General features: G+C 50.2%; 3 protein-coding genes across 5 annotated transcripts in view; all 3 read right to left on the bottom strand.

The window, feature by feature from the left end:
• Cacna1s (calcium voltage-gated channel subunit alpha1 S) overlaps positions 1–26,864 on the bottom strand; it is a 70,236-nt gene extending 43,372 nt beyond the window's left edge. The window contains 9 exon segments of the mRNA NM_053873.1: positions 1–40; positions 784–929; positions 2,427–2,530; positions 3,627–3,832; positions 6,402–6,554; positions 6,687–6,829; positions 8,378–8,517; positions 25,005–25,110; positions 26,546–26,864. The exon segment at positions 1–40 is cut by the window's left edge and continues 42 nt beyond it. Coding sequence (NP_446325.1) covers positions 1–40; positions 784–929; positions 2,427–2,530; positions 3,627–3,832; positions 6,402–6,554; positions 6,687–6,829; positions 8,378–8,517; positions 25,005–25,110; positions 26,546–26,697 — 1,190 coding nt within the window. The 5' untranslated portion in view covers positions 26,698–26,864.
• A 679-nt stretch (positions 26,865–27,543) lies between these two features.
• On the bottom strand, positions 27,544–29,012 carry Ascl5 (achaete-scute family bHLH transcription factor 5). Its single transcript, NM_001398588.1, is given in 1 exon segment — positions 27,544–29,012. A coding segment is annotated over 1 exon segment (567 nt). The 5' UTR covers positions 28,786–29,012; the 3' UTR covers positions 27,544–28,218.
• Positions 29,013–44,975: 15,963 nt separating this feature from the next.
• Positions 44,976–63,703, bottom strand: Tmem9 (transmembrane protein 9). 3 transcript variants are annotated; one of them, XM_063272090.1, is made up of 8 exons: positions 63,384–63,703; positions 62,920–63,100; positions 62,280–62,444; positions 61,735–61,836; positions 60,588–60,679; positions 55,847–55,955; positions 52,760–52,891; positions 44,976–45,950 (listed from the first exon to the last, which is right to left on the bottom strand). In XM_063272090.1, the coding sequence occupies exons 4-8, from the start codon at positions 61,798–61,800 to the stop codon at positions 45,798–45,800; spliced, it is 552 nt and encodes a 183-aa protein (XP_063128160.1). In that variant the 5' UTR covers positions 61,801–61,836; positions 62,280–62,444; positions 62,920–63,100; positions 63,384–63,703; the 3' UTR covers positions 44,976–45,797. The 3 variants fall into 3 exon arrangements, with proteins under 3 accessions (XP_063128160.1, NP_001099423.2, NP_001264192.1); NM_001105953.2 differs by lacking the exons at positions 62,920–63,100; positions 63,384–63,703 and having other exon boundaries at positions 62,280–62,321; NM_001277263.1 differs by lacking the exons at positions 62,280–62,444; positions 62,920–63,100; positions 63,384–63,703 and adding an exon at positions 62,096–62,214.
• Positions 63,704–70,224: the final 6,521 nt, after the last annotated feature.

The following is a 70,224-nucleotide window of genomic DNA, read 5'->3' as shown; positions in this document are numbered from 1 at the left end:
CTCTCTGTATCCGAGCCCCCTTCATCCAAAGACAGCTTGCCTGGGGACAGGACAGATACTGCTATAGTAAGCAGCCTTCAGGGTCCCTCGGGAACAGACAAGCCTGGTTAGGCATTGTTGGATAGGACGTCCATGACTGTGGGCTCTTGGTGGGCCTGGCTGTTGCTGTGACTTCCTATGACCCAGATTCTTGTGCACTGGAGGTACCCACCTGCAGGGCACGTGGCCACCCTGGGTAGGCCACAGGATGATTTGAGAAGAGACGGGATGCATTTAGATTCTATCACCTTGAGGTGCAAGGCTTTATACAAGTCATCAGTCTCTGAAAGCAAGCACTATCCCTTCTCGGTGGGTCTCTGGGTGTGCTGGTGAATTTTATGTAAACTTAACACAGGGTAGAGTCATCCGAGAGGAGGGAACTCCAATGGAGAAATGCCACCATAAGATTGGGAAGCTGATAGAGCATTTCTTCATTAGTGACTGATGTGGGAGGGTCCAGGTCATTGCAGGTGGGACCATCCCTGGTGGTGGTTCTAGGTTCCATACGAAAGAAAGCCTGTAAGCAGCACCCCTCCATGGCCTCCGCCCCATGAAACTGTGGGTGAAATAAGCCCTTTTACTTTTACAAGTGTTTTCGGTTGTGGTGTTTCACCACAGCAAGAGTAATTGTAACTAAGACACCAGGCTGTTGGGGACTGTGGTGGGGTTGCCCTCTCCAGGGAGTGACTGGGAGGAACGGATCAACATAGGGCAGGGGTGTTGGCCATGGCTGTGGACCCCAACCTTCTCTCAAGTCGTCCACGTCCATGACCTCGCCCTGTGTGATCCAACTCATGTAACCACGAAGGTCTTCCTCCAGCTGCTGCTTCTCCCGGAGCTTTTGGAAGGTTCCTCTGGACTTGGCCTTCTCTCGCTCCTTGGTGAATTCTCTAAAACAAAGTCAGGGACATGGGGAAGAAGAGGAAAAGGGGCGGGGCCCACTGAGCTTCCTTAGCACTGGGGACACATCTGCACCTGGGCCTGTCCTCTTCTGGTCTGGGGCACTGTCTATTGACCAGGGACCCTCAATGTTTCCCCCTCTCTTCCCTTTGCCCAGCCCTATCTCCAAGTACCCTGACTCCTCCTCAGCCTCTCATTTTTCTCCTTGTGTTTATCTCTTCGGGTGTCAGGGGTTGACAGGGCGTCCCACCATTCCAACATTATTCCAAATTAGCCGTATTCCCTGGGCTTTTAAATGATCTCAAAATGATTTCTGATTACAGACTTAAGCCCTGAGAAAATCCTCTTGGGCACAAGGGGAAAATGCAGTGTCACCCGATTCAAAGGACTTGAAAGGTGCAAGGCATCCTGGGACCAGGAGAGGGCAGCCCTAGGCCACCGAGCAGAACTCAACACCAGGTCAACACCAAGCAGGACACTGACACCAGGTCAGTGAGTACTGATCTAAACCCAGGAGGTGTCTGCTTGTAGGACAGTCACCTCACCCTGGCAGGGTGGCGCCCATATGGTCACTCTTGACCATTTTGTGCATGAAGTTTTGGGTAGCTCAGTGAAGAGTTGACATGGAACCGATCATGGAACAAATGCCGACAGAGGGGTGCAGCTGCTTCTCCATTAATACAAGGATCCTGTTGCAGGTCTAATGGCTATCGCCATTTTGCAAGCAGTAAGGAATGTAAACAGGGCTGCGACCACAGACATGTGACATCATTTCCATTAGGAGAATCCATAGGCACCGCTAATGCCACTGTGGTTAGCCGCCTGCATTCATTATTAAAGGAAACATTTCAGTTAATGCAATAGAAAGTAAAGATGGTTTCCCCCTCGCCAACTCCTGAGTTCTGTCTACAGGCTGTCTGGGGAGGAAGCTTCTGGAATGAGGGTGATGTCAATCCAAAAGGGAGCCGAGGCTACAGCTAGCCCCGCCACTGTGGCTGGAGTGGCTGTCGGCAGCACTCATTAATGGTGGGAATTTATATGTGCCGGACCCTGTTCTAAGTACTCTAAACTCATCTAACTTTCACAACAGCCACAGGAAACAAGTCCTGAAACTCCTTTTGACAGACAAGAACACTGAGGCACTGAGAGGTTAGGGACTTAGGCAGCGTCTTACAGACACAACGCCGTAAGCAGTTCAGGGGTCAGACAGACGGTCTACCTTGTGGGAGTGCTTAGCCAGTACAATGAGTAGCGTTCCCACTGCTGACACAAGCCCAGGGCTGGAGTCTGAGGCTTGCAGGCTCACACAGGATGCTGGACAAAAAGAAGGGAGGGACAGGGAGAAGGACTGGAGGGAACTTGAAGAATGCGTCTTCTGCTTTCCCAGCTAAGCAGGAAGACATGTGCCTGGCCTGGCAGTCTGAGAGTTGAGATGAGGATTGAGATCTGCTCCTTTCTCCCCTCCAGCAGCTGCCATTCTTCCTTACCCACTCAGGACACCCAGCACCAGGTTCAGGATGAAGAAGGAGCCCAGCAGAATGAGGGTGACAAAGTAGATCCAGGGCCACTCGTTCCCGATGGCATCATTGACCTGGTCCAGACAAAAGAATGAGCCCAGTACTCTGACCTGAAGGATAATTCCCGTCCACCATTCTGTCTGCCCAGGTGTTGACTGTGTTGCCCGTCCTGTCAAAGGCGTCTCTAACTTGTCTCTCAGACCCTATAAACAGTCAGTTTCTTTACAGCTGAAACGTTTCAAAGTGACAATCCCCTGTCCTGACATCTCTGGGTGCTTTCTTTCTCACGTCTCTAGTACAGAAATGCTATGTGCTCTCCTCCTAGACTTGTAGCAGAGGTGAAACAGCATGTGTGACATTCCTTTGACATGTTTAATCATCTGCCTGCCTGACGTGAGCCTGCGAGAAATGTTCATACTAATCCTTTATATTTGCAAAGCATTTGACAGTTTAAAAATCCCCCACACCCATCCTAGGCAGCACCACGTCGTTCTCGAGAGTTCTGGATTGGAGTCACATGGGTGAGAGCTCAGTTCTTGGCTCAGTGGCACATTAGGTTCATGGACACAGTTAGATGACCTCTCTGAGCCTCGATTTCCTGGCCTGGAAAATGGGACCAATGCTGTTTGTTGTTGGAGCATTAAATAAGAAATGCAACAGAGCTAAAAAAAAGAAAAGAAAAGAAAAGAAAAGGAAAAAAGAAAAAGAAAAGAAAATATCTAACAAAATATTTTGCTCCCATAAGCAAGCTTCTACAATGGTGACTGCATACCAGAAAGCCAGTTTTCTCCCTAGCTCTAATGGAAGCTCTATGATGTAAGTGGTGTTACCTTTTCAGAGGAGGAGAATGATACATAGTGATATTTACCTAAGAAAGCTACCTGGACCAATGACAAAGAGAAAGACCTAAAGGGCTTCTCATCCCTAAAGTGTCTAGGACACAGGACACTAGTTAGGAGTCACTGAAATTCTAGAGGAAATGCAGGCTTTGAGGCTAGAACCCATGGAGCTTCTAGTACCTATCCCTCACCCCCTTCTTGGGTCTTGTAGACCTTGGGCCATGGGACTTGCCCCAGGGAATACTAGGCAATGGTGGGGCTTACAAGCCCTTTCTTCCTGCCCCCTACTAAGCCTTTAGAAGAGAGGGATGTTTTAGAAGCCTGAACTCACCCAGTACAGGACATCGGTCCACCCCTCCATGGAGATGCACTGGTACACAGTGAGCATAGAGAAGCCAAAGTTGTCGAAGTGGGTGATGCCATGGTTGGGTCCTGGCCAACCTCCTCGGCACTCGCTGCCGTTGATGGTGCAGGGGCGCCCGGAGCCAGTTCTAGCACAGGGTGATGGTTTCTCATTCTCTACTGTGGCCACGATGTCTGGAGATAGAAGGATGTAGCATTAGACAAGTGGACGGTGACTGGAGACAAACTCTTCAAGGACCATTTGAAAGAACAGAGTAACAGGTGGAGAAGGACTTAGGACAGAGACGGAAAGTCGGCACCTACAGGTGGCAGCGGCTATATTTAAGAAGAACTAAAACATTGCAAGGACTATTCCAAAGATGAACTTTCCCTGGAAGCTCAACTCATGCTGCAGGAACAACCAGAGGGGCCTCTGTACCTTTTGAGACTTAAAGCCGGGGCCGTTATGCAGCTGAGATGGACTGGGGACAGACGCCTGTGTTCTGTCATGAGGTTTAGTCTGGGGCGTCAAAGTGGAGCTTTTCCAGCACTACTGGGCTGAACTGTGCAAGTCACGGAGCACACAGGGAGGCCCACCTTCTAGGGAAGCTGCTATCAGGCTTTGGGCAGCACCTCTCTGTGTTCCCCAAGGAGTCTTTATTTTCTCTAAAACTCCCTCTCCCTCTCCTGATCCCTCCCTCCCTCTCCCTCTCCCGCTCCCCCTCCCTCTCCCGCTTCCCCTCCTCCTCCCTCTCCCTCTCCCTTCCCCCTTCTCCCCCTCCCTCTCCCTCTTCCTTCCCCCTTCTCCTCCTTCCTCACCCCTCCCCCTCTCTTCCCCCACAACGTGTGTGTGTGTGTGTGTGTGTGTGTGTGTGTGTGTGTGTGTATGTGTGTGTGTGTGTGCACTGCTACACATGCAGTCAAAGGCCAAAGGTCCACATCCGGTGTCTTCTTCAGTTGCCCTCCACTTTACTTTTTGAGGCAGGGCCTCTGGCTGAACACAGAGGTCAGTGATTTGGCTATTCTGGCTGGCTATCTGCCTGCCTCCACCCTCACTACTGGGATTATAGATCCACCATATGCTACCACTGCACCTGGCTCTTAACATTAGTTCTAGGGACCTAAACTCAGGTCATCATGCTTGTATAATAAGCACTTCGCCCACCTGACTATGTCCCCAGCCACTCAAATCTAGCAATTTTGATAAATCCTGGAGCACTTTTGTCTTAGGATGCTTTGCAGCCTCCTGCTGTGTTCTGAGGTGGGGTTATCCTTGGAACACAGTGCCCGCTGCCTTACCACACTTATGAAGTCAGCTTAGAGCTCTAAGGGTGGGCGTAGAGAACAGTGACAAAAGGAGAGTGGCTTGGGGTCCCTGGCTGTCTGAGGCTGGTTCCTCTGATCTGACAGGGGCATTTAAATGTTGCTGTTCAGCATTTGTTAATGGCTTGACACCTCCAAATTTGTCCCAAAGTTCGTGCTAAATAGTCCCTGCCATCGCCTAACAGTTCTAATTACAGGGTATGGAAAGTCAGGGCAACGGAAGATGCCAATGTTAGTTACAGGGTGTGGACAGTTCTGACTATGGAGGCTTCTGTGAGAAAAGACCGGGAAGCTGACAGATGAAGCCACGTCAGACTCCGCTGTTAGAAGTGAGACTTGACACTGCATTGACAGACTCTTGTTGTCCATGGGACTGGGGAAGCAAGTAGCCTCTCCCCAAGAGGCAGTGAGCGCAAGGGCTGCTCTGGTGACTCCAATATCTGAGAAAGACAGAGGGCCTGATCTCTGCCTGTGTCATCCTCTCTGAGTAGGCTATGCTCAGAAGTTTCCAGGAATCCATGTGTTAAGTAGCAAAGCTCAGGGGAAGAGCCTTCTGCGTCATTTGCCTCCTCAAAACTGTCTTCGTAGCCATGCTAAGACGTTGCTGGATGCTTGGCCTCCCATCCTCTCTATGGAGAGTGGAGTGGTCCAGCAGTCACGTGACATGTAATGCCACAACAGCCTCCTGCAGAGCAGATGTGAGCTCCAGCCCACTCGCTTAAAGCCAGGTATCGAGGGGCCTTACCGGAAACGTCCCACAGTGCAGCTCTTCTCACTGAGGGGACCTTGTTTGGAAGAATGTAGTCGCTTTTTTTTTTTAATTTTTTTTTTTACAGATTCAGCTCATGTTATCAGCTTATCGCTACTCTTAGAAACGAATGGATATCGTTATAGTTGGTCTAGTTTCCATGACTACCAGTGGATCAGACCTATACATACCACACTCTTCCAGTCTTCATGGCCTTGTGAGGATTGAAGGGGTTCTACAGGCTGACAGGTGAGAACTGTTTTAGGAAGACTTCCTAGGACTCAGTGGGACTATGACACCCACAGAGTGTCCCCTCTAAGCCTCACTCAGTACATATCCTGAAGGCCTGATGTGGGGGACCGTTCTGACCAAAGTAAACTATGGCCACAGGGAAAGTATGAAGAGAAATCCAGGCTTATCCTGGTCTGTGCTTCAATCCGCAACTGACCCAGGGAGCCCGGAACATACCGAATTGTATAGGTGGGGTGGAGCAAGCTGAGGCCAAAGCCGGCCTCTCCTCCCTGACCCTGGTGGAGCTGTCTTTATTTCCACTCTCACGAGTCCAGGAGATGTTTCCAAGGTGCATAGTGGGGAGGGGAGCTGGCTTTGACCCTGAGCTTCTGTATTAGCTGCGATGGCTCCATTTAAAGTTGACTTGGGGCCTCGACTCTCCCATAGGCCTACATAGCTCACCTGTCCCAATGAAGTAGCACGTCTTGTGCATCTTGCCCTTGAAGAGCTCCAGCCCGATGATGGCATAGATGATGACCATGAAGAGGACGAGCAGGGCGATGTGGAACAGGGGGAGCATGGCCTTGAAGATGGAGTTGAGGACTACCTGAAGGCCTGGGCAAACAAAAGAAAGGGAAAAGAGAGTCAATCATCTCCATTGCCTCATGGCTTTTCCTCTATAAATGGTTGGACACCCATGACCGAAGGGGCAAAGGACGGCCTAGGAGAAGAGACACTGTCACCCACTGGGCACCCCTGACACCAGCCGCAGGGGTCTGAGCACGCGGAAAGCTCGCAGGGCCTTCACATCCAAGCCGGCTCCTTTGCTGCTCATGGGGGCCGTGTTGGTTTGAATGATGTTAACTTGTTCCAGAATCGCGGTGAAGACACTGGAGGGGGAAAGAGGCAGAGAAGAGGGTTCAGCAGTCAGATGAGCCAGAGCCCCAGTGCTCTGGGACCTTTGTATCCCCCCCCCCCCACATACTCATGCGAAGGACATGAGGGTAGAGAGCCAATGTAGTTCTCCCAACTCTCCGTGCTAAAGAATTTTAGTTAACCCAGGTTTCTGAGGCCAAGTTCTGCTTTGGGCTATTGGTGATGAGTGGTACTGAGTACAGAAAGGGAGGGCTCCAGGTTGAGATGCAAGCATACCATGGGCACAGTCCCTGGCATAACAGGAGGCTTCAGTCCCTCACTCATTTGGTGACCTAGGGTGGGGGGGTGGAGGACAGAGGGAGTTCTCTGCTAGGCTTTCCCTAAGACTGGCCTTCCTCCCAATACTGATGTGCGTCTGCTCGCCTCCTCTCCTCTTAGAGCTGCAAAGTCCATTCAACTCTCTTCTAGGAACATCTTTAATGACCCCGAGTTCATTGCAGAACAATGGTGCTCTGTGAAACAACGATGCTACTCTCTGATGCTCTATTTATCTGCATGGTTTCCAACTGGAGCACCTCACAAGGACCAAGCTGAGTCTGAGAATGCTACCGTTCCCCCTGTTGTGGTGAGGGGAGTGCTGAAGGTCCAACAGATGACCAACATGATGTTATTGGGTTGAAGGATAGTGTGGTTAATGGTTGACTTGGTGGCCTTAGGAGCCAAGGATGTTTCTGTTTGCATCCTGCTCACTGTGTGACTTTGGGCAAGTTGCTCAGTTCTCTATATCCTAGTCTCTCCATCCATGGCATGGAGGCAATGGAAGAGCTGTCAAAGAATGCTATACGGAAAACATATAGTAAGTCCTCAATATGTGTGGCTGTTATAATTAGGTATTGGTTAATAAAATGAGAATGTCAGAGGCTACCAAAAATTCATCCCCTGAAATTCTGACACCCAGTAACTCAGAATGTAACCCTGGACACGGCGCTATTAAAATGAGATTACCAAGGTGGGCTGTGATTGGTTTGCTGGGTATGCTTATCATAGGGGGAATCTGGATGTACCAAGAGACACAAGGGCACATGCTCATAGCCAGACCACATAAAGACACAGTGAGAAGGTGTCCATGGACAGCCGAGGGGAGAGACCTGGGGACATCAGGCCTGCCAACACTAGACTTTTAACTGTTGGACATCTGCAACAAATCTCCATTGTGTAAGCCTCCAGCCTGCAGAGTCTGATGGCCATCATAGTTCACTAACATAGGCTACTATCTGTGTATATCATCTAGGTCTGTGGAACTGATGTACAAGTAGCAAAGGGGACCACTGGAGCCACTCTCGGGTCCTCTTGCCTGCAGCAGGGGAAGATGAGGGAATTTACGATGTCTGGGTGGTGACGTGGTTTGTGACCTGCAAACAGGTATTGGGGTCACTGGTTCATTTCCCACCAACGTTGACCACAGCCCAGGATGGTTAGTTAGTCCAATGCTGAGGTCTCATCTTGCTTCTGGGCTGCTGGGAGTGCCTGACGCCAGCCTCCAGCCCCCAGCCAGCTCTTACCCCAGAAAGACAATGATGAAGTCCAGCACGTTCCAGCCACTGCGCAGGTAAGCATCCTGATGGAATAGGAAGCCATAGGCTATGATCTTCATAGCAGCCTCAATGGAGAAGACGATGAGGAAGAAGTACTCCAGTTTCTCCTGGAGGGGAGAAGGTGGTGGCAAACGTGGTCACACCTTCCCTCTGCCCACTCTCAGTACCCCCTTGCTCTAACCTTGATCTGCTCCTCCAGCCACCAGCTTCTGCCACTCCTAGATGCTCCCCCACCCTGAGAGCTCCCTACTCCCTTCAACAATTCAGCCATAAGTTGTGTCCTTCACAAGGCCTTCCCTGGCAACCACATGCAGTTTAAGCCTCTTCCAACCTTTCAGCCCTTCTTCCAAGCTTCTCGTCGTCTTCTTAACATCCGGCTAGAGTGCCACATATATACTTTTGTTGTGTTCTTTAACTCTTTTCTCACCAGAATATAAACTCCACAACAGGGTAGAATTTCTGCCCATTCTCCCCCTCGTCCCCGGGCTTCCAGGACCTTGAATTGGATGAATGAATGGATGTTCCAATGCTAGCTAGTTTTCTGTCAACTTGACACAAGCTAGACGCATCTGGGGAAAGGGACTCTCAATTAAGTTTCTTCTCCAAGTCCCTTTTGGTGGTAGCATTTTCTCACAGCAATTGGCACCCCAACTAAGACAGACCCCGGGTGGCTTCTAGTGTGGACATTGCCTCTCTCCCGCCTCCCAATGGACTAATGATAGGAAGTAGGGTGGACTTAGCACACCAAATGACCCTCTCTTGATGATCAGGGTCCTTTGCTCTTGTTTATTTTTCTGTCATCTCCCTTTCTCACCCAGTACAGCTGTTTACAAGCAGCTACATCCAGGCAGGGGAACGAGAAAACAGTGCCCTATGTAAGAGGGTGCCCTGTTGGTGAGGGGCCAAGGTTTCAGTCTCACCCTGAAGATGGCTTTGCTGAGTCTTCCATACCCTGCTCTGTAGCCTGATCCTCTGGGTCACCCTGAACCTGTCCAGGTCACCCTTTCCCTACTCGGGGCCCAGGCAAGAGCTATTTCTAACTGAGAAAACAGTTCCCTCCTGGCTGAGCCCCAGACTGAAATGACTTTTCTTACAGCCATCTGCATCCAAAAACCCTGGTTCTCCAGGCTCCTCACTCAGTCCTAGCCTCCCAATGGAGCATCGGGGCTGTACTAATGCTAGCCTCCTGATGGAGCATCCGGGCTGTACTAATGCTAGCCTCCCGATGGAGCATCAGAGCTGTACTAATGCTAGCCTCCCGATGGAGCATCGGGGCTGTACTAATGCTAGCCTCCCGATGGAGCATCGGAGCTGTACTAATGCTAGCCTCCCGATGGAGCATCGGAGCTGTACTAATGCTAGCCTCCCGATGGAGCATCCGGGCTGTACCCTTGCAGCAGGTAGTTAACAAGTGCATAGAAAGTTCTCCTTAGCAAGAAGGGGTCTGTACCCACAGCTCACTAGCTCTATTTCCGTCACCCACCAGTACCCACTCCCAGTCAAGCACCTCAGGGCTAGGGAGGGCCTCTCCAAGAGCCTTTCTGGGGCCCCTTTTATTATGATTCATGCTCCTTAATTGTGGGCTCAGCCAGATGGGGAACCTGGCCACCCCAGGAATGACTTGGAAGATGTGGAAAGAGAAACAGAGGCGTATGTGAGCTAGACCTCTTCTTTTTAATCTTGCCCTCAACTGCTCCTCAGTTTGTAATCCCAAAGCTTTCTTCTTCCAAAAATATACAATTGAAAGGCACCTTCATACTATTCCATTAACAGGGTTGTTGCTAGGGCCCAGGTTGAGCATCATGGGGTAGGGGGATTGTGAGATAAATCTTGCCTCTATACTAGAGAGCTGCCAAGGGCAGTCTGCATATCATCCCTGCTGAGAGAAGTGGGGTGAAGACATTGTGGAGGGTGTCCTAGAAATGAGCTGGGTGGTCTTCTCTTTATGTAGTAAGCATCTAAGAATCAGGCCCATCTCTTCAGGGGAAGGTTCATGTATGTAATGAGAGGGAAGTTAAGTCAGCGTGTAAATTTTCAGGCTGATTCAACCCCCCAGGGGACACACAAGTTTTGTTGAGGGAAGGGAAAACAGGACTCAAAATAGTTGTGGTGCTCATAGGCTGGGCAGCTGGCCATGTGTACCAGAGAGCTGCTTGCACCTGCTCCTGTCTGTCTATCTGTCTATCTCTTGGCCACAGAGCAAGCTTGTAGGAGCTGTAGGCCTCAGGTGGGAGTCACTTGGGATTCATAGCCCACCAGCTCCAAGACCCAACTCTCTCTGTTTACCACTCTGCAACCTAATCCTGGAGTGTGCACAACATGACCCTTGCTCTATAGACATGGACTAGGGATATTTCCATTCTTGCTCCATAGGGACAGTGTTACCAGTGTTACATTGTGCTGGCCCCGTGCCTCTCTAGAGGCCCACAGAGGAACAAGGGCTATTCACTCTCCGGGTATTTACTATTAAGCTTGAAATAAACCCCTAGGCTGGCATCCTGCAATCAAAGTCATAGCTTCTGTAAAGCATTTCCATCATTGTGTGTGTGGGAGAGCCTGCTGTCAACTACGCAGAAGGCAGGAGACACATGGTGTACATTCTCACTGGCTGTTTCTTTACTCAAGTTCCTCTAGAAACTTCAGTTTCCTTGTGTGGAAAACTGAGCTAATTCAGTGTTTAGGAGCACTGACTACTCTTCCTGAGGACCCCAGTTCAATACCTAGCACCCATATGGTGGCTTAAGATCACCTATAACTTCAGTTCCGGGGGATCTAATGTCCTCTTCTGGCCTCAGTGGGCACTGTTCACACATATACGCATGCAGGTTAAACACCCAGATTCGTAAAAATAAAATAATTTTTAAAAACTGATCTAGTTGACTCCCCCACTTCCAAAGAGCTGTCCTGAGAATTAAATGGCATCTGTAAGAGGGGGTGACCCACAGCACAGTGGGCCGCAGGTCTTCTCCATGCCTGGCTCTTTGTGGAGGGGTCTTTCTGCTTGCACCATGGCCTCCACGGTCCTCTGTTGCTCTTCACAGAGCTGCTGGGTGGGGCTACATCGGTGATTGGCACACCAGGGCATGGGTCTATCCAATCAGGAACTCAACATGTTTGAGCCTGAACCTCTCTTCCACTTGATCCAGCTCTTCCTCATAAGTCCCTGCCTTGCCAATAGTGTCCATTTAGGCCTTGGGTCCCACCAGATCCAGACATTTCTGCTGCTCATGCCTGATTCATCCATCTCGTCTCCACTGGAGCTGCTCTTGTTTGCAGAGAGCCCTGCAGTCACCTTGCTCCCTTCCGTGCTCCCTGCTCCCCTACTCCCACTCTTCTCTGGCCACTTCAGCTACTCCTGGTCTCCTACAGTGATGTAGTTTATCAGGTAAAACCATGGAGTAGGTGGTCCCTTAGGAAATGGCCCCTCCGACCTTGATTGCTGGCCTCACTATTGTCCCGCAGGACACTGACTGGCCAATCGGGATGATTTTTGGTTTCTCTGTATAACTTAGATTCTGAGCCTTCACTTACCCATGACATATGATTTCTCTGACTGCCTCCCAGGAGAGTCTGCCTGGGGTGTCCTCTGTATTGCCTGTTTGCTTTTCAGTGCCTCTGCTGAATTGCAGCCTCCTAGGGCCCATGTCATCCTCCTCTGGGTACTGACTGTAGGAGGTCCAGTGGTTTTGGCCCCAAGAACAGGCAAGAGGGACATTGTCCATTAGGAACAGTTATGGGTAAGATGCTAGGGTCCCTCATAAGAGGGCTTCTCAGAACTGAAGGCAGTGTTTGCTGGGACTAGCTCCTTCCCTCCCCATACCCAGCTAAAAGTAGTTTTGGCTCAAGGCTTAGACCCTCGCTGTTCCTTCTTCCTGGAATGCTGTTCCTGGGGCTCACTGTTTACTTTCTCTCCAGCCTCAGCTTATGATTGGTCCCTTCTGGGTTACCATCCCTACTTCCTAGCTCCTCTCTGATAACACAACACTTTGGTTTTGCTTGGTTTTTTTTTTTTTTTTTTTTTTTTTTTTTTTTTTTTTTTTAGCAGTTTGATGGTTTACATGTGCTTGGCCCAGGGACTGGCACTATTATTAGAAGGTGTGGCCTTGTTGGAGGAAGTGTGTCACTGTGGGGTGGGCTTAGAGACCCTCTCCTAGCTGCCTGAGGATGTCAGTCTGCTCCTGGCTTCCTTCAGGTGAAGATGTAGAAACTCAGCTCCTCCTGCACCATGCCTGCCTGGATGCCGCCATGCTCCTGCCTTGATGATCATGGACTGAACCTCTGAACCTGTAAGCCAGCCCCAGTTAAATGTTGTCCTTTATAAAACTTACACTGGTCATGGTGTCTGTTCACAGCAATAAGACCCTAACTAAGACAGGCAGATTTCAAGACTTAATTTGCCAGCTACCTGTTTATCCACTTAACCGTCCCCTGACATGAGTATAGGGCTGTTTGCTCAGGTTCCTGCTGCATCACCTGCATTTGAAAAGGCGACTGCCATGTGTGTTTTGGGACAGTATCAGGCCCTTCTGCCTAAGAGACAAAGTATGGGCTCAGGTGGGCCTGCAGAGGCTGCTACCACTGAGGCACAGTGAGATCAACAGGTTTGAGGATGCTTTGTGAAAAGCCCACAACAGTGCTCAACTTGTAAGTGCGAGCAGATGACAGCCGTGGGTTTTCAGTCCCACAGCAAGTCCCATGTGGCACAAGCGGAAGTGACGTCACGCAGCAGAGCAGATTGGACATTATAAGCAACAAACAGGCTCTGGTACCAGGCAAGGGAAGACAGTCGTTGATCCTGGGTCAGTCTCTTTGCCTTCCTGCTTTCCTGAGCTCTTGGGAAGACCAGGAAGTTGCCTGTGAGGTAGAAACCCGGATGGCCTTTAGCACCAGGTACCAAAGGCAAGAGGGTCTTGTCCTCCTACAGAGAGGCCTCTAATGGAGCTTTCAGGGTTGCACTTGCTGTGTAAATTTGAGCACAGGCCTTGCATGTGCGTCATGTCATGCTAGAGCCAGGCATTCCCGAAGTGCTCTCGATGTACTGCCTCTGTCCCCATTGCCCAGTGACTCCCACCCAGGCGTGCCTGGGGCTTTGAGGGAAGATGATGGCAGCCAGCCAGACTCCTCTGCAAAGGGACTTGCCAAGTATAGTCTCCCTGTCTGGGCCACAGGGCCAGCTGTCCCCATCTCTCCTTCCCTTGTCCCACCTGAACCACCATGGTCTGTTCTGCACTCCTCTGAGGGTGCTCTGTGTCCCTGTGAAGAAGTCAGCAGAGTTCTCTGAAAGAACTCCAGGGGAGCTTCCAGGGAGATGCTAAGATGTAGCATCAGGTGTAGAGGGCTCCATCCTCAGGGAGCAGGCATTCGATCTGCACGAACTCGAAGCCTGTAGGAGCCAGAGGTGCTGGACTCACAGGGGTCGCTTGCTGGGGCCTGTTTGCTTCACGCAGGCCAAAGAAATTACTTCATGGGAACTTGGTGCCAGGTAGAACTTAGGCTGAGGGTGCAGCAGGGCTCAGCTGGGTGTCCCCACACATCTCTCTCCACGTGGGTTCTCCCAACAGGTACCTGGGGGACGGCCTGACTGGAACAACACAAGACACTCCTGTAGCAGTAATGGCTGCCTGTCTCCTGGCTTCGCCCTCTTTCTTGCTTCTAGGAGTAACATCAGGAGAGGCCTACTCACTGTTGGAGACGTCTATGGCGTGATAGCCTGCATTTGTTTCTTATGGCTGGAGATTCACCTCAGGATGAGAGGTCCATGGGTGAGGTTCACAATGGTCTGAAGGCCCTCGGGCCCCTGAAAGTGGGGTCCATTCGGTTTTGCTCTGGTTCCTGCCCCAATATGAGTACAGGCTGTCCATGACCCCTGTGACCTTAGCACTGGAAAAGGCACAACTCAGAACAGTCAGGGGGCGTCAGAGGTCACAATCACCAAGAACAACCTCAGCCAGTGCTTTCTCTACTCCAGGCTCAGGAGAGGCATGGGGTGGGCTCAGAACTCAAATGGAGGTTCCCAAATGAGCTCACAGGGAAACAAGACAGCGTGGACTGGGGCTGGGTCCTGATGCAGTCACCATATTTCCTGTTTCCTATATGAGAGAAGCAAGATATATTCTTGCTTCCACTCAGGAAGAAGAGAGGCAAAGAGAGGTTCTGCTGGGGGCACTGGGCTCTTGCCTCCCCTCCCCCGTCCCTTGCCAACACTTCTCTGGTGAGCCAGCCTGCTGGGCTGCTGCTCAGCCACCCTGCCTGTCCACCGATATCTGGCCCTGGAATCTCCCTGACCCCTTATTCTGGAGGTTATGGACAATGACCAGCTGAGAGATGAGGGAAGTTGCTATATTTAGCCTGATGAACCCTTGCTCAAACGGCCATGACGTGGATGGGTCACTTGTGTTAGTCTTCATCTTCCTCCACACTAACTTCTGGTCAAGTGGGCAAACATGTTGGGACTGTGTAGCTATGGCGCTGGGGCTGAGTGACAGGAGCAGAGGTAGGGAAAGCAGCAGGCCTGACCTAGAAGGGCTGGGGACGGGACTGTCCCTGATGATAATAACAATGAAGCCTGTTAAGTAGCACTTATATGTCAGGACTTGTTCTAGACACACACGCGCACACACACACAGACATACACACATACACACGCCACACGCGCACACACACACACACCACACACACACCACCACCGCCACCACCACCACACACACAGACATACACACATACACACCCCCACACACACCACACACACACATGCATACCGCACACACACATACCATACACACACCACACACAAACACACACACACACCACACACACACCAACACAAATATCACACACACACCACCACACACACACATACACACACCACACACACACCACCACAAACACACACCACACACACACTATCACACACACACACCACATACAAACACACACACAAACACCATACACACACACCACACAAACACCACACACCACACACACACACAAACACCACACACACACACCACACACACACACACACACACATCACACACACCACCACCACCACCACCACACACACACACACTCAGTGATGGAGGCCCTGTGCAGTAAGCGCCCTCACACACTGTAGAGTAAGCCAAAGCACACCACCCAGCCAAGAGGCAGAGCTGAGACGTGTGCAGAGAGCCTAAGTGGCCACCCCACAGTCTCCCACTGTGCCTTAGTGGAGAGGGAGAGACATTTACATGCACAAGTAGACATCGTCCCTGCAGGCCTGGGCACAGTGCACCTGTGGCTATGAGCTATCAGGGCTGGAGGGGCAGGAATACCTATGTCCCAGGCTGTGTGTGAGGTCACTTCACAGAGACCTAGCAGTTCTGAAAGGGGAGGTAACGGTCCCTGCTCACAGGATGGGCAATGGAGACAGTTTTGGGATGTGCTAACAACAATGGTGCAGGCTTGTCTGACTTAAAAGCTCTTTGGTTTCCCCTAGTGTGCCGGAAAGGCTGCAGAGTGTGTCACATACCAGGGACTCTCCCAAGGCTTTATTGTTCAGCCTCATTTGGTGTGTTGGTGGGAGGGAGACAGATTTGGCAGGGGACAGGGTGTCCAGAAAGGGACCTGAGCTCTTTCCACGGAGAGAGGGTAAGCTCTGGGGTGGGGCAAAGGCCAGGAATCGGTTTTATGTTCACAGTTCCTTATTGGGAGCTCTCTAACATCAACGTCAGGAGCTTTGTGCCGCAGGGTCCCTCTGTTCCTTGGAGTGGGTGACCCAGACAAGTAACTGTCCCTAGATCTCCAGATTGTTCTAGAACAACCTGGCACTGACCTTCTGGAAGCAAGGCCAGAGCAGAGCCCTGCTGAAGGTCCAGCTTCCCCAGCTGGTGAAGCAGAGTGGGCCACTGGTTGCAGGCATCAGCAGGACATTCTGGGCCCTATAAAAAGACAAATGCCCTGTCTGCCAGAGGCTTAGCCTCCAGCCTGCGCAGGACGCCGGGTAGCAACCTGAACCCCAGGAATGTGGCAGAGGCCTGGAGTGTCCTATGATGGCTTAGGGTTGGTTGCTCTGGAGCTGAGAAGGAACTGAATGGGTGGCAGTCTGGAGAGTAACTCACAGGGTCCACGTAGGAGGCAATATCGTCTAGGACTGTTAGGAAAAACCATCCAGAACTTAGAAGCAGGGTGCCAGACTACTAATGTCAAGGTGGAATTTTACTAATGTTTAACATTTATTCTTCCGTTTGTTTGTTTGTTTAGTTAGTTATTGGAGGAGGGCGAGTGTGCCATTGTGTGAATGTAGAAACCAGAGAGGACAACTCGTGGGAATTGATTCTCTCCTTTTACCAGGTGGGTCCTGGGCATCTGACTCGGGGCATCAGGCCTGGCAGCAGGCACCCCTACTTACTGAGCCATCTGGCCAGACCCACAATGGAATATTATATAAGTTATTTAACTGTCTAAGGCAGGGTCTCTCCACCTCAGCCCTAACTGACAGTGGGGTCAGATATTATGACTGTCCTATACCAGGAGTTCATGTATACCCGTCATGCGTCAATTCCTCTATGCCATGGTTCTAGACATTGCAAATGTCCCTTGATGGCAGGAACACTCCTTTTGTCCTTCCTTTAGAAACCACTGCCTTGAGGGGCGTTCCTGTGTTTCATTCTCACTACTGGGTCCTGAGAGATGGGCTATGTAGAGACGTAGTCCCCACGGTTAGCTTTCTTGCCCATAGACTGTGTATACCATCACTAGTCTTGTGTCCTTTCTCCACTGCCATTAACCCTCTTCCTTCAGTTCTCTGTGAACCAGCCTCACCCTCCCGCTCATTCTCCTGAGTGGGTTCATTGCTGACACATGCTCTTTCTTTCTCTGTCTTAATCAGTTATGGCTGACTCTGTGAATGTCATACTTTGACCCAGGATTGCTTTGAATGAAGAGATTGTAGCAAACGCAATCTGTTTATCATTGGTAATTAGGACCGTGATCATCATGGGTGGTTCTCAAGGGTCCCCTAAGGTCAGCCATGGCGCTCCCGAAAAGTTCCTTTGAAGTCAGAGCAGGAGCAGCCCCTTTTCAAAGCTTGGGTTCGGGGCAAGACAGGAGAGTCTGGGGCTGGGCTGGGGTGCAGGCTTTCATCTTGTTTCTCAGCTGCATGAGATGTGTTGCTTTCCTTGTTAGGACAGCTCAGCGACTGCCACCTTTTAACTACTCTGACAATGGCATCCCTTCGGGGTCTCTCCCTTAGCCTTTATTGTCCCAGAAGAATGCTAAGCAGGGCTGCACCAGTCACAGCCCTCATCCCCACCCTGAGCCAAGACACAGCAAAGTTCTCTCTTGGGTAAGTCAGTCTCCAAGGCTAGACCGGACACCCCCAGCATCTTCTCTGTCCTGAGCAACCGTTTCACAGCAGGATTACTACAGTGAGAGGCTAGAATTCTGATTGCTTCCTCCCCTGCCCTCTCTCTTCCAGTGCTGACTGCTCTACAAAGGACTCAGGCATGGTCTGGAGCCAGCTGGGCCAGGTGGTTATTTAGCCTCTTTGTATCTTCCTGAGGTGATGCTGACTGGGAAGCATATAAACTACACTGTATAGAAGGGGGCCTTCCGCAAACACTCAGTGTTGCTGTTGCCCATGATGGTGATGGGGAACTAGGAAGGCAGGTCAGACACACTAGGGACTCAAAGAGAGACGAAGGGCTAAAGCGAACAGGTACAGATGGAGGGTTGAATGGAGAGGGATTCGTTTCCCCCCACCCCCCATTACTGGGGATTGAATCTAGGACCTTACGGATACTGGCCAAGAGTATTGAACTACATTCCCTCAGCAGAAGGATTTTTTTATGGCATAATCATTCGGCTCAGCCACTGGAGATTGTATCCTTGGAACATGGAGACCCTCAACATGAAGCTCCCAATGTTAATGTATATGGTGCTACAGCCTAGATCGTCATTCACACCGAAACCTCTCTCAAGTATGCCAGGTTATTCCACCACAAACAAGGCTACCAACAGAATGTGGAGATTATACAATATGTCCAAGAACACATCTTCATGAAGGGAGTGGGACTCTAGAATATCTATTCCAGTCCAGATCCATTGCCCTAACCACCGTGCTATACTGCTCCTCCAATGTGACTGATTAGAACCCGCACCCCTGTCCATCACTGGGTCATAAGACTTTCCAGAACACAATACCAACAGTCCAGTCCTTATCTTGCTACCCCTTTACTGATTGTATATCCCCATAACTTCTTGCCTTATCTGGGCCTCAGTTTCCTCTTTTGTTCGGGAAGGACCTGTGGCTTCCCTGCTAATATACAATAGGCAGAGGCAGAGGGTACCCGAGGCTTAAATACAGGTCTAGTGCTCTCATGGAGTGCTAGATGGAGAGAGAGTGTGGGAGGGAACTTGGAGCGGGGGCAGCCTGTGGGAGCCCATCCTCTCAGGCAAGTGCCAGGGCACTCAGTCATAGCCATGCTCCAACACGCAGACTCGACTTGTGCAAGGCACTAACAGGAAGCCATTTTTGCCTGCTCTACATACTAGCCAGTCTGGCATATGCCACAGCAGGAGACATTTGTCACCCTGCAGGACCAATTGTCCAAGTTGTAGGCACAGGCGCCTGTAACCAAAATGGTTGATTATGCACTTTGGAAGACTCTTTTTTTTTATTATTCTTTTCTTTCAGAGCTGGGGACCAAACCCAGGGCCTTGCGCTTGCTAGGCAAGCACTCTACCACTGAGCTAAATCCCCAACCCTTGATTATGCACTTAAACTTACTCCCCAAGCTGCCTTTCTGAGTGACACTACCACTTGTCTGTCCCCTGCTCTGAAACCCACAGTCGTGTTTGCCTTCCATAAGCTCTGTCTCTACACCCTTCTTCAGCCAGTCACCTTCGATAGTCTACAAGTCCCATCCTGCCCATTACACAAAATCTTTCTCAAGACCACCCTCTTAACCGTCTCCATCCTCAGGGCCTGCTTCAGTTCCTGCAGGGGCAGTGTTGTGCGCCTTTCCTAGAGCTCATCCCACCCCACGTGAGGGCCCAAAAAGCTTTAAAAAATACTACCCTAACGGGGTGGAGAGATGGCTCAGCGGTTAACAGCACCAGCTGTTCTTCCAGAGGACCTGGGTTCATTTCCCAGTGCCACATTTCCACGTGGAATAAAAATAAATACATTTTTTTTAAAAAAAATGCAAAACCACTTTGCCCATGTAGTTCCTTCAACCCAAACCCTCTTTCTGCTGAGCCTTCCTGGGTGCCATGAAGTCATGCTCCCACCCCACCCCTCATCCCTCACCAAGCACCTGGGCTATCACTGGGAATGAGAACAGGGGTTGGGACTCCATTCATATGAAAAGGGAAGATTTTTTTCCCCCAAAAAGTAGGAAGTCCCCACTCATAAAGGTGCTAAAACAAAACAAAATCTATCTTTTTCCACACCATCTTTAGATGGCCGTGTATGGCATTACCTGTCACTGGACTACTGTATGGGTAAGGTCACACCTTCTGCTAAGACCTCTTCTACTATCCTCACCACCAACAGTCGCCATCCTGGGACCCCTCCAGATATAAAGAAGGGGAACCAGACACTCCTCCATCACACAAAGCGGCTACTGCAAACCATGGTGAGTAGGCAAAACCTACGGGCGTCTAGCCCTCCACTCCAGGAGGCACTGTGTCCTTAGATGGGGGCTGTGCCTTAGACTCTCCACTCTGCAGAGCAGCCCACCGTGTGGGCTATGGCAGGGCAGACCAGGGTGAGGATATCTACAACCATGTCCGTCCTTCTCACTCCCAGTTTTCAGTCAGAGAGCCCAGGGCCCCGGGGAAGAAGAATCTAAGAGCCTATGCTTAGAGTCAGAGGATGGCAGAATTCAAGAGTTTGTGGGGGTCGAGTCTTCAAGCTGCCAGGGTCACTGTCCCAGGGGACTCTACTTAAAACACAAATTCAAAGGTGAAAAGAAAATTTCAACCCAGAGCATTCATTCCAAGGGCTGAACAGATACATAGTCACAGACTGGTCCTGCCGATACATAGTCACAGACTGGTCCTGCCGATACATAGTCACAGACTGGTCCTGCCGATACATAGTCACAGACTGGTCCTGCCGGCATCCTTCAGGCCTTGGGTTAAACATTCAAACTTTTGGGAGCCTCTCTGACCCCAAGACTGGTGTCGATTCTCTTCCTCAGGCCTTGCGTGTTGCTCATTTCATTTTTAAGTACACATTTAACTGGTTATATTGTAATTAGTTATCTAATTGGCTTAATTAATTGAGCTCCCATGAAGATGGGAACTGTCCTCTTGGTTCACAATGACATCTGGGGGGTATTTCTAGGCACTGAATATGTATTTATAAAACAGGAAAACTAAGTCAGATTTCATCTTAGAGTCGTCCCTTTTAAAAGATAAGTGTTGTAGACAACTGGAATATTGCCAACTTTCTGTAGGCTCAAAGTCACCAGAAGGATAAGGGAGAGATAAATACTAAATCCACCTTCCTTCTGCTCTGTCCCTGCTCATTGTCCTCTTCTGGGTTTTGGGGGAGATAATTATGATGGACAAGTAGTGCTGAGGGGGCCCTAGGACACTGAGGGGGCCCTAGGATGCTGAAGAGACCCCAGGATACTTAGGGGGCCCTAGGATGCTGAGAGGACCTCAGGATGCTGTGGGGGATCTCCGGATGCTGTAGGGACCACAGGATGCTGATGGGGCTTCAGGGTGCTAAGGGGACCTCAGGAGTTGGGGAGAGGCTTAGGCTGAAGCAGCCTTTGACCCTGCGTGTGGCCTACAGGGTCAGACCAGAGGTTCTTCCCAGGTAATTGCTGTCTCCAGGAGTGCTGCCTTGCCAGGTGATGCTGGCTCACTTGCCCTCTTCTAGGGCACTCACTATGGTATGTCTCTGAGCTCCAGATTTGACTGAAGCTCTGAAGCTCCAGGCCACAGACTAAAGGCAAACACCACATTCAGTTATCCATTTTGTTTTCAATTTGGAAGACCATATAATCACTAAGGTGTGATTTGATGTCCTTAAAAGCAGGCAGCTTCTTTCAAAATACTCAACTTCATGTGTGTGTGTGTGTGTGTGTGTGTGTGTGTGTGTGTGTGTGTGTGTGTGTGTTTGTGTGTGTGTGTTCATGCATACACACGTATGCCCATGTGAGTATGTGCATGTTCATGCATGTGTAGATGCATGTGTACATGTGTGTACATGCATGTGAAGACCAGAGGATAACCTGGGGTGGTATCACTCCTCAGGAGCTGTCCACCTTGTTTTTTGAGCTAGAGTGTCTCTCTGGGAACTGGGGTTCACGGATTCCCCTGGGAAAGCTGGCCAGTGAGCCCTGGGGAGCCTTTCGCCCCCACCTCCCAGTGCTAGGATCATAAGCAGATACTACCAAAAGCTTTCAGTTTCTTAAAGTACTCGTGGAATCAAGTCATGAAGTCACAAAGCACAGGGTGGGCCAATAACTCTCCCTAAATCCATGGACATGGGTGATTGAGCTTCCTCTGCAGAAGCCCCCAGTTGCACACAGCAGCTCCTCTGGCAGCAGAAGCTGCACTGGCTCTGCCTTTGCCGAGTCCCACTCCTCTTCCATTCCAGGAACTCGGTTATTTCCATACCCAGCAAGTACACATTTAGCACCCAGCTTCTACCCAATTCAGAATAGATTACCATGGAAACAAGCCTGAGGAGAGGCAGAGATGCACACTCTGGCCCTGGATGCATGCAGATGGGCCCCCTCTCTCCAAACTCTGTGGTTTCAATGCAGAGGAAAGCCCTGTAGAATGGGACTCGATTGTCCTGTCCTGGTGTGTGTGTGTGTGTGGTGTGTGTGTGGTGTGTGTGTGGTGTGTGTGTGGTGTGTGTGTGGTGTGTGTGTGGTGTGTGTGTGTGGTGTGTGTGTGTGTGGTGTGTGTGTGGTGTGTGTGTGTGTGGTGTGTGTGTGTGGTGTGTGTGTGGTGTGTGTGTGTGGTGTGTGTGTGTGGTGTGTGTGTGTGTGGTGTGTGTGTGTGTGGTGTGTGTGTGGTGTGTGTGTGTGGTGTGTGTGTGTGTGGTGTGTGTGTGTGATGTGTGTGTCTGTGTGTGTGTCTGTGTGTGTAATGTGTATGTGGTATGTGTGTGTGGTGTCTGTGTGTGTGTCTGTGTGTGTGTGGTGTGTGTGTGTGGTGTGTGTGTGTGGTGTATGTGTGTGTGGTGTGTGTGTGTATGTGTGTGGTATGTGTGTGTGGTGTGGTGTGGTATGGTATGTGTGTGTGGTGTGGTGTGTGTGTGTATGTGTGTGTTGTGTGTGTGTTGTGTGTGTGTGGTGTGTGTGTGGTGTGTGTGTGTGGTGTGTGTGTATGGTGTGTTGTGGTGTGGTGTGTGTGTGGTATGGTGTGTGTGTGTGTGTGGTGTGGTGTGTGTGGTGTGTGTGTGTGTGGTTTGGTGTGTGTGTGTGGTGTGGTGTGTGTGTGTGGTGTGGTGTGTATGTGTGTGGTGTGGTGTGTGTGTGTGGTGTGTGTGTGTGGTGTGGTGTGTGTGTGTGTGTGGTGTGTGTGGTGTGGTGTGTGTGGTGTGTGTGTGTGGTGTGGTGTGTGTGTGGTGTGGTGTGTGTGTGTGGTGTGGTGGTGGTGGTGGTGTGTGTGTGTGTGTGTGTGTGTGTGTGTGTGTGTGTTAGTAGAGGGGTAGCTGAGGCCTCCTGGATACTGAACAAGTATCTCACCCCTGAGTCACATCCCTTGTCAGCCCTTTGTTTCTCAGTGGATTTCTCTAGAAGTTTGCCTCCCTATGGATACGTCTAAAAGAAGGGCAAGGGGGGCTGGAGAGATGGCTCAGTGGTTAAGAGTGATTGCTGCTGGGGTTGGGGATTTAGCTCAGTGGTAGAGCGCTTGCCTAGGAAGCGCAAGGCCCTGGGTTCGGTCCCCAGCTCCGGAAAAAAAAAAAAAAAAAAAAAGAGTGAGTGCTGCTCTTGCAGGGGACCTGAGTTCAGTTGCCAGCACCCACGCTGGGCAGCTCGAAACTGCCTTTAACTCCAGTTCGAGGGGTTCCAATGGCATCTTCCAGCCTCTGAGGACATTATACCCTCCCAGTCGTGCATGTATACAAAGAATGAATAAAGGTATTTTTAAAATACACATAAGAATAAATTCCAAAGACAGGAAGACCAGGGTATGAGGCCCTTTTGGAAGCTTATATGGGTGCCACCCAGCATGATGTACCTAGACTCCAATCCTCAAGGGTTGCAGGTGGGGTTTTGTTGTTTTATTATCTATCTATCTATCTATCTATCTATCTATCTATCTATCTATCTATCTATCTCTATCTCTCTCTCTCTCTCTATCTATCATATCTTTGTGTGTCTATCATCCATCCATCTATCTATCATCTATCTATCTATCTATCTATCATCTCTCTGTGTCTGCCTGTCTATCATCTATCTATCTATCATCTATCTATCTATCATCTCTCTGTGTCTGCCTGTCTATCATCTATCTATCATCTATCTATCTATCTATCTATCTATCTATCATATCTTTGTGTGTCTATCATCCATCCATCCATCTATCTATCATCTATCTATCATCTATCTATCATCTCTCTGTGTCTGCCTGTCTATCATCTATCTATCTATCTATCATCTATCTATCTATCTATTTTTCTATCTATCTATCTATCTATCTATCTATCTATCTATCTATCTATCTATCATCTCTCTGTGTGTCTGTCTATTATCTATCTATCTATCTATCTATCTATCATCTCTCGGTGTGTCTGTCTTCTATCTATCTATCATCTATCTATCTATCATCTCTCTGTGTCTGTCTGTGTATCATCTATCTATCTATCTATCATCTCTCTGTGTGTCTGTCTATCATCTATCTATCATCTCTCTGTGTCTGTCTGTGTATTATCTATCTGTCTATCTATCTATCTGTCTATGTATCTATCTATCTATCATCTCTCTGTGTGTCTGTCTATTATCTATCTATCTATCATCTCTCTGTGTGTCTGTCTATTATCTATCTATCTATCATCTCTCTGTGTGTCTATTAACTATCTATCTATCTATCTATCTATCTATCTATCTATCTATCTACCTATCTACCTTTTCAGAGATCTAATTTACACCATGGAGATCACTGCAAAGATTCAATAATTCAAAGATGAGAACCACTCACTGTAGAATTTGCTGTGTTGCTGGTGAAGGGTCAGGAAAGAGTGCACTGGAGGCCTGTGATGCCCTTTCTAAAGATTTCTATATCAAATGTCCCCGTCTGGACTCTAACCAAGAAGGTGGTTAGTGCTTTCCATCTCTGGTTCACCCTGCTGAGGCCCCAGCTTCTACATCTGTCTCAGTTCTACATCAATGAGCTTGGGAAAGCTCGGTGAGTTTGTACCTGGTGGGTGCTTGGCATTGTGAATGCTGCCTGACAGGTATCATGGAATTGGACTGAACCCGCTTAGTCTGGTAAGCTTCGGGACCACTGAGTAGCTCGGCAGTGTGAGGTCATCAGTCTGCACTGTGAGGGACCCATGACAGCAGCATCTCCCACCAAAACCAAGTGCAAGGTGACTCCCAGGCTGGAGCTGCAAAACTTGAGAGGAAGGCTTTCTTACCAGGCCAAGGTTCAGAGTGTTGTTGTCATCCTCTGGCATGGGCAGGTACACTGCCAGGGCCACACAGTTGGCGAAGATGGTGAGCAAGATGATGGTCTCGAAGGGTCTAGAACCAGGGTTAAGGAAAGACCTCGTGCAATCTGTGGGATTTGGGGGATTGAGGGCAAGAAATTCCTAAAGGCCAGTTTGCACAATCACTATAATTCTAAGAGATAGTCAGGCCATACAATGATTTGTAGGGACTTGTACCCCAAAATGGCTTGGGGGTCCTGGAGTTTGATTATGTTCAGGCTGAATAGAACTGGGGACAGGAGTTAGGGGAGTGGAGAGGAAACCAGATTTTCAGAGCTATGTGACACACACTCATGTGTGCAGGCTTGCACTCCCAGATACACCTCTCCCCACCCCCGTGGCCCCCAGTGGCCAGTTCTAGGGGCTCTCTGAGATCTGCCCTCCCTGACTGGCTGGCCATTTAGGAAGCAAATGTGAGGAGGGAAAGTCAGAGTCTTTGGTGTATTGGTGGGGTGGGGCGCGAAAGGCATACTATGTAGATAGATTTGGATCAAACCCCATTTTCTTCCCAGAAGTTTCAGTGTTTAAAGAGAGGCAGGGGATGGGGTTGGCATGTAAAAGATCTGTAGGAGGAGTGGGCTCAGGATTGTAGAGTAGAGAAAGGAGAGACCCTGTCAGGGGAAACAGCTCTCTCCAGAGATGGCAAGGAGGTGATGTGGCTTGGCACAGTGTAGCAGTGAGGATCAGACCGACCCCAGACCCACTGTCTCTACATGGCTCCGTGGCTCTCTTACCCTTGCGTCTATTCCCAGTTCTCTTTTCCCCCAAGGAACAGCTGATGGAATCCCATTCTTCCAGAGCACGTCAAAAACATTTCAAATATTCCTGACTCTCAGAACCCACTCAACACAGGCCTCCTCTCTGCAGTCCCTCCTTTCCCCCAAATAACCCAGATATTGTCATTGTTATTTCCAGAACAAACCCAGAGAGAGATTGAGGTCCCTGCCCCCAGGGCACTACTTCTGAGCTAAAACATCCAAGTTTGCTCGTCAGCATCCAAGAGCCAATAAGAGCAGGCCTCCCCTCAAATCTATTTCTCCAGTTTCATTTGTAACTGGGACTAGGGCCAGTGGAACTTGTCCCTGGACTGTCACTCCTTCTCCACCCTCCCTCTGTGGAGGATTTCCTCAGGAGCTGCTCTGTCTTTCATCTTGTGCAAAGCCTTAGGTGGCACCCCATGATGACAGAGACCTGAACACACTTAGAAAGACTCCCATGAACACAGGCCCTCCCCAAGATGCTCGGTAGCTCGATGGCTGTCACCTATGACCCAAGTGTTCTCCTCAGGTTCCAAGGAGCCTCTTTCCATTGTGGTGGAGACCTCCCTTCCTGCTGGCCTGCGGTAGGTTCACCCATTTTCCAAGAGCCTGGTCACCTTGATGCTGAAAGTCTGAGCTTTGTGACCACCCCAGCCTCCCACCGCTCCCACCGCTCCCTGCTCCATCTTGCCCAGGCACTGAAAAGGATACTTCCACTCCACGACGCTGATGCAGGCCTTCCTCAGGGGGTTCTGGAGAGTCAAGCAGAGCAAGGCCCGGGGTGGCCTCGGCAGAATCTCAGGAACGGGTTTCTTAGGCTGCTTCTTCCTCAGGCCCTCATCCTGGGGTGAGGACGGCTCCATGGCTTTCCCTGACACCCCTCCCTTCCCTCACTCCCCCGGTCCACTGCCCTCTCCTCCCTGTGTCCCCAGTGCCCCCACCTTGGGGACTGGACCTGACTGAGCCTATCCTGCTGAGGCAGTCAGACAGGGCGGGCGGACGGGTGTGGGGGTGGGAGGATTACTCTCTCTGCTCCCAGAGAGTAAAATTAGCCCCTCCTGCCCAGCCCAAGCTCCCGCAGCCAGACAGCTGTCATTCCTTCCAGTCCAGCCAGTGACATCCCAGTCTGCCCCCAAGGAGGCAAGGGCTAGGAGTAAAGGGGTGACTTTTTATATCCAGGCTTGGGATGAGGTGGGGGCAATGGGAGGCAGGAAGGCCTCCCAGCTGGGGCAGTGGGGTTCAGGGAGAGCAGCCTGTGCAGTGGAGCCACAAACTTCAGACAGGTCCCTCGTATGGAGATTGAGTTTCTCTCCACCCTAGCTCCGTGGCTCTGTCCAGAGAAAGTGTTGGGAGTGTTGGCTTAGCTCAGCCTATCTTCACTCTCGCCAGTCTCAGTGCTTGTCAGGATCTGACCAGGACCCCTCTCACACTTGCCGCCCTCATGCCTTCTCCTGTCAGATACGGAGCCACTCTCTTACTAGAGGAAAAGACTCCAGGCAAGCTTGAGTGTGCACTGTTCTCACAGGGCCCCTGGCCCTCCGATCCCTCACTGTACAAGGTCTGTGTGCTTTCTCTCCAGAGCCCTGACCTCTCCAGCGTTCAGTCTCAGCAGACACTAAAGCTCTCCGGAAATATTAGTTGACTGCACTTGCTAGCGAACACCCCCAAGGTGGAGGGTGGGCATAGACAATAATTCAGGAATCACAAAATTCAACAATCCCTTTTTATTTAGCTCTTGATGTAAACACAATGTCATTGGACCCTAGAAGCTTACAAGTCTTGGGGTGGGGAAGGTATTTAAGCCCTTAACCTGGGAAAAGACCAGAAGAGACTATACTGAAAAGGGTAAGAGAGGGGAGGTGACCACTCTCTGACAAGGAAGCCAATGGGCACCAGCGACATCACACACACACACACACACACACACACACACACACACACACACACACACACACACACACACACACACACTCCTCCCAAGTCTGTCAGCTCCAGGGTGCTGAATGCAAGCAGCCTGGTTTTAACTTCCCTTGTCCCTCCCTCAGAATTCCTGGTCTTTAGAGGCCATCAAGATCCTCGCTAGTATTTGAGGCCATCTTGTGGAAGGCCCAGGGATGGCGCATAATAGTCAGAGTGCGACTTGGTGTGGTGGACAACAGAGCCGCGCTGAGGCTGGTACAGGAGCTGTCCAGGACTCTGCTCCTCACCGCAGTCATCACCTTCTGGGATCCCTATCTCGCCAACTCTACCCCGGGCCCGCACATCTGGCTCAAGTGGTTGGAGGTGGGATCACAGAATTCGAACACCACTGTCCTGCTCGGCACAGGCGATCCAGAAGCCCCCAAGCTGTTCCCTAGAGAGACAAGTCGAGGCTTCTGGCGAAATCAAAGGCTGGGTTCCTCCGACTCCAAAAAAGGCGAAGGCGAAAAGGAGGACCCACTGGACTCGGCCACCAGGGAGGGGGGCTGCAGCGCGTTACCGTGGCCGGCGTGGGCGGGCGGCGGGGAGGTGGCGGTGGGTGGCGCGCCATCGGGGGCCGCACTCAGCAGCTCCTGCAAGTACTTGATGTAGCGGATGGCGGCGCGCAGTGTCTCCACCTTGCTGAGCCTCTTTTCAGCCAGGGCACCAGGGAGGTGGCCGCGGAGGCGCGCATAGCCCTCGTTCACGCACTTGACCCGCTGCCGCTCGCGCTCGTTGCGTTTCTGGATGAAGGCGGGCTCGAACGGGTAGTCGTAAACCCCGAAGGCACCGGGGAAGGGCACGTAGGGGAACACCCCAGTGTAGGCATCGTAGTAAGACGGCTCGGAGTGTCCCGGGTATAACAGAAAGGGTACGTTGCCCAGGGGCTCAGTGGCTGCCAGCGGCGTCGGTCCTGCAGGGGCCACGACACCCAGCTGTATGCCCCCCGGGGACCCGCGGTCCACCAGAGCTCGACAGAAGTTACTGTTCATTGTTCCCTGTGGAGCTGGACCCAGAGTGAGGCCCTCACCGAATGGCCTCTGCACAGACTCTGTATGGTCCTGACAACGGGGACAAGTCACATCGCTAGCACTCTGGGGTGCCGCGAGTTGCTAAGGCTTCATTTTGCCTTTTTGGGATGGCTTGGACTTCCTAATGTGAGTCATAGCTCCGGACAAGTGCAGAGCCTTCCTTGCAGGGGCTCAGCAGGTACCTGCTGTGATCGTGCCTGCGGTGCCATGAATTGTGCAATCTGAGGACTTTCTCCCTCTTCTCTTCCCTGGTCCTCCTGAACTGAAAGTCTTGCCTCTTCCTGCAGCCCAACACCAGCACTGTCCCTGGCTCTAGCTGCGAGCCTCCGAGCCTCCGAGCCTCCGTGACCAGATCCCCCAGTGCCCAGTCCTTGTTCCTCACTGGATCTTGTTGCAGGATCCCCAATCTGAGGGGACCTGGGCAGAGGCGGAGAGCGTGGCAGCTCAGCAGAAGAGGTCCCAGAACTTTGCTAAAAGTAGAGAAAAGCGAACATATCACTAAGGAAAGGCTTTTGTGGTACTCCTATCTCCAGAAACGATCAGGAGAAGAGAGGGTGGGGATCTGGAGAGCTGTTGGTCTGAGCTCAAATCTTATGTTCACCCCTCAATCGTCAGGTGACGTCCTTGGATGTATTTCCGTCTTTGGAGAGATAGAAAACATCCTTTACAGTTCCTAAGATGGCAACTGAGAGAGTAAGAACACAGCCCCGGAGCACCCGGTAACCTGGCCTAGCTGATAACGGCAGCCGTTAATATTATGTCCTTTAAGAACTCGGATCATCTCCTCACGGCTTCCTTCCAGGGCCTGACATCTAAAACGGGAGACAGCCTACTGGGGGTGGGGCATGGGGGGGGTTAGAGAGGTGGCTTTGCAATCAAGAGCAGGTACTGCTTTGTACAGAGGGCTAGGTTTCCAGCAGCCAGGGGCTCACCAACTGCCTGTGACACTAGCTACGGAGGACTGGAGGCTCACCCGCACATATCCACACACAGAGACGTGACTAACAGTGATAACATCGGTTAAGAGAGATGATGGAACTAGCAGGAGGAGCAGCAGCTATCTCAACACAAGCCTCTCTCTGGTGGAAGGTAACCCTAATTACAAAGCACTTAGTGCTTAGTTATTTCAAAGCTCCCTGAGGGTCAAACTATCACCTGCCCTGTCCCAGGTCCCACGGGTTCAGGAGGACATATGGGTCTCACCCCATCTTGGTGTTCTCCTGTATAACACCTTACAAGGGCACCTTACAAGGTGTCTTTTCTTTTCTTTTCTTTTCTTTTCTTTTCTTTCCTTTCCTTTCCTTTTTTCTTTTGTTTTCTTTTCCTTTCTTTTCTTTCCCCCTTTGGCGACAGGGTTTCTCTGTGTAGCCTTCGCTGCCCCGGAACTCAATCTGTATCTGTCCAAGCTGAGCCCTGTCCCTAGTATGTAATAGATGTTTCATAAATCATGTCTGAATAACCAAGAAAGAGGATTAGGCCAAAAACTGGGTTTGCCAGGGTGTGGCATAATTACACATAGCCATTCCCCAGGTTTCAGAAAGCTGTTATTTTGGAAATAATTGGTCTGTGTTGGGCTTAAGTGCCGCCAGGTTTCATTGGCTATGCTTATCAGATTCCAGCTCTATGTTCTGCCTCTCTGGCCCTGTTCCCTGTCCCCATGAGTGTTCACAGTGTTCTTAAGTGTCCTTGGGGTGCTCAGAGCTCTGTTCTTCGCTCTCCCCTTTGAGCACGATGCTCAGAGTTTACTGAATGGGTGCGTAATCGGCCTGCATTGAGAAAGTTGGGTGTCCCTAGGCCTTGGCTGTGGGCCAGTCTTGTCTATGTGGCAGAAAAGAGCCAACCCTCTCCCTGCCCAAGAAGCTGGTGACAATCGCAGATTTCTGAGTGTCCTCTATACCCTCCCACTTTTGTCCTTTTCACAGGTCTGAGTCTGTCCCCAGTCAGCTTTCTCCTCAATGCTGATTGAGAACAACAGACAAGGTTCCAAAGCCTCAGAGTCTCGCACTTGCTCGAGGGTGGAAGCTGATGTATAAAACATCACGACCAAAATTCTCCCTGCTCTTCTTAACAGACCTCCAGAGCTTCCCACCGATGGTAGCTTGGTCTTAGAATAAGAGTTAGTTTTGGAACAAGAATCTAGATGTCCTGGTGGGGTTTCCAGGTCCCAGCCTGGGCTGTCAAGACTGAGTATCTGAGAATTTGCTCAGGACATGAGTCCCCATGGGCAGGGGTAAGGTTTTTCCTTTTAATGCTAAAGCCGCTCACACTGTGCTGGGCTCATACAGATTGCTCGAGATCCTTGCCAGTAGTATTCTGTGTCTTTAAATTTTTGAAACGGAGACTTGATTATTTATATTTGATCTGACAGAGGGCAGGAGTTTATTTGTATCAATGACAATTTTAAGAACTCGACCTCTCATGCTGATTCAACATTCAGGACTTATTTTTTTTTTTTGGTTCTTTTTTTTTCGGAGCTGGGGACCGAACCCAGGGCCTTGCGCTTCCTAGGCAAGCGCTCTACCACTGAGCTAAATCCCCAACCCCTCAGGACTTATTTTTAAAATAAATAGTCCATGCATTAGTGGGTTTTTTTTTGTTTAAAACTATTCAGAAAGGTGACTCAAACAGAAGCCCACCCCAGTCAGCAAACTTGCCGTGAAATAATGATAATTTTAGCTGTTATTCCTCATGGTGTGTAAGACACTGTTCTCAGTGCTAGTCTCAAACGTCCTCAAGTCCTCACACCATTCTTGTGAGGTAGTTAATATTACCTGATTTTTCAGGTGAGAAAACAGAGACACATAAAGGTTAAGTCATTTGTCCAAGGTCCTGTGGTTAGGAATCATGATGTAATAAATGCTAACCAATCATGTCCAGCTTTCTCCTCTTCTGTGGTAGTTCTCTTGATGACCATCAGGGTATCTGAAAGACTTGGATGCCCTAATGAAGGATCTTATTAAGTTACAGCTCCTGCTAGAGGGATGCCCTACTGCAGTTACAGTTCTAGTATTTAGCCTATGCTAAGAGAAGTCACTCGGGTCACCCCGGGGAAGATGTCTTGCTAGTGGTGGGGTATTGAGTTCTTCTTGGAGCTAACTATTATGAGCTCACCTCTGAGACCATAATGAGAAAATCCTTTCTCTGAGTTTAGAAACACTCACCGCCCCCCCCAAACAAACAAACAAACAAACAAACAAACAAAAAACCAACCAGGAGCAGTGGCCCCCTTCCCAACTTCTAAGATCTATGAGGATCAGAGAACCTGCCTTTGAGCTCCCTGGTAGAAATGACTGTAAACAGCGCCACAGTGTGGTGATGAGAAAAATGCGACTATTTTTAGAGGTCTTGGTCCTTTGCTATCTTGAGAATAAAGGTCCCAGGACCAGAAGGAAGAGCTGTGTGGATTTCTGTCGACTCCATTATTTCTACCCTGAGTTTGTTAAATGTACACATCACATAAACTTTCATTGTACATATATGTGCAGTTATGTGTATTTTGTTATTTGAATAAAAATAAAAAGTGCATGGAGTTAGTATTAGGCACCTTACTAGATAAAGTGGTGGTTCTGAAACAGTGCAGTTCTTCCTGCATATATCATCCCTAAATGCCTTGCTTTCTCACTGCCTTTACTTGGGATGAAGTTGGAGTCTGAGGTCAGAAGATGGCCAGATAATCTCTCCACAGGCAAGCCATGGCTCTGGAAGAAGAATTCAAGTTCTTCACGTTTCTGCTGCATTTCCTGTGCTTCTAAAATATTCAGTGCAGAATGGTGCTTCCTTCCAGCAATGAGACCACTTCCTGAGCCTTCCTTCCATAGCTGCCCTAAACCAGAAGAAGCACTCAGTAGATGGAGATGCTGGCTTTCAGCATCATCCCTCCCAGCCCTGGGCAAGGTAGTCATGAAACCTTTTCTCCAAAGTGCTTCACCAGTCAAACAGTTTGATAAGCACACCCTGCATTCCTCCTCTTGGGGATTCATGGGGTCTTGAGAAGCTCTGCAGCAAAGAAACCTATTTGTGTTGAACCTGAAAATTCAAAATGAGCTACATAACACTTTTAAGAAATGCTTAAGCCTAAAATATACCCTGGGAAACTCTACCTAAACCCAGAATAAGTACTTTAAAACAAGAAGGTCAGGCAGTGGTGGCTCACTTAATCTCAGTACTCAGGAGGCAGAGGCAGACAAATCCTCTGATTTTGAGTCCAGCCTGGTCTACATAGTGCATTCCAGGACAGCTGAAGCTACACAGAAAAATCCTGTCTCAAAAAAAGAAGAAGAAAAGAGGAGGAGGAGGAGGAGGAGGAGGAGGAGGAGGAAGTGGGAGGGAGAAGGAGAGGAAGAAAAAGAAAAGAAAAGAAAAAAGAAGAAGAAAAGAGGAAGAAAAAGAAGAAAAAAGAGCAGAAGGAGGAAGAGGAGGAGCAGGAGGAGGAGGAGAAGGAGAAGGAGGAGGAGGAGAAGAAGAAAAGAAGAAGAAGAAGAAGAAGAAGAAGAAGAAGAAGAAGAAGAAGAAGAAGAAGAAGAAGAAGAGGAGGAGGAGGAGGAGGAAGAGGAGGAGGAGGAGGAGGAGAAGGAGGAGAAGAAGAAGAAGAAGAAGAAGAAGAAGAAGAAGAAGAAGAAGAAGAAGAAGAAGAAGAAGAGGAGGAGGAGGAGGAGGAGGAGGAAGAGGAGGAGGAGGAGGAGGAGAAGGAGGAGAAGAAGAAGAAGAAGAAGAAGAAGAAGAAGAAGAAGAAGAAGAAGAAGAAGAAGAAGAAGAAGAAGAAGAAGAAGAAGAAGAAGAAGGAGAAGAAGAAGGAGAAGAAGAAGAAGAAGAAGAAGAAGAAGAAGAAGAAGAAGAAGAAGAAGAAGAAGAAGAAGAAGAAGAAGAAGAAGAAGAAGAAGAAGAAGAAGAAGAAATGTCATGTCACAACTTTGTCTAATAGCCTATAAATATTTTAGAAGGATAACCTGGCCACTCTCACAAGTATATATTAAATACTTCAAATAAGCATCAACATGAGTAGCCATCTTGGAATATTTTTTTGCTACATGGAATATGATAACTACATCTGTGGGACCAAGCCCCAGGAGACCGGCGGTTACATCCCATGACTGCGAGATCACCTGTACCTCCGATGGGCTGGAAAATGATGCCGTGTCCCCTGGGTTGGCATGACTCGGCAATCTGGATCAGTCCCGCTTGCCCTTGGTCTGCCCAGACTGGTGAGTTCCCTGCAAGGCCCTCGTGTGTTCCTTCCTCGCTGTCCATTCTGTCTAGGGGTTGAGGATACCTGACTGCTCCCCAGCCCCAATTCTACCGCCTTATTACTGAGAAGGACTCGTCTCGAGTGCGCCCTCTGGTGTTTGCTGCTTTGCCTAGCACTCTACTTCCTTGGTCTAATCCTTGAACCTGAGAGGCTGAGAAACGCCACCCATGGCCCTGAAGCCTGGTTGCAATTTACTGTGGTCTAGTTGGTTGATATTTGAGCGTCTTCTTGGCTGGACAGGGGCCCATAGGTTGTTTTTCTTTTAAGAACTATTTATTTTATGTATATGAGTGCACTGTAGCTGTCTTCAGACACCAGAAGAGTTGTGTGTCAAATCCCATTACAGATGGTTGTGAGCCACCATGCTCAGAATTGAACTCAGGACCTCTGGAAGAGCAGTCAGTGCTCTTAACTGCTGAGCCATCTCTCCAGACCCCATTCGCTAGGTTTTAATAGAAGTTGTGATTATTAAGGAGTCGGTTGGAGGCTGGATTTGGGTGAGGGGCCAAGTCTCTCCTAAACCCCCAGTGTTTGTAGTGTTGGAAAGTCACAGGAAGATGATCTGTGACTTCCCACTTCGACCTTCTCAGCCCCAGGACTGAGGAGGAGAACCTTAGAGAGCCTGTTACCCAGGAGGACAAGGGGAAGACAGCCTGAAGTGGCAGCCCTGGCTTTGGGTATTCAACTGACAGCTCTTGTCTCTGACCAAGCAGCCTTAGCCTCAATGTTTCATCCAGAGAGAGTAATGCCACTTACCTCTGTGGCTATTATAGATAGGTATAGTATGGACGGCCATGTGCCAGCCCTAAGAGCTGAGCTTTGGTCAGTAAGGCAGATGGCCCAGGGTAGAACTTCCAAGGGCTCTAGGGCCTCTGGTGGTAGCTATGAGCCAGCTCAGGGTGGTGATGCCTACTATCTTCATGGAAGCTGGCAAACACCCTGATGCCATATCTAACGGCTCTCAGAATCACACCTGCCTGAACAGCCTCATAAAGGGAAATTCTGCACATTAAGTCCCAATTCCCGCCTCAGGTCTGATCTGTCTGTCAACCTGCCCCCACAAATGTCCCCTGAGCTCCTCTGAGGAGCTCTGTGTGAGCTGGGTGCCGGCAAGAGTGATTAGCTGCCCTTCACCTCAGAGGAGGGCAGGACCACATGGCAGTAGTTATGCCTTGTATACACACCTAGCACTCACCCACGTACTCGGCGCTGTTCTAAGCGTGCGGAGAGCTACTCCAAGCCTTCAGGGTCAGAACTGATAGCACCCCTAGTGGCAGATGAAGAAACTGAGGCACAGAGTAGCTAAGTAACACAAGGTCGCATGGTTGGAATAGGCAGGTTGGTTCAAGAGAAGCAGAGGAGAGAATAAGCCGCCCCACATGGTAGAAAGGGAAGCATCCCGTGTTTACATTCGAGCCCTACTCTTAGCTTCTAGGACACGTGGGCAGCACTGTGTGTCTGATGCACCCAGGAACTGATGACCTGAGGAGGAAGTTGGCTAAGCCATTTTGCAAATGGAGGTTCCAGACTGATGTCAAGGGAATACCATCTTTAGCTTTTACGATGTCGTCCCTCATAGCAGCCACCCACCAGGCACCATCCTCTCTTCAGTTTGGGGCCATTTTTCCAATGTCCTTTCAAGCCTGCGCTGAGCTTTGGGAAACGCTGGTCCTCAGTTTATCATCAAGGGACCTGATAGACTCACCCACAGCAACAATGGCCTGCTGACTCAGGAACCAGCGACAACTTAGAATTTGGAACATGCCCAGACCCTACAATAATAGCTAACACTGGAAGCCAGGACCTTCCGTGCCAGTCTCTACTCTAAACAATATCTATCTATCTATCTATCTATCTATCTATCTATCTATCTATCTATCTATCTATCTATCTTGTGTGTATGTGCGTGTGTGTGCGTGTATCATTAATTCTCACTACAGGATAGGTACTGTCTTATCAGTTAGGAGAGCAGACAGAGAGAGGTCACTATGATGATTAAATCATAACTAGGAATCAAGGGGACCTACTTGTATGTGTCCTGGAACAAGCCTGTCATTAGCCAGCCCAGGGAAGAACCTTTATGAGCCCAGGAGAGTGAGCAAGTCTGAGACTCAAAAGAGTGACAGAGCATTTCATACACAATGGCTCATCCAACCAACCCTGCCGCGTTGCTGTGACCCCTGTCCTGAGAGCCACCCCACGGTGTTCAGGAAGACTTTGGGCTCCATCACACTGATCTCGAAGAAAGGCTACGCAGACGAGAAACCTTCCTTTGGACAGTGACGGGTGGTCAGGGTGCAGCGGGCAGCTCTGCTGAAGAAATCTGCTGTGATCCCATAAATGGGATCCCTGGTGCAGAATAGTCAGCCCACAAGCGGGAGCCAGGGGCTGAGATATTGCCCGAGAGAGCTGCCTGTCCTCACCATGGCTTCCTTTGAGGGTCCTGCTCTAGATCCCAGGGCTCAGCTCACATAGGGAGCAGCTCAATGGGGTCCATCTCATTGCCAATCCAGAGGACAGAGGAAAAAGGAAGCCCATGTCCATTTCCATAAAGGATTTCCATAAATCCTTGCAGGATTTCACCAGGGGAAAACCTTTGGGGACCATGGAGACAAGCTTTGAAGTTTCCTAGGGAAAACATCAGACTCAGAACTCATAGGCGGAAAGTGACTCGGTGCTCCAGGGTTCAATGGGCTGAGGTAGCTGAAAGGAAGGGTCAGACAGATATGACTGAGCACCTGGGACACTCCCTGCTGTGTTCACTCTGGTGTTTATGTCACGATCGAACTATGTTGTCTTCAGTGTCCTCCATGAGAGGAAAAGGAGGTTAGTCGAACCAGGATCTGAGATCAGGTTAGACAGCTACCCTAGTCTCCCAACTGCCACCACTTTATCCTCTTCACGATGGCTGATGTCATCACCTCCTCATTCCCCCACGACGATACTGACTTCTCTGATCTGCCTCCTTCCCTTTCTCATCCCTTCCTACCACGATTTAGGACCTGGGGTTCTGGAACTAGCCAGATGTGGCTGAGAATCTGACCTTGGCATTTCCCGGCTTTCAGAGCATGAGTGAGTCTTGGGCCTCTTCTTCTGGATGGGGCCTAGCACCAGTGTTTGCCCCCTGGGCCAGGCCTCTGAGGGCTGCTTGGCTGAGTGCTCAGTAATCAATCAGCAGCTGCTGTTGATGGGGCAGAAACTGGTGTCCAGGCTCTGGATGCCCCAGATTTATCCGTCTAAAACATAACTTGAGACCCCAGAGAGATAACTGATACCTCCTGTGGTCTGGATTCCCTTGCTTGGAACACAGGATTCTGCGACCATCCTCCTCCCTCACACAGTCCCATAGCTATACTACAATGCTGCTCTGTTTGCTTCCTTTTCTCTCCCATCCTTGGGTCCTCTCCTCCAAGCCTGTGTTCATGGGATGTTCCCTTTCAGGGACATTAGCCACTCCCCTCTCTACCCACCCACCCACTCACGGCTCCTCCTCCTCCTCCTCCTCCTCCCCCCTTCTCCTCCTCCTGCTGGGACCCGTCTCTTTGTCTGTGGTACCTTCTCTGTCTGTTTTTTATTATTTTTCTTTCCTCAAAGCTTTTGTCCACCGGTCTCTCCTTCGTCTTAGTCCGTTTGGGTCACTGGTGGGGAACTCTCGCATGCCTACTGACTTTGCTGCACAGTTTTGCATGCCGATCTCTCTAGAGAATGCAGACTGCCAGCCTGTGCACTGCTCCCTCCTGTAGGGCCCACCACTGTTCCTGACAGGTTGGAGTGCCCAGAAAGTAGCCTGCATCAGGGGAGAGGACTGTATTCTTCCTGAGCACATGATACTGAGCTGATGTGGCAAGCACACACTCTTGTGAGCCACATCTGTAACCTAATGTCTGAAGTGGAGCGGATGTGCAGAGGTCCCAGGTCCTGGGAAGATAAAAATCACCACGCAATCTCTGCCTCCCGGAAAAAGGCCTTAGGTGTCAGGGGGAGGAAATCTACCTTGTCCACCGGCATACCACCGGCTCATATCACAGAGGAGGGTGGCTGCTTATTGGACACCTACCTTGTGCTAGCAATTTATTTAATCCCCTCAAGCTCCCTTCCAAGTAGCTTTTTAACCCCACTTTACAGACTTGGGGGAGCTGAGGACCTGAGAGTTAAAGTTAGCCTCAAGGAGACTGTACATCTAGCAAGCCTCAGTGTTAAAAGTTGCCAAGCATTTCCCGCTATGCTGAACGCCGAACACTTGTTTTACTTTCACAGCAGCACTGGGAGTCAGCAGCGACTGACCCTGTCACAGGTGCTCGAAGGGACAGGGATGTGAAGAAGCAAACCCATGGTCACACAGTTGCCGAGCTATGAAGCTGGGATTTAAGCTCTCACAAGTCAGCTCAAAAAGCCTTGCCCCCTTACAGCTTCCCCGTGCTTCATGGGGTCAGCTCTCACGTTCAGACCCAGGTCAGGGCTCTCTCCTCTATTTAATCCCTTCTGTCCATTTTAGCTTCTGTCCAAGAAAGCGCGTCCCAGCCAGTGTCTATAAAGAAAACCCACGGTGATCTCTAGGCACTGCCAGGCATTCAGCCAACCCCAGCGGGCTCTCTACGGGGCAGGCCCATGGACAAACACTGGCTGGTGGCGCTGTCCCTGCCAGCACATCTAATCCCACCCTCACCCCCCACACACACACACAGAGGTGGGTGCTGCAAACCCCCTCCCCCCGGCAGGTGGCCTAGCTCTATTTCTTCTCCTTTGGGTAGGCGAGCTGTGAGGGGGTGACTAAGCCCTAAGTAAACAGAGCCCCCCCACCCCCTCCAACTCTATTTCAGGATGAAACACATCCCTCAGTCTCCATCACACAGTTATCAGCTACTTGCCTGGGGTTAGATCTTTGCTACTGTTTGAACTGCTGCTCCTGGCCAGGGGTTCCTGGGACTCCAGGTGACTGCAGGAATTCCAAGCTGCCCGTGTGCCTCTATGCATCTCCCTTGGCCTCTGGCTCAGCTGCACTGCCACGCACTAGGAACCAGGTACACTTCACCTGACTAAGCTTCAGTGTGTGCGACACACCCATAAAGGGAGGGAGGAGAGGAGGGGGCTCTTGGGAAGGGGATAGGCCACTCCTGTTCTGCTGTGATTGGCTGCTCTGAGCCTGGGCAAGAGCTGGGGCTGGAGCCTAGGGAAAGCCTCATGAAGTCCTCCAAGCTCTGCCCATCTGAGGGGTCAGGGGGAGATGCTTGTGTGGCCCAGAAGTGAGGTTTTAGGAAGAACACTACAAGCTATGCAGAGGGAACACACGGGGGTGGGGTGGGTGGGTGTCCTTTGTTTAATGGAGATGATTCTAGAGTGACTTTCAAGGTACCTGTTAGGGCTGGGGCTGTTTGATGATTACCAGATCCTCCTAGGCCGGACTGAGGGGTATAGAGCTGCAGTGGCTCTCTAGGACAGTTCCAAGGCTGTTCCAAGGTGGTGGTGGTGGTGGTGGTGGTGGTGGTGGTGGTGATGGTGGTGGTGGTGGTGGTGGTGATGATGGTGGTGATGGTGGTGATGGTGGTGGTGGTGGTTGTTGGTGATGGTGATGGTGACGGCAGCAGGGATTGGCTTTGTCTTTGCACAACTGGAAGTGCACAGGACTGCAGAACACAGAGAGGGTGGTGCATCTGTAGAACTATCCAAAGCCAGAACAGCAGAGCCCATCGGGTTGCCTGGACTACTGTCCTCAGGATTCCTTGAGGAAAATGGCCCAAAGAGAGAAAAGAAGTTTGCCTGGAGACATGCATGTAGCCCACATCTGGCTGAGGAGAGCAGCCCAGCCAGAGAGGAAGCACAGGCTAGAATCTGGGAGACCTGTGTTCCAGCCTCACCTTCACTCCACACTGCCTCTCTACAGATGGGAGCCTAGGCAAAGGCTGCAAGCCAGGAAAGGACCCTTCCCAGTCATAATGGGAGGCCCCAACCCCCACCGCATAGACGTGCTGAGAATAACATGGCAGGTATACATACTGAAAGGCTTATTACATCCCAGACCCTTTGCACGTGTACGTTCATGTGCATGTGTGTATGTGCACACAACACTCACTGTCCTCTTACAGTACCCAGTGAAATGGGACTGCCAGTTTTCAGTTAACTCGGGGAAGGCAGCTTGACCTGCCCGAGATTGCATGCTAGGAAGAGTCTGCATTGGGCGTTAGAGCCTGGCTTTGTGTCTGGTGCAGCTACTACTCCATAGTGTCCAATGGGGCTGGAAAAGGTCCAGGTCTGGTATAGGTCCCTCCAGGCCTGGCCTGAGCTGCCCCTGTATCACACTAGAAGCCCAACATTGGGAAGCTCTCTGCTGGTTTCTTTCACCCTATATTTCCTTAACGAGGAGATAGAAACCTAGAAGAGAGCAAGTCGCTGACAGGTGTCAGCTCTGAAGGGACCAGATGTCAGCAGTTCCAAACTTGCGTTGCTAGCATAGGCTGCTTCCACAATGTCTGCTGCTCGTTCCCAGCATCCTTTGTGTCATGAGCCTATTACCAGCCATGACACATGCTCACTCCCATGCAGTCGAGCGAAGTGCATTATTGCAAGCACCTTACTCAGATCACCTCACTCGTGTGAACTGACCTTTTGGGAAACCACGGGCAAGTTTAATAGGCTCTGTAGCCATCTGGAAAAGAGGGGGTCAGTGAGGAGGCTCCCCTTGCCTGAGGTCACAGAGTGAGTATCAGCAGAGCTGATGATAGGACTAGAGCCTTGATCCTGTGTTCCTGCATGCTTAGTTAGTTACTAGACCGAGTTAGCATCCGTGGGCTTGCCTGCCCCCAGGTTCTGTCTGGGAGAGCATTCCAGCCATGGGAAACTCTGAACCAGTGGGGTGGTCTAGCTAGCTGAAGGTTGGTCAAGATGGTCTGGTGGCTGGGAGTCTCTGGCAACAGTGACAGGAGACCATGCTGAACAGTTGTTGTAGTGATATGAACGGTCGCCACCCACACCCACTGTGTGCCCACTTGGAAGGTCAGACTAAGGGTCTTTGCATCAACATCCCCGTCCTTACAACTAGGGCAGAGGAAAGTGAGGCTGGTAGAACATTTTATTTGTTTGTTATAAGGTGTTTGTTCTGGGACAAAAAGCCCCGGAATGGTATGTTCTAAAAATATTAATATATTAAATTTCTATTATTCACTACCCTTCATGTCAGATAATAATTGTGGGCATTCATGGGACACAGTCTGGGGCTTGTTTATTGAGAATTGTATGCACATACCCATAGATGAGTACATGGAAAGCTTCTAAAGTTTTATTTATGTGTGTATGTTTGCATGTATATGTGTGCTAAGGAACACATGTGGAGGCCAGAGGACGACTTACGTCTGTTCTCTCCTTTCACCATGTAGGACCTGGGGAACTGAACTCTGGCCGTCAGGCCTGGCAAGCAAGTGCTGAGCCATCTTACTGGTCAAACATGTAGAGTTTTAGATTCAGCTCAAAGCTGCTTGGTTCCTGAATGTTAGAGAGAGACGTGCACCCGGACGTTGGGCTGTATTATGCTCTAACCTCCCCACTGGCTTTACAAGTGAAAGGACGATCTCATAAGGAGACTTCTACCTGGACCATCTGCTGGCATCCTTTGACAAATGCAGATCATAGGTTGGACACTGGTTATGTTGCTACCACAGACATGGGGACTGGCTCCAAGGGGTAGAGCTGAGCTCAACTGACGCCCACTGTCCCCTCTGCCTACTGACTCCCAGAGCTGTGGAGGGAGGGCTTGCACCTTGGGAAGCAGATGTAGAGTTTTAACAAGGCAGCAAGCTCAAGCTTGGGGGATCCTTCTTGTACCTCTTGGTTACTCCAGCTCAGCTCGCTCTTCAACCCTGTGAAATAGTGCGAATCAGTTGAGGGCTGATGGGACACTTAAGTTAGCTCTTGCTCAGGCCTTCTGGCCAGAATAAAAGCCCCAGAGGGTACCTCGGGATTGTAGCCTGTGGGACCTAGGACCTGACACCCAAAGGTAAGTGTCTCTCTGTAGGGCCTGCCCAGCGCCCCCTCTGCCTAGGACTTACATAGGCACAACGCAGTGGCAACTCTTCTGGGTCGTAGGCCGGAGAGGCAGTCAGACAGTGGCTTCAACTAAACACTCCTGTGCCTTAGGGACCCTGCCACCCTAGTCATTCTGAATCAGGAAAGTAACATGACCGGATTGTGAGCATGCTCTCTGGCGGTTCCTCACAAGAATGGTCAGTGATGAGAAATGATGACGTTGGTCAGTGATATCGGGCCGGGAGGGGAGAGACAGACAATGGGAGTATCTGGTGGTAACGTTGGTTTGGGTTTGGATATCAGAGTTCCATCAAGAACTGTCAACCCCCAGGTTACTGGCTTGAACAGCTTGGTGGCCGGGGGCACCGCCGATTAAGATTGTGAAGGAGACAATCTGGGGCAAAGGTAAGTTTGATCCTAAACGTGCTGGTTTTGAACAGGCACTGGTGTACCCAGAGGACTGCTCCATCGGACAGCCAGAAAGACAAGTCAGGAGCCCGGGGTCAGGCAGATCCCGGGATCTGAGTTTGTGACCAACACCAGGGAACGCCAGGAGTAGAGGACTTCTGACTTAAATTGTCGGTTGAGCCAAGTTGGCTGAGGACAGAGGTCTGGGAAATGGCACTACTCAGATGGGAGGGGATGGTGAGAGAGGAGGCCAAGGTGTAGAACTCCGTGAAGGAGTGAGGATCAAGGGCATCAAATGAAGCAGACAGGAAGGGAAAGGTGGTGACTGGGAACATTCTCTACGACTGGCAACTGCAGAGCCACTGAGTCTGCTGGGAACTGTTTCCGGGGGAGGGGTCAGGGGGAGGTCAGAGGTCAGCCTACAGAAGTCACACCATGGGTGACTGGAAAGGGATGGCAGCAGGCAGTTACAGCGAGGAGACCACACTATGGCCATGGCTGGACCTGGACCCTATCAAGGTCAATATCTTCATGAAAGGGAGGGATAGCAGATGAGGGTGAGGAGACAGTGAGGCTCCCAGGAACCTCTGTGCATGGGCTGGTTTTGAACTGACCACAGTTAAGTTGGTCAAGAGGAGAATGGTTGAAAAAAAAATTACAGATGCAGGGCGGGGGATTCTCAGGTCACACCCAGTGACCTGGTTTTCTTGAAGCATTCTAGAGCACAGTGAAGGTGGCCTCCCCATACAGACTGGTGACCTCAAGACAGGTTGGATGGCTCTGCAGGGAACACCGGGAATGGTCCCACTTAGCTTCTTACTGCAGCAACCAAAGTGACTCAGGAAGGGATCAGAGCAGTTGGGCTGGGCTGTGTTGGTTTTGCCAGCAAGTGTGGGAGGAAGGATGCCGGGAAACAGAAGGGCAAGGATAATGCCCTTGACCTAGTGAGGAACACAGTGATAGGCCACAGGAAGCCACTGGCCTCCACCTCCATCCCCTTCCCTGTGACCGGCCTCTACCCATGGGTAGCTAAACGGAGGCTTCAGTTTCCAAGGTGGAACTATCCAGCCGTTCTTCTAGACAGGACCGAGGCACTGCACGACAGCTGCTAGTGGGATAGATGAGGTCATTTCTGAACAGGACATTAAAGTGCTGCTCATTTCCCATCGTCTGAGATACAATGGACAATGCCGTCTCCAGGTCTTTCCCATTCTTGGCTACATCATTTCTCCTCTGGAAGCAAGAGGCACAGCCAATGACATGTACTTTGGAATCCATGCCTGAAAGTCAGCTTGTTTTTTTAAATGTGAAACTCTAATATAATTAGATGTTTGGATACATTGAAACCTTATATAATGAACACATTTCTAATCTTACGAATTTTCCTATACTGAACTTATTTACGCTGAGACTGATTTCTAGCTAGCATTGGTTGCTTAATTCACAACAAATCCTGGGCAGAGCTCTGCAGTTACCGGGACTCACGGCACTCAAGGTCTCCTCCAGGTAGAGCAGTGGGTCTAGCAATTCCAGACTCCGGGTTATAGATGAGGTATTGATAAGTAAATGCACCCATCAGCTTCTTTTATGAAACAAGAGGATAAAACCTCAAGATTCCCAATGAGTGATAAGTCCTGGGAGGGGCTCAGAAGACACCGGGCTAACTAGCAGCAGAGAAATGTGATCAACACTGGTCCTGCCCTGGCCTTGCGTTCATGATCAAATGCCTCCCCTTAGCCCCAGCTGGGACTGCACGCCAGTTAAGGACAACTTCTAGGATCTCAGAATCAGCTGAGTCCAGGTCCTTCTAGAAGTCCCGTCTGCATGTTTAGCCCTTCCCATCTTCCTGATTCTTAGAACTTTAGCAGTCCTTGAAAAACTAAAACTTCCAACTCAGACTGCTCTCTTGTCTTCAGCCCCTCACAAAGAACCAAAGGCTTCCCAGACATTTTCAATGCACGTTCAAAGGGAAAACCCCAGAGAGCAACAACTGTGATTCAATACACAGCTCTTTACAGGCACTTCCTATGTGCCCCCATCATCCACATGTAGGCCTGAGCTGAGGCAGGGCTGGACTCTGCTAAGCGGCCACTCTGGAAGCTTCTGACTATTTTAGGGCACATTTTTCTTGCCTACCCTCTTCATTCTTCCTCTATCTGGGTTCTGCATGGGACATTTTGTAAGGAATACCATTTAATGGTCCTAGAGGGTATGGGTGATATCAGGTGGCCACTCTGCAGTTCAAAGGTGAGGTAAACACGACTCCTACCGTCTCCTTGTGAGGTGCGCACACACAGGCAGCGCCCTACTGTGCCTCCTTCCTCCGCAGGTGGCAAGAGTCCACTCTGGCTTTGCAAAGCTCTGCCTACATCTGAGTCCACCTAGGACAACGTGTTGTCCCCCCATATGGGACAGCGCGCCTAACCAGACCACTTGCAGAACACTTTCTCATGGTTCCCCATCTCCCTTGAGATCTAGAGCATTTGAGAAATAAAACAATTTAATGGCTTCTTTGATGTACAGACAACAGAAAGACAAACATTTCTCTCCATGCATGGTACAATGAAATTCAGGGACAAGAGGTCATCCAAGGACAGGAGTCATGGTACTCGGGTCCCCTGACAGCCTTGTGTCCTATGGTCCAACTTGAGGGCTCAGTAGCTGCAGTCACTGGGGAGAGGTGGGAGGCCCCACGGCCTCCTGGGATGGGGGTTAGGTGACAGCTGCTAAGTATGCCAGCATGCATGGGCACTGCCATGCACGGGTGGACCAGGAGCCGAGAGGGAAGCAGGCTTCCAGGTGGACTCTGGAGATGACCATGGGCTCAGTGGCACCATAACAGTTCCTGAGGCTGGGGCCAGGCCAAGCTAAAGTATTGGCACTGGAAAAGTGGGAATGGGGGCCACGGCATCGTAGAGCACAGGCTGAGGGCTGGGTCACACTTTCGTCGCACCCACCGAGCTATTGACGGCACAGCTCCGTCTCCCAAAGAGCTATAAACATCCTTAAGATGTGGAGCTGTGAGGAACGGCGAGGACAGGAGGGAGGAATTTCACCAATTGTGTGGCCGTCTCAACCATCTCTGTTCTCTTCTGCCTTCCTTTCCCTCCCTTCTACCCCAGAGACCTACAGAGACACTAGAGACCAAAGACCCAATCCCACTCCCTAGTTATAACAGTCGAGTACATTTCTAGAGAGAGGGAGAAGGACAAATGCCACGGGCATTTGAAGGGAAGACCCAGGGAAGACTGCCCCAGAAGCTGGTAGCCGAGGTCTGGGTCCCTGACACTGCCATGGCAATCATCTAACTGAGCATCTTGTGTCGATCGAAGACCGTCTTCCGCTGCTCCTGCACCTGTAGCTTCCATCGCTGCTGAGCGCCTTCCACCCGCTCCAGGACGGTGTTTGCTCGGGGTCCTCCAATGGATGCGGCGGCGGCAGCCATGGAGCGGGCATCCTGCATTGGAAGAGAAAGGAAATGATCGGAAACGAGGACGGATGGGTCGGGGCTCTGGATCTTTAATGTCTGGCGTGGAACCAAGTGTCCCGTGAGCACTTCTGAAGTCCGAATTCCCCAAGGGCTGTGGGCTCCAGGAGGGCTCTGCGCTCCAGGAGGGCTCTGCCTTGTCGTCTGAAGACCTCAGCAGTGTGCCTAGCCAGAAAGCCTTAGTGTCATTAAGAGTCAGGAACATTTCTGGGGCCCTAGTTACTCCAGTAGAGCTGTCTCAGGTCTAGGTCCCACCATGGGTCCACTCCTAAGTCTCAGGAGAAGGACTGAGTATTGGCTTCAAGACCTCGTGTACATTGGCCAAGAACTATGTACCCAAATGCACAGGGCAGGTACTTGTTTGCACGCCTCCTCTCTGTCCTACTGGGGACAAGAAGGCCAGGACCAGGGTCTGGCTATGGGGCCTTTAAAGGAGTCAGCACAGATCACAGCGATAGCGTCTCTTGGAGAGGGTAGGTGAAAGCACGCACGCACACACGCACGCACGCACGCACGCACGCACGCACGCACGCACGCACGCACGCACGCCCGCCCATGCGTGCAGAGTTTGCTTCTCCTAAAAACAAAGAGATGGGACATCCTTCAGAGTCCAGGAGGGTGGCAGTCTAGGGTTCGACCCTAGCATTCCCATTCCAGGGCCTGCTGTGAGGTTGGTCAGCCCCCTGCTCCGCAGCTCTGTGCACTCTCTCCCTCTCCCGGTTTCCTTGTCCCCCTTCCCCTTTGCTCTCAGACCCACTTCACTTCTGTCGTCAGTCTTCTCTTAATTATCACTCCTCTGCCTCTGAAGCTCCAGAGCCCGTGCATTTCCTGCAGGACCCGGAGCTGATCTTTGGGGGAGAATTAGAGCCGAGGGCCAGGCCCACAGCCCACGGGGATTTCCTCCCTTGCTCTCCCCGCCTCTCATCTCCTGCCACACATCTCTTAAAGGATTAGCGCAACCCTCTAAGCCCAGAGCCGCCCAGTAAATGCAACTTGGCTTCTAATGCCCCGAGCTGGCATGGCTTCTGTCACTGCACAGCTGCCAGGGTGGAGAGAAGGGCAGAGCGGGAAGGTACAGACAGGCTGGCCGCGCAGAGAGGCGGCGGGATGCAAAGGGCTGCAGCAGTCTTACCCTTGGAGCACAGTGCTGGGCAGTTCAGTTCGTCTAGAGCTCACTTGTTTCTAAGGTGACTTACAGATGGTCCCCTAGGAGCCCACGCTCAAGACTCTTGAGTGGGGCATCATTGGCAGCAGGTGAGGCCCAGGCCCATAATCCAAACTACCCAGAAAATAGAAATAGAAGGACAGCAAGTTCAAGGCCAGCAGGAACCACTTAGTGGCATGCTGTCTCAGGATAGACCGTGTTTAAAGAGCTAGGCCTGGGTCTCTAGTAAATAAAGCACTAGCTAATCATGCATGTGGCTGTAGGGATGATTTCTAGCAACATGACCAAACTGAAAAAGCAAACCGGTACAAAAATCCTAGTCACATCTCACAATACTCCTTTAGTGATCTAATGTGCTTGAGTGCACAGTGTGACTACTAGATGTGTTTGTCAGGGGGACCCATGTGTTAAGTGGCCTGGCACTCAAGTGGTCTTCTCCCTGGGAGTTCAGCACAGTGGTGCTCGCTCTAAAACACCCAGCTTTGACTCCCACATGGTCTTAGGTGGGTTAGAACCAATCTCTCTAACACAGGATGGAGACTGAGGTGTTCTCAAGGACACAACAAGTACAGAGACTCTGTCAGCTTCTGGAGATAGGAAGCATTCAAGGTCAACACAAGGAGTCTCGAATGCTGGTTTGGGAATCCACTGAAGCAGAGAAGGGGGCAAGGCAGGCAGACTACTGTCAGGGGAGATGCCTCTCAGTAGTCATCCTGGCCTACACCACCACCTCACTCTGCTCCTCCCCAGACTGGCTGTGCTGCCTAAGTTGCGCAGGCGAAGACTGCAGCTCGGCTCAGACTACTCTTAGTGTGACTGTGGGGTTTGGGGTGGGCACCAAAGATCTGCCTGCCTGGGTAACAGCTGTCCCACCAGGACCCCGGTCCAGCTTTGGGGGCTCGAGGGCTTCTCTCTTCCACACTCCTGTTCCCCTCCCTTCTAGGTACAGTGTTGCCCGGGAGGGTTCTGGCTAATAAATGCTAGGGTGTAACCAGGGAGGGCAGGCCTGTGGTCATCTGGGACATGCTGGAGTGGGTGAGAGGGTGAGCTCTGCTCTTAGGGTGTGTGAGGAAATGGGGACTGACAGAGCCAGGGCAGAGCATTAAGGGAATGTGTTGTAACTCCACATTACTACAGCTCCACTTGGGAGCGCTCAGATGAAGTCTCATCAAACAGCTCTCAAGTGGGAAAGCGCTGCTCTCGAGAGCTTCTACGTCCCCACGGCTAATGGTCTGATTAAAAGGTATTAGAGTAGCCACCCACATCTATTCCCAAGAAGACCCTCATGATTGCCTGCTCAGCACTGGAGTTGGCAGGGGAATGGGGATGGGAGTGGGGCAGCAAGGAAAGTCATTTCCTTTAACCCCTCTTCTCCCATCAGGGCTGGGGCTGAGGAATGCAGGGAGGCAGGGGATAGTTAGGGCAGGGGGTGGATGAAGCCCCTCTCACAATGGAGGCTGAATATAGATGGCTCCCCAGGTAACCAGACCAATGTCACCCTGACAAGCATACACCACTTTACCCCAGGATCTTCCCCAGGCACTTAACAGGCGTATTCACAGGTTCCTGTGGAAAATGGGTAATATCCCCTCCATCTTGAGCACAATGAAACTTAGATTCTGAGGGAGAAATTGCCTTGCAAACCAAGGTCACCCAGCTTCATGGGACCACATTTGAACTTGCTCACACCCCAGATCTTAGGACTCAGTTGCTTCTGTCTTTGGCTTGATTTTTCCCAAGAGGAAATCATTTGGATGACCAGAGAAGCAGGCTCGACTCACCCCAGAGTTACTACAGGTTACTTGTGGCCAGAGGCCCACCTCTCTAGGAAAGAGCATCCCAGTGCCTGCAAAAGCCTTTAGTGCACGATCCCAACAGCAGCCCTCAGGCAAGAGCTACTCTGTCTATTCCAGGCTTAGAAAACCATACCCTAAGATCAGTGGCAAGGCAGTGAGTGGCAGAGCTGGGACCCCAACCAGGACCACTCTCAAGGACTGTGCAGTCCAGTCCCAGATGTTCTAGAATTATCTGTGGAACAGCACATCTTTCTATTCTATTATCAGGGTTAGGAGGCCATCTGAACAGTGTGGAGCAGTGTTTTCCAAGCCCCAGAGCACCCAGGTTTCTTAGCACATATGGCCATCCACGCACAGACAGGAAGGGCGGCCATTCTTCAGAGATGTTAGTATTCTTTTCTGCTGGCCCTCCATGCCCTTAGTTCCCATCACCCTTAGCTCTTTTGGTTTCCTTGTGCACCGTCCTCCACAGGAGTCTCAGAACTAACTCTATGCACTGCCCCCACTGGGGTAAGAACTTTGAAGACCCTGTCAGAGCTTGGGGCGAGTGGCAGAGACAGCAAGAGCCTCAGGAGAAACCCTCATTTCTCCCTCTTCAAAGGGGGCCAGCTCTGTACATCTGAAACAGCTCTGTTGCCGTTTCTGTCCCCACAAACATGCTGGCTTCCTCCTTTCAAAGGGCGTCTGAGCCTGGGGATTAGGTCTAATGCCACTGGAATCCAGGGAGGCAGCGCCCAGCAGCCAGGCCCACTGAGGCTCTGCCAGCGTTTTCAAAGGGAGCACGAGCACGACAGGCTTTCATCTCCCTCTGTGGACTGGGCTGCGCTGTGGGGGGGAACCTCCCTTTCTTTGCCAGAGGCCCCTGGCCCCTGGCAGGAGAGCTCCTACCTACAAGACTTGGGGTGATGGAGCCCAGGAGACCCTCAAACCTAACAAACACTGGCTATCAAATTTCACTTCTACCTGGGCCCCAGGCTCCTGGGTGTGGGAAAGGGGAGTCCCTGAGGACCAGACACTGTTCTTTCTGAGGTCATTGGCGGTATAGGCTCACGTGACATCTCAAGGAAGTCCTAAGGCTTACGCCAACTTTCCCTTTTTGAGCTGAAAGTTAAGTTTCTTTAGGTCAGGGGAGGTCTCTCCTTAGGCAAACACTGCCCAGGCCTCTATTCAGCCTAGAGGCCATGGCTTCACAGCCACTTAGAAGGCAGCTGTGGAAACCTTCTTGGGGCTGATTGTGGGGGCAACAGTCTGTCCCTCACCACTCCAGTCTCAGGCCCTGTAAGAAGGCCATTCCGGCTTCCGCTGACGAGGTACAGTGCTTACTCTCTCCCATCAGCCCTCAGAGCTGCAATCAAAGTCCCCCTCTGCTAGGAAGCCTTCCCTGACACAGGGACCTCTTTTACTAAAAATGTCATCCTGGGGACATTTGGAGAGATGGCTCAGGGGTTAAGAGCACTGACTGCTCTTCCAGAGGTCCTGAGTTCAATTCCCAGTAACCACATGGTGGCTCACAACCATCTGTAGTGGGATTTTGGCGCCCTCTTCTGGTGCACAGGCATATATGTATGCAGGCAGAACACTGGATATAATAAATAGATTAAAAAGTCCTCTTTTAGGGCCTTAAAGATGATTTTTCCCAAAGTAACCCCATTCCCCAAAGACTGTCACCCCTCAAAGTCATCTGGCCCAGTCATCTAGCTTCGGCTGTCATGGGGCTGAAGCCTGTGCACAGGCCAAAGGTCTTAGTAAATCTCCCCGCACAGTCCCGCCTGCAGGATTCAGAACACAGCAGGAGAGAATGGGAGCTGTGAGCCAGGCACCTACGCCTGGACCCCATGCAGAACCACCGGAAGCCAGGGGACGGAGCAGAGAAGGCCATGTAATGAGAGCACAGTGTTTTCTGGCCCACTCTGAGGGTACTGGATGAGACTCTTCCTGCCCCTCCATCCCCCACCACTCCCAACCCTGGAGCTTGGGACCGTGCAGAGCAAGCTGACTTCAGATCAGAGTCTCCGAGAAACTAAATACGTCACTTTACGACCCCTAGAAACCTTGGGTGGGAGATGGGCAGTGTCCTGCTACCTGTCCTCTCCAGACGGGGGATGAGCTCATAAGCTCTGACTTAAATCTGCCAGTGCTGCCGGCTGCAACCCCTTATATGGTCAGACAGCAGTACTGCAGGGAAGCCGCAGGCAGGGAGAGCCTCCTCTGACCCCACATGCTCGGTAGGAAGAGAGGCCCAGGCTCAGACGTAGAGACGGCAAGCCACCCTTCCCCTGGCTCCACACCTAGGATGGGATGGCAGGAGACACGGCAAGGCCATGCCCAAGAGCCATGCATTCCTCGGGAATCATGGCTCGAGCTATGTAATCATCGGCTGCATCTCTCAATTATTCCCCCGGCCAGGACTGCAATTACCACCTCACCCCTAATCGCCCGTGTTTATTAGTGATCCCCCCTCTCCTATCAGACCTGCGATTACTCCACATTAATAACTGGGTAGATGAGCGAGCTTTCCTCTCAAGCAAGACCACCCAACTGCCAGGGCCACCTCCTCCCTCGTCCCATCTCCAGGGGAGGTGAGGCTCGTCACCTCTGCTCCCCCTTTGGCCAAATCCATGCCAGCAGGAGGCTGACTGGGGTGCAGGCTCCCAGTGCCTGCCTGCCTGTCCTTATCCTCACTGTTTGGCTGGCCCAGACCCCAGCACTTGAGAAGCTCCACACAGACCCCAAGTGTCAGGGTCCTCCCTTGGATTTGAGTTTTCCTTTGTCTCTAGTGTAGAACTTTAAAACCCCTCAAACTGTAATTGCCTTGGGCGGTTGGCCTGGGCCTGGTCACCTCCAGCGACCTACAACTCACTAGATTAAAAGGAAGCCCTCCTCTTCATCATCAAACTGTAAGAACACGCCTGCACAGTTCTGCTAAATCTCCCACTGCAACCTGTGGGTGGGCCCTTCTGTCCCCCAGCCAAGCTCTCCTCTATAAACATCAGAAGGCTGCTGGCGTGGTCCATGGTTTTTCTCTTCTTTAAGGTAGCCATCTTCTGGTTTCTTCAGTGAAATCTCCCAGGTACCAGTTGGCCGTGGCTGAGGCACACTGCTACCATGTGTTCATCTGGACACGCCTGGCTTCCTGTACCAAATTCCCACTCTGCTCACAGACAGACAGTAGTATCTTCCGTAGTGAGGCTGCAGGGACGATGTCCCTCAGACAGCTGCCTGGTATAGTGTTTCCTATCTGTTCTGGCATATGAAGTAGAATTCTTTAGTCTGACATTCAAGGCCTTCATTAATCTGACTGGACTCCCTGGGCAGCTCTACTTGCCACCACTCCTATCCTATTCTATCCTAAGAAATCCAAATCCTTCATTTGAACACACTGGTCACCACCTGCCTAAGCCCTCTGGCCTATGAGGTCCTCCCCTGCTACCAATCTCCCACGGCCAAGCTTTGTATTGAGCAAGCGCTTGACAGATGCTTGTACAAAGGAACCCACTGCCTCCGAGTCCTCCGTATACTAGACCCCAATCTGAGCAGGCAGCATATGTGTCCCTATGTGCAGCAGGCCCTGGGTGAATCGCCCTTCTCTACCCTGACTCAACTCCAGCCTAGTAACGCCATGCACTGAGGCTGCCTGGTGCCAGGTGTCAGGGACGCTCAGGGCCACCGCCTACTGCATATGGAGGGGGCAAAGGGTAAGTGCTGCTGTACCTTGGTGAAGTATGAGAAAATGGACAGGGAAAAGCAACGTGAAGATGACAGGGGCGGGGAGGAGGGGCACCTCTGCTTTAGGGTTTGGCCCAGGGAGCCAAGGTTACCTCATTCTCTTCTTCATTGTGCAGCTGCTCAGTATAGGCATCCGGCTTTCGGATGAGAGGGTCCACCAGCATCAGGAAGGCCATGTAGAGTAAGAGGGCCCCTACCACAGACAGGTAGATGACGATAATGACCTACGGAAGACATCAGCCCTTGTTCAGAGACCCAGCATCCAGATTAGACCCGTTTCTAGTCTTATATCCACCCTGGCTGCCAGTGACCATCAACAGAGACTGGTACTAGGAGGTGGTGTGGGCCTGGATGGAAGGAGGAGTGATCCACGCCACAGGCTCTGTGCTGCTCCGAGATGGTTCAGTGACAAGGGACATTCCAGTAGGCACCAAGATTTCAGAAGCAACAGCTTGCTGCTAGGGAGCTGAGAGACTCTGAGGTGACGTGAGAGGCAGGGGTCATCCGGCTATACTATACAAGAGCCTATATCAAAGAACAGAGATTCGTGAGAAACTAGGTCAGGGCAGGGAGGAGCAGCTGAGGAGGCCAGGAACAGAGACCAAAAAGAGTAAGCCTGGGAATCCAGGCTGGGCTCGCTGTGGGTGCAGGATGGGAGGCGGCGGCCTGTGTCCTGAGAGGGTGTGCTGGTCCACGCTTAGCACAATATGCATGGGAGGAAAGCAAGAGGCTGCGTCCTGAGGGCTGAGGGAGGGACGATGACCACTTCACTCATCTTCCACATATGAAGTCTCCTAAGCTAGAGAAATCGTGTCATCTGGGAAGGACAGATGCAGGCCAGCAAGATGGCTCAGCAGATTAAGGTGCCTGCCACCAAGTTTGATGACCGGGTGGACCTACATGGTGGAGAGGACTGACTCTCATAAGTCGTTCTATGTGATCTCCAAATGTGTGCTGTGACACATACCCCTACCACAGACCAAATGAATCTAATTGACAAAAGTGTAAAGGGCAGATTCAATAAGACTAATTAATTCAGGGCAGGAGAGATGGCTCAGTGGTTAGAGCACCGGCTGCTCTCCCAGGGGTCCCGAGTTCAAATCCCAGCAACCACGTGGTGGCTCACGACCATCTGTAAAGGGATCCGATACCCTCTTCTGGTGTGTCTGAAGACAGTGACAGTGTACTCACATATATAAAATAAAAATAAATCTTAAGAAAAAAAAAACAGGATTATTTTAAAAAAATAAGACTAATTCAGTGTGAAGTGTGGATACTAGAGGCTTCTTGGGTGGCCCCTATGTGACATTCAGGTCTCTCTATCGTGTCACTAATCCCTCAATTACTAAGACCACAGAAGCACCTCCTCTCTGCCTGAAATGGCCCAGATGGGCTGTGATTACCATACTGGAACCCAAGGCTGGTTGATAAAAATGGCAGAGACGAAACGTGGACCTGGCTTTGCTGGCCACACCTCAAATGCCTAACCATTGCTGGCTTCTGACCCAGCAGTGGCCCTGACTGTAAAAAGGGGTTCAAAAACCAACCAACCAACCAACATTGGGGGCCAAGAAGATGGCTCAGTCAGTGAAGTGATTGCTTACATGCATGAGGCTACAATTTAAACTTCCCAGAACCCACATTCAAAAAAAAAAATTGCAGATGTGATGGTGCGAGCTAGTACGCTCAGTGCTGTGGAGTGGACACAGGGCCTTCCTAGCCGGCTAACGGCTGAATTGGTAAGCTCCAGGTCTGCCTCAAAAGACACAGCAGAAAGCAACTGAGGAAAACACTCGAAGTTCACCCCAGCCTCCACCCGGACATGTATACACATAGAAAATAGAGAACCTCAAGACTTTTAACCTTGATTCTCTGTTAAACGCCAAGCCCAGCTGGGCCCACTTCCTCCTGAACTGAGGCAGCAGCAGTTCACGTTCAGAACTGTTGCCCACACCGACATGGGGCAAGGAGGCTACACTCACACTTGGGCCTCCTGGGTAGAGCAAACTAAGAGGGATTCGGAGCTTGTGCTGATGCAGTCCCTATGCTGGGAGCACCTTCCCTTCCACACAGGGAAGAGGTGACTCTGGACTCTGAACTGAAGGTCTTGGGCCTCTAGACGGTCTCTAGAGGGTAGGCCCTATGAAGGAAGTTCAGCACCAGTCAGGAGAGGTTCCAGAGAGGCTGCCCCCAGGCAGGAAGGTGAACAGAGGGCAACCTTCACAACCTGACAGGGCTGGGGGAAACAGACAGCCATTTTCCACATAAATAGGGTAAATACATGGAGTTACAGTCCAGAGAGGGCCACAGCTCCCTAGGGCAGGTAGGAGGAACAGTGTGAAGACTAGCTCCCCTCTAAACATGCCTCAAAGGCAGGAGCCCAAGACCAATTTGATATCTTTAAACTCAGGTGAATTATTTTCTGACGCTATTTCTCTGCTTATCAGAGGATGGCTGGCTTCACAGCCTCAAGACAGGTCTGAGGCCTGCCTTAGGACAGAAGGATGGACAAGGGCCTTGTAGCACCCTTCTCCATATCCAGAGCGGGTCATATCTATTACTTCTGTCTTCGGTTCGTCCGGATGGTTAACATGGACGAGGTTTAGGGAAAAGGAAAAGACCCGGAGTTTAATGTCCAATACCTTGTGCGGCCACGGAGGCTTTCTCCAAGGAGGGTAACCCGCATGCTCCCTTGGAGTCTACCTCTACTCATATCGCGCACTGCATCCTGACAGTCAGGCACCCTGAGGAGATGTACTCACTGCCCTCTCTCTAGAGCCACAGTTCTCAACCTGTGAGTCATGATGCCCTTGGAGGGGTCACATATCAGATATCCTGAACATCAGGTATTTACATTAGTAGTGAAATTACAGAAGCATCAGTGAAATAATTTTATGTTGGGGAGGGGGATGCTCACCACAACAGGAGGAGCTGTATTAAGGAGGTTACAGCATTAGGATGGTTGAGAACTGATGCTCTGGAGGGAAAACGGAGTCTCGAGCAGTTGTAAAAGCTCCCTCACTGCTCAGGAGCCCTGCGGCGATGTCAGAAACCCCACCCACCCCACCCAAAAGGTGGAAACCAGGTCCCTTATCGGCTTTAGGCCTTGGGATGTTAAAAGGAGAACAGAAATCATGGCGTGAGACACACGTATGCTGCCCCCAAACCCGCCACGGTACCTTGATGGTTGTGGTGCTGCGCTCCTCATACCTACACTCACAGAGCAGGCAGTAGGCTTCCACATCATGGCCAGGCACCGGCATGGGCTCCACCACATGCAGGCAGTTGCTGCAACACAAACAGACAGGGCTGACCAAGGTCCCAGACCTGGAGCTCCAGGGGCAACTAGCAGGATGCTGAAGGGGCAAGCCCATAGGTAGGAGCTCCCAGGGAGGGCTTTCCCAGCCAACAGCCCCCTTCCTGGCCATGGTCCCATTTATTTCTGTGCCAGTACAAAACTCATCAATGGTCCTAAAGCCCTGTCCTCAGCTGCCTTCTCCTCTTGTGCTGTTCCTCTTCCCGGTGGCTTCATCGGTTCCTGCAGGTTGCACCCAACTCGTGAGTCTCCAATCCAAATGTCCCATCAGCCTTCCAGCCTATTGTAACTGAACTCTTCAGGCCCATTGACAGCTTTGCTCACCGCCTAACCGCCCCCTGCCGGAGCCATAATCTCCACATCCATGCACTTTGACCCCAGTCATCAGTCCTGTGCACCAGCTGAGGGATCTGTCCTTCTGAGATGGGAGTGACCTAAAAATCTACCAAATACCCAGGACTGTCCTTCTTAGGGAACCTAAAATGTCCGGAATCCACCTTCTATATTCCTTGGCACTTCTCAGCTGGATCTCTCATGATCTTTCTCAAGCAAATGTTTATGTCTTTTCCTAGCCCCTTTACCTCTAGTTTGGGAAACCAACCAGTGCCTCCACAGCTCCTCCAATACCCAGGCAAACCAATTATCCCATTGGGTCTTCATGGTCCACCTCTGGCCCTACCCTACGGCAGCCCAATCTGCCTACCCTGCCCTCTCCAGTTGAATGCTTCAGTCCTAAGGTCTGAACACCCAGTCACATACCCATCCCCTGCCTCATCCCCACCCCACAGCTCTTAATCCTTGATTTGTACTCTTCTACCCAGTAGATGTGAAGTCCCATGAAAGCACAAGTTATATCTTGCATGTGTCTATATCCCTTGGGCCGAGCATGGTGCTGACCAGGGCTCAGTGGGTGACTGCCAACTAGATCAGAAGCCGAGAGTGAGCCTCCACTGCTCACTGTCACCAGCAGTGCCCCTGAGCAACGTGGGCACATTCTCCATCAAAATGAAGGGAGCAAGCCCAGAACAGCAAAAAATGGCAGCTTCACTACATCTGTGAGGTTTTGGCTACCACCAGTGGCTGACTCAGTCCAGCTTGAGTCTAGCTGTGCAATTAGGTCTCATTCCCAAACTTCCTTAGATCGTTAGGTTTCCAACCAAAAGACCCCATAGAAAAAGCACTATCCCCAGGATTCTTCTTATTTTCTATAAGCTACTCAGAGGCTCAAATTGGTGAAGCAGGCAGGCGTCGTGTTATAGCATACAGCCCGCCTTCCCTGACTGAAGCCTGCCCCTGTCCCACCTTGTGAGACACTGTGGTTGACACATGGAGATGTAGGTCACTTTAAAAGGCAAGCATGACTCCCTGAGTACAATCAGGCCTGCTATTCCAAGCTGTCAGCAGGCTGGGGTTTTGGCAGCGGCACCAAGGATATGCAAGACCATGCACTGAAACAAGAGTGGAAGTCCTTCAAAGGACTCCGTGCTCCTTGAGTCTAGCGTGTGGCACCCATCTGTTATCTAATCCTCTGGTGATCCTGGTTCCACCTCTGGGAAACAGGTGTGAGACTCTATCCTCTGCGCCAGGAACAGGGGTCTCCGTGCTGTGTGCTTCAGGGCATCCATGACCCGGAAATCACTCACAAACAAGGCTAGTTTCTACTGGTCACCGTGAGCCAGACGCGGTGGCGTACACCTGTAATCCCCATGCACCGGGAACTAGGGCAAGGGGATCTTGAGTTCAAGGCTGTCCTGAACTATGTGAAACTGTCTCTAAAACGTAAAACGAAATCAATCTCTCACCATTCCTGTGCAGAGTGAATGCAGCCTTCCCTTCTCCAACAAACTAAGCCTCCAGGGAGCAGAGGTCTCCCTTTCCTGAGCCATACAGAGCTCTGGATCAGAAAGGTTACTCCATAGCTACAGTAGGATCTGTGGATGCTCTGGAAACCCAAGGTGTAGTATTAGGAAACCATCTTTAGTTCTTCAACTTGGGACCCTGCTACCTAGGAAAATAGGCTGCAAACGGAACAGCAGTAAGAAGGTGAAATATTTCTGTCCTTTCTGGCTCTCCTGGGAGTCACGGAAACCCTACGCACTTCCATTTACCTTTTGGGGACTGGGCAGGAAACACTGAGGGAAGAGAGCGAAGGAGAAAGACAAGTCAAGTATACTTCTCTGCTCTTCTATGGAGTCTGTAACGTTAGTAACTTGCTTGACCTCTCGGGGCCTCCATCTTTTCACTGATGATGGAAGCTAAGCTTGAGTTGTGTCTTTCAAACTGTGTCCCCTTGGGTAGCACTGAATACTGTGTAGGAGGTAGGCGGTGATAAGGAAGGGTCTGCAGGGCCTCTCAGCCAGTTCAGTTCCTGGTTCATACCTCATACAGCCTGTGTTTCCCTGATAGACTGTGTCTGTGGAAGGATCCTACTTTAACACCTCAACCCCGGGACTCGTCTAAGTGACATTTCTCAACAGACCCACCAAGGGGGCCTTTTTACATGCATGTGATTATATTCTTTCAACACTAGATGATAGAAACCAGTCACCCATTAATATGACACTGGATGCCGGCCTCAATCTGAACAGCAGCATGGGGCACTGGTCCTGAAGGCTCAAAGAGATCTAATTCTAGCCCTAGCACTAAGATGCTAGGACCATGTCGATCTCACCAAGTAAATCCGTGATGGCTCCCAGCCAAGGTCAGTGTGGTCAGGCCCTAGAATCCTGGGGTTTTACCGCCAAGTTTCAGTCTCTGCCCAACACCCTTAAGGGAAGGAACTGCTCTGACATACGGTTCTTAATGTGAGACTGCTCATCAGATAGCCCCCAAGTCTGCTTCTAAAGGGAAGGGAGAAACTACAGCTTGGAAGTTTTAGGCAGGATCCCATCCTCTGGGCAACCAAGCTGGGGTTTTTCAGGTCATAACTATGATCCCAGAGAGTGTTGCTCAAGTCTGCCTGTGTGAAGGAAGTGGGGTCAGTGTGTGGTGTCTTTGCTGATGAGCAGGGGTCCACTGGGGTCTCTCCCAAACCGCCATCATTTTGATACCATCATCAGGTCAGTAGAAATACAAGAATTAGACTAGTGCTTTAGGAGAAGGCCACACTTTCCAGGGCAATACAATAATTTGATTATGTAATCTCTAGGGAGGATGATAATATATTATTATTAATAATATCAGCTAACATATGCCAACATGTACAGTATCATCCTAAGTACTGTATAAATCCACATAAGCACACACACCTCACACTCAAAGTATACCATATTTTACTCATATGGAAATCAATGTGGGGCTGGAGAGATGGCTCAGAGGTTAAGAGCACTGGCTGCTCTTCCAGAGGTCCCCAGGTTTGATTCCCAGCATCCACATGGCAGCTCACAAGCTTCTGTAACTTCTGTTCCAAGGGATCCAATCCAAGAGCCCTCTTTTGGCCTCTGCAGGCACTACATGCTAATAGGCAAACACACACACACACACACACACACACGCACACGCACACGCACACGCACACGCATACTCACACATGCAAACGCACAGCCAGACTTGGATCCAGGAAGGATGGTTCGAGAGTCTATGCACCCACATAGAATGCCTCTTGGAAATGGCTACCCCGATGTTTGAAAATAGCCAACCTGAAAACTCTCAAATGTTCTCTGGATCAATGGCACCGTGAGCACCAAGGACGCCAAGCAAAGGTTGCCCCTCCACCATTACCATATTTGTTGAATCAAAATCTTGGCAGGAGGAGAGTGCCAGGACTGTGTCTCCTCAAAGCTCACCTAATGATTCTTGACGCACAAGTAGCAACAGCCAGCCTTGACCCAGTGCCATGACCTTACCCGTATGCACTCTGACGTCTTCCCATCCTCTACCAGCACTGGAAACGGCTTTTGACCCACACTGAGGTCCTGAAGCGTCCACCAACCAGCTCTACTTCTCCACTATGAAACCATCCCAAGCCTTCCTGGCTCCAATCCCAAATGCTCCTTCCCCTCTGTCTTCCACCACGGTCTCTCTCCCTGTCTTGAACATCCACTGAATGTCTCCAGGTCTCTCTCTCTCTTCCGAACAGTTCTAGCTCTTTAAACAAATCCTTCTACAACACTGTATTTATACATTCCCTCACTGGCTTTCCTTACCTGAATGAATTCTTGGTCATTCAGTGGTGTTATTTGTTTTTGTTTTTTAAAGTAAGGGACTAAGAAGTGAATTCAAGACCAGAGACATAAGGAACATAGCATAAGGTCTTTGGATACAATGGGGAGAATATCTACTCCTTTTACCTTAGAAGGCTGCTAGACACTAACAGAGCACACAGGTAAAGGGCTTTGCAAAAGTGCACGGTACGGACGTCTGCCTTGTCTCTTCTACCATTCAACATGTAATCAATAGAGACTTGAATTCAAAGCAAAACAACAAAACCCAACCTCCTCAGATGGAATTCAAGATACCTGGAATTTTGTTAACAAATGGTTAAGGACAAAATTGTAGGCTCCCCACAGAAATGGGTAACTTATATCCAGAATAAGGAATCCAGTAAGCATTGATAATTTCGGGCAGGTGACAGAGCCAGGGACCAGCCATTTACAGTGTCTTACCAGTCCTTCTGAGACACATTCTGGTTGTAAATGTGCCCGCTGATGTTTCTGTAAGGGGGACAGATGCATTTGCACCGGATATCTTCAGAGCTCTGGAAAGACAAAGAAGAAACAGCAGGGAAGAATCCTGCCTGGGTTCAGAGTCTATAGACAGGCTAGCAAAGTCTAGTGCTCTTGCTCTGTAAGGGGACTATATGCATGCTTTTGAATTTTCCCATCCTCAATTCATCAAGGACTGGCTCTATGAGAAGTGTTCCTCCCCTGGGTCCTCAAGATAGAAACCTCTCTGGTATCAAACAAATGCACAGGCGTTACCCAAGGCTGCCTGCCATCCATGAAGTGGTGTGCTTTGGGGGGGGGGGGGTTGAGGGGTTGGGTGGGGGAGTGGGGGCTGCAGTGTCTAGCAAGCAAAGTGACTGACAGATGGGCTTTTTCAACCCTGGGGCCCACAACTGTGTATTTTCTGTCTGAGAAGCTAAGTGGCCAGATCCCCCCACTGCCCCCTCAATTCTGTCTTACTCCCTAGGTTAGAATGGGGGAAAGGAATGAATAAAGAAAACTGAGTTGTTACCACGGGAAGGCTCCCGTCAGGAATTCCTTGAAGAGCAAAGAAGCAAGCCCTGATACTTCAATGCCTCAGTGAGAGTCAGAATCGAAAGCTTGAGCCACATACATCATCTAAGTCTAGCTGCTGGTCTCCTACCCGGAAGGAGTAAGCGTGGCCTCTGGAGTCCACAGTGCAGCTGGGTTAGCCCTGAAGCCGAGGCTCCCATCTGTGCATGCCTTTACACTCGGAGCATTTTACAGTGTTACATGATTTGATTATCAAATTGAGCAGGAGAGTCGACCACAGCTGTTTTTATTTAGGGCAAAGGAAGCTACAGAGAACTTGGGTAACTTCTCTAAACAAAACTTTTTTGCTTGAGAATTCCACCTAGGGCTAGTTTGGTCGAAAATCTGTGCGGTATGCTCGGAACCCTGTGCTCCTTACACCCTGAGGAAGGCGTGCAGTTGGTCCCAGGTAGGGTCCTCCCCCAACCCCTCTACCCTAACTAGGGTTCTTGGGTTGGGGGAGGGGTAAGGGCGGCGCTTAGGCTACCTCGGTGGCAGCCCAGAAGGCCTGGTGCTGCTGGCCCACTTCCCTCACCTTGTTGGCTTGAGCCGGGGGTACCAGCAAGCACCCCACCACAGCCACCAAACACAGCAGCTTCATGCTTATCGGGCTTGCTGAGCCAGCAAGACTAGACGCCTAGGAGATAAAAAGAAACATGGAGTCGGAAGAAGGGAAGGTGGTCACAACAGAGCCAGCACCCTCGGCCCCTTTACAGCTTTGCTGGAGGAGGGAAGGGGGCTGAGTTCCAGGATTCCTGGGCCTTCTAAACCTTTCCCTCTCTCCCTACCAAGTCCAGCTCTCAAAAGCTATCTGTGCACTAGCAGAGGGGGTTTTCTGCGGATACAGCCGCCGGGAGCCCCCAGATCCTGTCACCAGGCCCCGCTCCGACCCTCACCTCTCCTCCCACCGCCCTCCGCCATCTCTGCTTCCACCGCCCTGGTAGTGCCGTTCAGGACAAACGAGAAGCCCGGGTTCTGACCGCCAAGAGTACTGCACACCCTGCCTAAGGATTTGGGGTGGTCGGGAACCCCCAATGTCCCTGCGACCCCGCACCCCTCCCCCAATGCCGGTCCACCAACCTGCAAGCTCCGCCGCAGCCGCCAAAGACCAGCAGGCTCCACCCCTCCAGCATCTATTGGCTACTTCAGCCGCCGCTCGACCCAACCTCGCTAGTCGCCAAGACTTCAAGACCCACCTTCTCTTGGTCCCAGAGGCTCCCACTCTAGGGAGAGGCGGGCATTTCTCTACCAGGATTAAGCAAGAAAAGGGAATGTCTGCCTTTCCGACTAAAAAACTGAAGCTCTAGCACTGTGGGTCCTGTCAACTCTTCCCAGAGTGCTTTGTTTTTCCTAGCCTTATACTATCTTCCTGTTTCGAGGAAAGCATTTTAGAAACGAAGCTAGTAACAATAGTAATGATTTTAGAACAAGATCAAGGACCATTGTGCGTATTCACAGTCTGAAAATATTATTTAAAGAGCCACAATTTTGTTTTGTTTTTTAACAAGGAACTCGAGGGCCTAGTCTATATTCCTTCACACAAAAGACTACGCCGAAGAGGGCAAAACAGAATTAGTAATAGGCATGGGGCTGGACGGGGCTGTGCCTCATTAGCCTGCACTGGTTCTAAAAGCCTGGCAAATTAAAACAAGGTGTACTAGGCCCATCTGGGACTAGGAGGAGGTTACAGGCTACAGAGGGACAGATGTGAACTTCTTACCAGCAGTGAAGGAAACTGGAGTCATCTGAGTCCAGGAGCCACGGCAGTAAGGACACTTGAGCTTGGGCCTCAGCACTGCATCAAACTAAGCTCCTGTGTTACCCTAGAATCCACGCACTCCTTCTCTGGGTACCAGTTTCCTTAACTAAGGGTCCCTTCAGCTTTGATGGGATGGGGGTTCCTGGAAGGAGGAATAATCATATGGCACATAAGAGTTTTCCTCCCCCAACATATTATTTGAACACTAATGTGTCAGATACTATATGAGACACTGAAGCTGATTGGGGGAGGGGAGGCTAGCCTCATCTCTGCTCTTGTATGACTTGATATTTATTACCACCCCCCCCCCAAAAAAACCCCAAAAAAACAAAAAACAATGGTCGTATTAGTCAGGGTTCTCTAGAGTCACAGAACTTATGGGTAGTCTCTATATAGTAAATATATATAATTTGTGGATGACTTACAGTCGGTAGTCCAACTCCCCAACAATGGTCAGCAGCATCTGTGAATGGAAGTCCAAAGCCTAGCAGCTGCTCAGTCCCACAAAGCAAGCAGGCAAAGACGAGAGAGCTTGTCCTTATACATGTCTCCAGCAGAAGGTGTGGCCCAGATTAAAGGTGTGAACCCCTGGATCTGCTTTGTCCCAGATGACCTTGAACTCAGAGATCTCCTTGCCTTAGTTTCCTGGGATTCATAGCCACTTTGCCTCAAGGCCTTCATGCCAAGATCCAGGTCAGAAACTTGTATCTTCCAGCCTCAAGATCAGGATCACAGGTGAGCCTTCCAGGTCTGGATTGTAGTTCATGCCAGATATGGTCAAGTTGACAACCAGGAATAGCCACTACCACCCACACCCCTTGTCAACATGACACAAATAATACCCCATGTCCACATGAAACAATAACAAGATCGTGATATAACTATTCCTCCTACAATTGCCAACCCAATTGTAAATTTACAGTGGGGCAATGTCCCTTGGGAACATTCTTTTAGTATCTCAACTTAAATACCAACTGATGTTAAAGAAATTGGGAGAAAGACAAATGGGTTCTTAAAATAAAACAGAAAAAGCATTCATATTACTTTATAATCCCCATTTCTGCAACTGGTCACATGGCCTTAGCTGATATTTATAACTACCTTCCTCCACCCTCTGCAAGCACCCCAGCAGATCTTGGCTCTTTTCCTGGAGGAGTGACCCATACCTTCACTCCTGATGGGTCTGTGTCCTTTGTCATCCTGCTTGGATTAGACTGTTGTAGTTTCCCATTGACTTTAATCACAGGCCATGGTAGTGCTAAGGCACATCCTAAGGGATCTCCTGCACTCCAGACATAATCCTTCTTACCTCCATTGTGGAGAGGCAATCCAATTTCCCCACAGTAATCTGGATCTATCACCCCTCCTAACACTGTTATTCCTTTCTTAGCCTGTTGGTTTACAGGCATTAGAAGCCCAAAATGACCAGGGGGAGTCTGAGCTTCCAGTTAAATGGAATGCTTGTTGTGGCTCCTGGTAGGAGCACTCCCCCTTCTGGAGGCCAGCAGAACCTAGAGTTGTGGGGACAGGAAGAAAAAAAAAATTCCAGAAGGTCACTAGGAGTGATAGTGAATGGAACTATTCCCTTTCTTCCCTTGATTCTTGGACACATGGATCCTGGCTATGGGAGAAATTGTACCATATATCGGAGGCTGATTCAAAGCATATATGGCCTTTGCCCCAGCTCTCCATGCTGCTGCCACCTAATTGGTGTTGTAACTATGTCTTTAAAAGGTCATTGCACCTTTCTATCAGACCAGCTGCTTGAGGATGATGGGGAACATGGTAAGACCAATGGATTCCACGATCATGGGCCTACTGTCACACTTCTCTGGCTGTGAAATGGGTTCTTTGGTCAGAAGCAATACTGTGTGGGATACCATGGCTATGGATGAGCCATTCTGTAAGTCCACGGATGGTGGTTTTGGTAGAAGCATTATGTGCAAGTAAGACAAATCCATAACCAGAATAAATATCTACTCCAGTAAGAACAAAACGTTGTCCTTTCCACGGAGGAAGTGATCTAATATAGTTTAACCAGCCACCAGGTTACTGGCTGGTCACCTCGAGGAATGGAGCCATAGCTGGGTTTCAGTGATGGTCTCTGGGGCTGGCAGATCTGGTACTCAGCAGCAGCTGTATCCCGGTTGGCCTTGATGAGTGGAAGTCTGTGTCGTTGAGCCCAAGCAAAACCTCCATCCCCACCATCATGGCCACTTTGTTCATATGCCCATTGAGCAATGGCAGGGATGGCTGGGGAAAGAGGTGACTGTCTACAGAATGGGTCATCCTGAACTCCTCCTTGGCCGAAGCCACGTTTCAGTGAACATTTACACAGGACACAAATGTCTTTACATATTTTGCCCATTTGGAGAGATCTATCCACAATATTTCCCCAACGTCTTTCTCACCAGTTTTCCAATCATGATCTTTCCAAGTCTCTGACCATCCAGCCAATCCATTGGCTACAGCCCATGAGTCAGTGAACAATCATATGTCTGGCCATTTCTTCTTCCAAACAGACTGCAATACCATGGGTACTGCCCGATGTTCTGACCACTGTGAAGATTTCCCTTCACCTGTATCTCTCAGGGTTGTCCTGGAAAGGGGTTGTAATGCTGCAGCTGTCCACTTCCGGGTGGTGCTGGCATAACGTGCAGAGCCGTCAGTAAACCAGGCCCTAGTCTTCTCTTCCTCGGTCAGCCGATCACAGGGAACACCCATGAGGCTATAGGCGCATGCTTGGCAGCAGACAGCATTGTAACAGGAGCAGAAACCACAGGCATTTGGGCAACTTCTTCATGTACCTTGCTTGTGCCTTCAGGACCTGCCCAATCACGTATATACCACTTCCGTTTGATAATAGACTGCTGCTGTGCACGTCCTACTTTACAACTTGGAGGGTCTGATAACACCCAGCTCATGATGGGCAGATCAGGTCACATGGTAACCTGGTGTCCTATGGTCAAATGTTCAGTTCCCTCTAAGACCCGATAGCAGGCCAAGAGCATTTGTCAAGGGGAGAATAGTTGTCTGCAGAGGATGGTAGAGCTTTGCTCCAAAATCCCAAAGGTCTCTCCTGTGATTCACCTACAGGGGCCTCCAGAGGCTCCCAACAGCATCTCCATCTGCCACCGACACCTCAAGTACCATCCGGTCGGCTGGATCATGTGGTCCAAGTGGTAGAGCAGCCTGCAGCCTGGATCTGTTAGAACCTTCTCCTGTTCCAGGCCCCACACAAAGCTAGCAGCTTTCGGAGTCACTTGGTAAATGGGCCTGAGTAACACACCCTAGTGAGGAATGTGCTGTCTCCAGAATCCAAATAGACCCACTAAACGTTATGCTTCTTTCTTGGTGGTGGGAGGGGCCAGGTGCAATATCATATCTTTCATCTTAGAAGGAATATCTCTGCAGCCCACACCACTAGACTCCTAAGAATTCCACTGAGGTGTATCTTGGTTGGATTTCCCATCCTATGATGTGCATATATGTTACCAATGAATCCAAAGTGGTCGCTACTTCCTGCTCACTTGGTCCCATCAGCATATCATCCACATAGAGTGCCAGTGTGATATTTCTGTGGATGAGACATATGGTCAGCATACCTTCTAAGTTATGTATGACACAGGGCAGGAGAGTTAATATATCCTTGAGGCAAAATTGTAAAGGTATACTGCTGGCCTTGCCAACTGAAAGCAAATTGCTTCTCATGGTCTTGAACTCCAAGATCTGCTTGCCTTTGCCTCCTGGAATTAAAGGCTTGTACTACCATGCCTGGACCTAAATTTAGCTGGGTGGAATCTTGCCTCGAGATCACTACTCCTTTAATTCAACTTAATATTCTTGAACACAGGGTTCAGCTCCGTTTCACTTCCTGGTGCCCCACTAAAATTCAAACCATATATTTTATATTTTCCCCTTTTCAGCTTGCTATGCCTGTTTGAAATGCTCCTCATGAGACTGAGCCAGAGAACAAAGTCTATGGTGGGCGTTTCTGAGACTTCCCTCGTTAATACAATTAATCTGAGTCTTAGGCAGACTCTTCAGACAAGGGCAAAAAGTAGCCACATTCTTCACCAGAATAAACCAGTCTCTAGGCCACAGATTGACATTCTTCACTGAAACCTCTTGGGACAGGTTGTCAAAGTTAAAATCACTCTCAGTAACAAAATCTCCCATATTCCTACTAGGATAACCCATTAATTCCCATTTAAAGCATCCCATTGGGGTTGGGGATTTAGCTCAGTGGTAGAGCGCTTGCCTAGCAAGCGCAAGGCCCTGGGTTCGGTCCCCAGCTCCGAAAAAAAGAAAAGAAAAAAAAAAGCATTCCATTGCTTTCCAAATCCAACGTTCCAAAACCCACATCTTCCAAACAAAAGCTTGGTCAGGTCTATCACAGTAATAGTAATACCCCAGTCCCTGGTACCAACTTCTGTCTTAGGGTTTTACTGCTGTGAACAGACACCAAAACCAAGGCAAGTCTTATAAGGACAGCATTTAATTGGGGCTGGCTTACAGGTTTAGAGGTTCAGTCATTATCAAGGTGGAAGCATGGCAGCATCCAGGCAGGCATGGTGCGGGAGGAGCTGAGAATTCTACATCTTCATCTGAAGAATGCTAGTGAAAGACTGACTTCCAGGCAGCTAGGGTGAGGATCTTAAGCCTACTCCCACAGTGATACACCTACTCCAACAAGGCCATACCTCCAAATAGTGCCACTTCCTGGACCAAGAATGTACAAACCATCATAGTGGTCAACAAGCCATTACAGTTTAGGATAGTAAAAGTTTTGCTGGTGAAAAAAATGTAAAAGTTAGAGGGAAACTTATACCAAGAGCCAGAGGAGCCCTGAGTGGTAGAGAAGAAGCTTTAAAGGGTGGCAAGGAGCTCCATGACCTGGCTGAATGATAAGAAGATGTGCACCGCTATCAAAAAGGTCCACGTGTTACTGCCTCATCCTGGGACTGTGTTTTATCTAGCAAAAGGACTTTGCAGGTGTGATTAAAAAAATTAAGGCTTTTAGGGTTGAGAGAGTATATTGAACTATTCAGGCGGGTCCTATCTAATCAGGGGAGACCTTAAGAGAGGAATTTTTTTCTGCTCTAAGTCAGAGGAAAATGTGACCATATGTCTGGGGCTGGCTCTGAGGGTGGAGGGAAGAGGTCTGAGACAAAGAGTATGGGTGCTTTTGAGAAAAAACAAAGAAGTGGCCTTCTCTAGACCTAGAAGCCGTGTGTGTGTGTGTGTGTGTGTGTGTGTGTGTGTGTGTGTGTGTGTCACACATACCTTGGTTTTAGTCCACTGTCACTCGAGTCAGACTTAAGACCTACAGAGATACAATACGCCTGTGTTGTTTTAAGCCACAAAGTTCATGGCGCGTTGTTACAAAAGCAGCCGGTAAAGGCAGAGGAGGTAGGGTGCATCTGCCAACAGATGAGAATGCTTGCAAGAAAAGAGTGAACGGCTCAACGCGGGTCTTCTTACACCTTTTTTTTTTAAAGATTTATCTATTAATTTTATATACATATACTGTAGCTGTCTTCAGACACACCAGAAGAGGGCATCAGACCTCATTATAGGTGGTCATGAGCCACCATGTGGTTGCTGAGATTTGAACTCAGGACCTCTGGAAGAGCAGTCAGTGCTCTTAACCACTGAGCCATCTCTCTAGCCCCTTATACCTTTTTTTTTTTTTTAACGCCAACAATCTTAGCATGAATCTGCACACATAAGCTAGGTCTTGGAATCCGTGCTAGAACAGAGGGCCTGAGTTCCTCTCCACCCCTCCCCCTGTTGTTTGTGCTCCTAACTAGGGACTGGATGGCTGTCCTCACCTCTGAACTGCACTTCTCTCACAGGCATTGGCTATATGCCCTTACTCTCTCCTATAACACCCAGCAAAGTGTATCTGTCCAGTGTCCCCATAGCCTCAGGATCCTAGCAGATGATGCCCTTCCTAAATCGGCACTAACAACCACACCAGAGCCACACCACAGGATCATCCGACCTAAACAGAATAAAGGCCAACAAATAGATGTCAGTCAAAGGACCACTGAGGACATGGAGTGGCCTTTGATCTGTCATTTTACAAAGCTGCCACTCTGCTCACTGATGCTGGGGGCAGGTGCATGGGGACCATCTGTGTCATAAACGGGCACCATCCTCAGATTCCTAAGTAAACGTCTTGTCTCTGACCAAAGCAGGATTCATCAAGCATCAGGGAAACTGGGGTACTGGTGTGAGGGCAGAGATGTCCTTGCCGCACAGGCATCCTTTCTCGGTGTCTCACAGACATTCTTCATTCTCAACAGCATCTCCCCAAAGTGATCTTTACCATAGAAAATACCATCCTAAATGTTCTGCCCAAATGTAATAAATGGAGTAGACCCTCCAGTCTATGGTGTAAGTATTCGTCGGAGTCATACACAGCACACATGTTTACATTTCAGTTGTGTACTCTCCTAGCAATCACTCACCAGGCTCGTGATGCTCATGGCCTTAGGTAAAAGTTTCCTTGCCCAGTGTCGTGTTTTCCTTGGCTCAGCTCCTGCCCCCGCATGTAGGCTTCTGGGTGCAGACAGCATACGTGTGAGACAACGGCTTGCTTTGGAGTTCCAGGTTTCTTACCCAAGCCAAATATTTGGGGCTTTTGTTTTGTGTCTTAGCTCATAGTAGTAGGCAAGAGTGTGGTTGTGCTAAGTCCATGGAATCAAATTCACGAACTGGTTCTACTCAAAGGAACTCCTGCAGGGGGCTGGGGGGGGCACAGGGCCTCAGTTTCCCTCTATAGAGATTTATGTGGAATAGCAATGTAAATGTCTTAGCCTTACATCCTCTTGCATTCTTCTGGAATGATTTAGAACTCCAGAGGCTGTTTGTGAGGGTTCTAGGTATGTTTTCACTGTTGAAATTAAGACAGGAAAATGATAAACATTTATTTTAAATCACACACTTAGGCACCTTTTGTAATCCGAGGGACATGTGTGGCTGCTGTTTACCTTTTTTTTTGTCAATCCTTTAATGGCTGGTTGAATGTGACAGAGGTGGCTTCTCACATTTACTTCTGCATTTAATCCTTTGTGAGACACCTACCTAATCTTGGAAAATCTCCATTGTTTGTTTGTAGAGAAATCAGACAGCCAGGGGCAAATTACTTTTTTTGTGCTTCTAGGGGGGAAAGTTTTCAACTTGTGATTTCCCTGAAAGTCCCTAGAGACTCACAAAGGTCCCCAGGCTACTGACTAAGAAGACCGTTAACTTTCCAAT

This window comes from Rattus norvegicus, chromosome 13 (genome assembly GCF_036323735.1).
Source record: "Rattus norvegicus strain BN/NHsdMcwi chromosome 13, GRCr8, whole genome shotgun sequence".
Taxonomy (NCBI): Eukaryota; Metazoa; Chordata; class Mammalia; order Rodentia; family Muridae; genus Rattus; species Rattus norvegicus.
Note: the sequence above shows the minus strand (reverse complement) of the source record. Positions and strands in the feature narration are given on the sequence as shown.

Coding starts and splice junctions, on each gene's coding strand:
- Tmem9 (XM_063272090.1), bottom strand. CDS start 61,800: ATGAAGCTGCTGTGTTTGGTGGCTGTGGTGGGGTGCTTGCTGGTACCC. Junction 60,680..61,734: donor CCCCGGCTCAAGCCAACAAG/GTGAGGGAAGTG, acceptor TTGTCTTTCCAG/AGCTCTGAAGATATCCGGTG. Junction 45,951..52,759: donor ACAATGAAGAAGAGAATGAG/GTAACCTTGGCT, acceptor CTTCCAATGCAG/GATGCCCGCTCCATGGCTGC.